This window comes from Cupressus sempervirens, chromosome 9 (genome assembly GCF_028749045.1).
Source record: "Cupressus sempervirens isolate cs-2001-9-10 chromosome 9, ASM2874904v1, whole genome shotgun sequence".
Lineage (NCBI taxonomy): Eukaryota > Viridiplantae > Streptophyta > Pinopsida > Cupressales > Cupressaceae > Cupressus > Cupressus sempervirens.
The window spans coordinates 459,437,919-459,510,007 of record NC_143126.1 but is presented as its reverse complement, the minus strand read 5'-3'; the positions used below and the strand labels follow the sequence as shown (position 1 = coordinate 459,510,007).

Below are 72,089 nucleotides of genomic sequence, written 5' to 3'. Positions count from 1 at the left end.
ATCTGGGAGTATGGGTGCTACACAAATCCCAATGATTCAACAAGACCAAACATCATGAACTCACTCAACTGGCCTCAATCTGGGAGAATGGATGCTACACAAATCCTAGTGTCCACAAAATAATAACAAGGGTCTAAGATAAACTATAACACCGGGTATGAAATCACTCAATCGAACACAATATCGAGAGTACATATGTGACATGCATCCCAACGCAAACATAAAAGTGCAACAATGGTCTGACTGACATCCAAATGGATGATCTCATGACCAAGCTCATGCCAAGAAAACTTGAGAAAATAAGGTGGCATGAAAAATGAGGTAAAAACCCCCAAAAATTGGAAAACTTAAACCCATTTGGTCCTTAGGCATAAATACCCTAAAAATTCAATAAATTTGGGTTCAAACATAGTATGCAAAAATGACCAACATTACGACATAAAACCCCAAACCCCCATCCCAAAAATAGGAAAAATGTTCATACCCAAGCAACTAAGCAGAACCAACAAACAGAAATGGAGGGGAACACTAGTTCTCAGCCTCTTAACAAATGGCTGCCAAAAACAAAAGTTGAAATAGAGCAAAAACAATAAAATGTGAGAGCCCTACCTTACAACAAAAAGGGGCAAAACAAGAATCTGAATCATAAAATAAAAACCCCGCAGAAGTAGCCAAAAATCGCAGCAATCCAAGGTCTCCCCAAGCTTGATCTTGCAATGATCCCACACCCATAGCTCCCACAACGAACAAAATAGTAAATCTTCATGAAGAGGATTTTGGATTTTACTCTCAAACTTTCTAATTCAAAAGTGAGAAGTGAGGAATTAAATTCCTTTTTCAATACTTATTCACTTTTCGAGTAAATAATCAATTAGGGCAAATAACCAACCAACCTAGTTAAACCCCGAATCAACCCAAATGAAAATAGGCTATTCTTAGAAATAGGAATTCATCTATGGAAAAATTGCAAAAAATTAAATTCAATAAAAATAAAAGCCCAAAAACCCAAAAACACAGAATTTTTCTTAACAACTTTCACGATGATGCAAACCTCTAAATGCACAGACATGTTCGCTGGTTAAATCACATAATTCAAATGAGTTCAGATTTAATAATCATCGAAAGGTATACTTAAACAATTAAAATAAGGATACGTAGACCATACAGGGACAACATTGGTAAAATATGAATAGCTGAATCACTAACTCCATATGACACTATCAAGGATATAAATCCTACACACTAAACACATGATCAAGTGCAATTGCATATAATAAAATAATCGAAGCAATAAATGCATTAAATACCTAATTTAACCTGTTATTCAATTATACTAAAATAATCCATTTACATCACTCACGTTTGCATATAGCATAATGAAGCAAGAATGAAGTAAATAACCATAGCATTAAATCCATCACATAACATAATTATGGATATGTCCAAATGTCGGTTAACCAAATATCATCATAAAACACATTGTCATCTCAAAATGGCATCATCATGTAATATGATCAACTAAACAGCATAGTAGTTGAACATCTATGATACTAAAATCAAAGTATAACATCTGACCCTCATGTCATCTCAAATGTAAAACATAAGTAACAAATATCTCTCGGATCAAAACATAACAAAGTAAATATCCGCAACACAAAACCAATGAATCCAACATGGACAATCCATTTCTAATTGTTTAAGCATTTAATAATGGTTGGAAAAACAACATGAAAAGGCACTTAAAATACATAAGCAAACACAGTCACAAACATGACTAACTACTACTACAGGAACCTAGTCCAGTGTAACATGATAAAAGTACACAGTGTAATCTCTGCACACATCTCAAGGTAATCACAAAATAACATCATGATACCACATCGATCCTGATAACCACTGGTACAAACCTCAGTGAACCATAAATTACATCATAATCTCATAAATCAGCCATAAGCATAATCAAAGCAATTGATATAGTAACCTAGATCAAATCACCTCAAGGGTGTAGGCCACCCATGGTCCCAATTATGATCCCTTCTCAAGGAGAGATCAACAAGGTTGCATCCATCAAGATGACTTATAGAAATCAAAAGAGAAAGGCACTACATTTCTGGTCTTGAGTGCATTATCAAACAACTAGATGAGTAAATTGAAAGCCTAAGCAGAAGATCAAATTATGTTAGCAAGTTTTCCCTAAAGGTGATGCCCACTTTTGCCTCTACTCTTTATCTATTGTAGGAGAAGGAGATCAATGAGAAGATGAAAAATGAAGATGGTAATAGGGACTTGTTTAAATTCCTTAATAAGGAACAAGATAACATCCTCTTCTTCAAGAGGTTGGTGAGGTATAATTGATTATGTTTATGAGTAGCTCTTTTTTTGTTAGTTTTGCTAGCCCTTCTAGCTTATCTAATAGCTCAATCACTATTGTTGGTTATGCCCTACGTGACATGTTTTATCTATCATGTTTAAGCCTTATTATATTAGTTCTAGATTAGTCTATGAATAGTTGTTTGACTCTAACTAGTGGTTTACTACTATTTGGAAAATTATTTTTGATAGAGACATATTTTCGATGTTGTATATTTGCTACTACTAAGTTTTACTAGATGTGGTTAATATGTTGTTAATTTGTTTCTAGTCTACTATGATTCTATAACTTGAGTCAACATTTGTTATTTTGTTGCCACTTATATAAAAAATATTATAGACTAATAAAATTTATAAAAAGTAAACTTACTATTATGAATATAGTACACAAAAACATATTCATAAATGTTAAAACTCTTTGATGAATACTATTACCTACATAGTAAAGTCATTAACAAATTATTAAAGATAATTTACACTTGACTAACATGACCCTTCCACCTCTACCAAACAATAATAGAAAAGTAAATTGTGTAAATTTTTTTAACATTAAATTTAGGATGACACTATGTAATTACACTCAAGGCATTTACCATCTAGAAGAGAGGAGACAAATTTTAGCATTAATGGTGTAGATTGGTAGAGACATCATCCACAACCATTCAAGTCATTGTTACTATTGATTGTTGTTGTTTTTCATTGGTTGAAATAGTTAGCAAAAAAATTTACTGTAGATCCTATATGGGATTTCAAAATATGTGCAACTTTGACTATACAAAATAAAAACACATCTTTATTGCACTACTCGCATTGTGCAAAATTGGAAAACTCATTAATGTGTCATGCCTTTCATTACAAGCTTATTACATGACTTCATGAAAATTTGATCCTCCATGATGCCCAAAATAGAAGTGTGTGATAAAGCTTTGATCATTCCATGAACACTCTTTGGGTAGGCCATTTCTTGAACACAGGATTTGAAATTCCACATAGGCTATGCAATAAATGTTTTTGCCAACTATTTCAATAATATGTGGCAAAACTAAATAGTTATTACTGCTCTTCTAATCTGTATGGACAAGCCATGACATGGATCTACTCATACTGTAATTCATGGTCTTTCATGGCAATAAGCTTCACATGCATCCCTTAAAATGGACTTGGTGTAAAGGCTGCCCCTACAAAACCAATTACATATTAGTAATCTCCGTAAAAAGTGGAAAATTCATCAGAGTCAAGGTCATTAGAATATTGACCAGTCAACATTATTTTTCAATTATCAATAAATTTGAAATAAGTATGAAAACAAAAGTTTGAAGAGTAACCATAAACTAGTTGCTAGAAATACCATAATGTATTGAACCTCGTGACCTTCCTGATAGGTGGTCTAGATGAATATTTTAGGTGTGATTTACCACCATACCACAAATTTGTTAAGATTTCCTAGAATCTTTCTTGACACGAAAGATACCAAGCTCGACATTGAGGAAGTCTAAACAGGTAAAACCAAGAGTGGTAATGGAATTGTGTGGTTAAAGAAGTCATGTTCTAAACCCTATTCACAACCTCTCAAACACTCACAGAACCACATAATTAGGTCAATATCCAACTTATCATAATCAAAAGAAATTGATCATCCTTATTTATAATTCACATCATAACCATCATATATGCACGTAAAACATTTATGATAAGCATCTTAAGCAATTCATAATGTGGCATTATCAAAACATATCATGTAGAACCTTCACTCAATTAGTACAAGATATTATCAATTACGCATTAAAACATATCATCATCAAATCGTCAACCAAAATGATGAGTAGGATGAAGGATAAAATGTTCACATAATCAAATGTATGAAAACAATATCAACTAAAAGGTTTATATCTTATTACTTCTAACATCATCGAGGCAACAAAAAGGTTTAAGGAATTAATTTTATCTGTCAAATTTTAATTTCAAACCAACCAGCAAGTAATCTCATTTACTTTTCTTAATTAGATGAGAAATTTAAACAACGAAAAGGGTATGGTTCCACTAACCCTGGAAATTCAATAACAATGTGCAGTTTAATACAATTTCAAGAAAATTGTGATGTGTCACCAGTTACATATTACACAATAAACTTGGACAATAAGGCATTCCCAATTCATAAGCACAATTTATTACCACTATTTGTGACACCAAAAAAAAAGTAGTTATGATTTATAACTAAAATATGACCCATCATCAATTAAATCCCATTCACCTATATTCTAGATAATGGATTCAAGGAGAATGTAGTAAAATAATGAAGCAAGTAATAATACATTTTTGGACAAATTACTCATACCTACATATAATTAAATAATCATTTAACCACTTCTATCAAGGCCAATGAAACACAATGGCTTTAGTGCACAAAGGATTCATAACAAGTTTTAATTTAGTTAAATCCTACCAAATTATACTCAACAAACTTCATGAACAACCTAGTGCAATAACCAATCCAAACTTTCATTTTCTACCAAATTGTTTGTCATTCATTAAATTGTCATAGTCCATTCAACAATCATATAATTTTTATCATGCTAAATAAGCAATCTTGCTCCCAAATTAGGTACTGATTAATTACAGAGAGCTATTCCAATTTGAAAAATCGGTGTGCAACATTTGACAGAACATGGTTTTCTTTAAATCCTAGTATTTCATTTTAATTTTTTTTTAATGCACAAATCAACATTTCATTTATGTTTTAAAAATAGAACCAACCAAGCAATCACCAGGGAAGGAGAGTCAAAATAGAAGGTGTACCATGACTTGTGTAATAGCCAAACCAAAATTTTGGAAGTGTTTTCTTATTAAAATATTGTCATAATGATCTGCAACCACTTCCTACTAATGACAAAGCATACAAAACCCCACACACAACTTGCTTGAGTTCTTAGGGCCCGTTTGGTTGATGGAATACGAGGGGACTAGGAAGAGAAAAATATAATGTGTCTCATATTATCCGTTTGGTACACAAAAATGGAATTGAGAATTAGAAAACATATTCCAATTTTTCCCCCAAATTGGGCATATGTCTATGCCAAAAATAGCAGTAATTACAATAGGTCATTCTTATTCCCTATTTTAATTTTCCAAATATTATAATCTATCGGGTCCGTGATGTTTTTTGTGCAATAGGGTTTATTCATTCTGACATAGTGGCTTATTTTTGTGAAGGTTTGTGCCTTTGTGGGTTTATTCATTCAGGCACGATAGTTTTCCTTGTTTTCTCTATGGACATTTATGCTTTTTCAGGTTGTGTGTGTGGCTTCTTCTCCTTTGTATGTATGATCCCATGAATCTTTATAATTTTTTGCACTATTCAATCTGCATTTGCAGGGTTTAATCATTCTAGAATGATATTCGCCCCCGTTTCAACAATTTCAACTGATTTTTGGAAAGGTTTCTGCAAGGACAATACCAAAGAGGTTTTTTAGCTTGCATGTGTGGCTTTTTATCCGGAACCCATCTGTATGTATGATCCTTTATTCTAAGCATGAACCTTTTTTTTTTCTAAACTATTGAATATACATTTGAAGGGTTTTTTGGCGATTTTGTTTATTTTTCCAATATCATGCCTTATTTTTCCATTTGCTTAGCATTGAAATGCACATGAAGCTTCTTTTCTGACACATCTAAAATCATATTCACAAATATATTCACAAAGATGATATAGTGGTTGTATGTTATAAATAGTTTAGACAAAGTCCTATCATTTAGGATGTGTCGATTATCTATAGCTTGAATAATATGTATCAAATTTATCCCAATTTCACAACCCCTGTTGGCAAGGGTTCTAAATACTTTTCATTGGCTTCTTTACCTAAGTTTCCTCTGTAAAAGTTTTATGAAAACCAAGCAAGCACATAACAAATATTTTCAACAAGTACCATAGACATTAAATCGGAAATAAAAGTAAATTTAGTAGGTATGTGACAAGTTATCTGACTCACTCATTAGGTTTTACTTATTTTAATAAAAAACCCCTTATGCAAATGGTCGATTTTCATTTTTTGTAATTTCAAATGGCAACCAAGGGAGCACACAACAATAACTGCTCCATTTCTGGAGTGTTTTGTGCCTTTTGTGCGGTCTATAATCCTACAAGGGCTACATTTCTCTAGAGTGTTTTGTGCCTGTGAGTTATAGAAGTGATATTTGCGACCCTTTTTGAAGCCCCTAATTAATCTTTTAAAAGCAAATTGCTAAACTCCTAGAAAAAGTAAAATCCAGTTTAACCTGCTTGCAAAGCTCTAAATTTATTGTCAAATTTCTAAAAAAATTGTGCCTTGTCGATACAAAACATGATTTATTGCTATTGAAGCCAGTATAAGATCGTCAATCCAAGAAAAAGACTAACTACAATTTGAGGGAAGATATTGCTTAAAAATTCAAGGGATAATACTGATGGTGATAAAGATTTGTTCATATGCAAAAGTACTATTATAATTTATAGCATAGTTCAAAACAAAAGAATTATACTGCACACTATTAACTATGCGAAAATGTTCCTCTGCAACAACAACTAAAAATTTCTGATATTAGGAGGTGGTGAATAATGAAGAAATATTAAAGCATATTTCAACCTTTATATTAAATATTTTATGTCACTTAGAATCTAGATGCAACAAAATCCTCTTAAAATCTAAGTCAATCGCACAAGTAGTTCCAAATTTCTCAAAGGTTTGATGGAGAAGAAGAGACCTACCCATACCAGCATCCACCCTCCATCCATCCCACATGGAGCTTGAAGTTCTCCAATCACTATCTATATCTACAAAAACAAATTTCCAAGTTTCTCGAGGGCTCGAATCTTTCTCGTACTTCTTAAGTGGAGAGAAGGGATATGTTTTATGAAAGTGTAGGGAATCGCACTTTGTTCAGCCTTCTTCAAGCCTTGAGTTTCTCCTTAAACAACAATCATAATCTTCTTATTGAAACTTAAGTCCAACAAAAACAAGAGAGAAGCATTACCTAGCTCCTGAGGAAGCGTTCCTTGGGCATGCTCTCTTGCCTTACAATATTATTTCTATGGGACAATCAACTAAGAGGCACAATCCCAACCATGATTGCCAACTGCACACAATTGATTCTTCTTGATTTGGAGTTAAATCAACTACGTGGAGAAGTACTAGTTGTGCTGAGCAGGCTTTCGAAATTAAATAACTAAACCTATCTTCCAATCGACTTGTTAGCAGCAGCTCTGCCACAATTCCCATCCTTATCGCTCTCTACAATTGCACTTTCCTGGAGAAGCTAAAGATTCGTGATAATTATTTGATTGGATACTTGCCAGAGCAGCTTCCCTCAAATCTCTCTCTCTGAGATTAGATGGGAATGAGATAATTGGAAGAATACCTTCTCTTATTGCCACCATCACCAATTTGGAAGACCTTATTTTGTCTTTCAATATCCTTAGGAGCAACATCCCATCCTCTCTGAGAAGGCTTGTTAATTTGCAAAGGTTACTGTTGGATAACAACAGGCTACAAGGAAACATACCCCATGAGATTAGTGTAATGAAAAACCTAGGGATGCTTTCACTGAGCCATAATAGGCTTAAACAGTTAACTAGTATAGTTATCTTAAATGCATCTATAAGGATGCTTAAACAGTTAACACATATTATGCTTAACCACAACCAATTATCTGGGAAAACCCATTCTCTTGCAGCTCCATTTTCTCAACATTGAAATGCCCATGAAGCTTCTTATCTAGCACATCCAAAATTCCCTACCCTGCCTACCATTGTATAAAGTGTTCCTCACTGTTGCCTACTAATGTCACTTTAATAACTTACATCTTTCCTTCTCTAACTTTGAACATTGTGATAGACTACCTATGACACTTAGTTATCAATTTGTATTGATTCTTAGCCCATTTCTCTATCTATTACTTAAATCTTTGAATGCGATCTACTAATATTAGTTCTCATGTATCTCTCAATATCATCAAGCACACTATCGAGAAGGGGATCTCAATCAATATATATCCATGAACGAACATGGTATTATAAATCAATTGTCTTATATGTGAGAAATACAAATTAAATTTAAAACTCACAACCCTAAACCTAAAATTTTTCTCGGCACAAACTATTGCCAAGTGCCAATTTTGCTTGGCACATGAAGGTGTCGAGTGGCAATTTGCTCGGCACTTGAAGGTGATGAGTGACAGGCAATAGGTGTCGAGTGAGCTCGACACACAAAAGAAAATGCAGTAGGTATCGAGTTAGCTCGGCACTCAAAAGAAATGCTCAGCAACAATGGAAATGCTCGACACCAATGAATGTCGAGTGAGCTCGGCTCCAACTAAAATTTATAACTTAGAAAATATTAACAATAGAAGAGGATGCTGAGTGTTTTGTTTCAAACTAAAAAATTATAACTTAGGAAATTCCAATGTGAATGCTTTCACCATTAAGCCAAAACTTTAAGCTTCCAAACAAAACTTGTCAAATGCAATGAACAAAGGAAGAGCAATGGATTCAAGTATGCCTGTTTGCTTTACTATTCAACTAAGATTTAAACTATTACAAAATCTGGGAGCATTCGGCTTCAACCAGAAAACCCTAAAATAACCCTAAACTGGTAAAACTTCAAACTTCAATAAACTTTAAACTTGCAACACTAATGGCTACATACAATGGTGCCTGGAGAAATCACTGCTTCAACAGGTCAAATCCAACAATGACAAACTTACAAAGTGAATAGGGGAAACACGTGCAATTGCAGGCACAAACTTCTTTCCTTCTTCCTTCTCTGCTCTGCTTTGCAACTTCTCTCTGATCTGCTTGATCACACACACTCTGACTAATCAATCTCAAAACATTCCTTTTTTTCATATTTTCCCCCTCAACGTCCAAATTCAAAATCTCACCTACCAAAAAATAAATGCCAGCTGTTCATGGAATGCACAGACAGGGTAGATGGGCATGGGGCTCGAGGACAACCTGCTGGCTCTTCAACATTTAATTTTTCCAACATTATAGAGAAGCATATATAACTCTCATGTTGCTCAATGTGATAATGTCCAATGATTGGTTGATCATATTTCCTTGTTTTGCATGAGTAAAAGAGCTTTTGTCATGTTGAACATCATATTGGGCAACTCCACTTATCAATCCACCACTTTGCCCATTGACTGCAATTCCTTTTTTTCACCCTCCCCATTATTTCTCGATTCACACCACATTTCTCTCCCACATCCTTCTTTGGGTGCTTCTGAAGAATGGTCTTAGGAGTCATGTAAAGAGTGACAAGAATACGAAAGTGTTTAGTGCTCATCAAATGACTGTGCAACCTTTCAAACAAGAAGCATTGTGATTCTGAAGAGGTAATTGGATGCTGACATACAACATTAGGAAATCCTTCATTACATGACCTTCCAATATATTTGTGGCTTTTACAATACAATCTTCCAATAATCTTGAAAAAAAAGCTCGAATGCGAAAGGTAGTAGTGAGAAAGAAAAAATATGTGATAAGATTGTGGTTAGGCAATGGCTACATAGCCTTCTCAGCTTAAATTTCAAATCTTAAACTATAATTGCTCTCTAACTATTTTAAGAGAAGATTCCAAATGATGCATATTAAAGCTAATTAAAAATTGCATGAACAAGGAACTCCAATCGCAGTATAAAAATTTGACATTGATCCATGTTACTTTCCAAAGTTTGAATTTGAAATGTCATCCACTAAATCTAATGGTTGTAGTTTTTTCATTTGCTGATCAAACACAGTCAACATTTTCATGTTGATAACTAGCCACTTAACTATTAGTTAACAAGTTCATGAAGCTTTCTATAGATGCTTAGGGCTATGAACCTTCATTGTTATTATTGGACATGCCTCCTCAATCACTTTGTTTTTTCTAGTTCTATTTGCTATTTAATTCAAAATTTGCAATGGGAATGGGGCAATAGATGTATCTAATAATTGTTTGTGGATTTTGAGAATCCAACATCAAATTTATTGATTTCCATATTTTCATTTAAGTAGAAGAGTATCACAACAACACACTCAAGAAACTCAAATATGAAAAGTTTAACATGCAAAAGAGAGTATAGTAAGTTATGTAGGTTAGAGGACAAAATTATAAAATTTCTAAGTTAACACATTTTTTTAAAAGTGACTAAAGATCTTACAAATAGTTGTTTCATGGCTTTTCTAATAGACTTCTATTTATCACTTAATTTGTAATTGATCTAGAATGTTACCTTGAATGACCTTGATCTTTGACCATAGTGTCCTTTTCCTGAACTTTAGATCTGTGTCTTGATCATGATTTGTCCTTGGATAACTACCTAGGTCTGTTAGGAAATACCTTAGGTAGGTATTTTAAATATGTATGTATACATAATGGGTTTAGTTTGTGTGCACATGTGTGGATATATAATTCTAACTAAAGATATATTAATTGTTTTACATGCACACATTGTCACCAACTTTGATCCTATGCTTTCTTTGGTGCTGGCCCTGTCTACTTTGTATTGTGATTAGAAATGATTTATAGTACATTAACTCCATACTGTGGTTGTAGGCCGTTTGATGGATGAAATTAAAGATATACAAGTTCAAAGAGCCATTGTTAGGAAGGTCAAGGTAATGGGCATGCTTGTTGTTTTTCTTGTTACCCTTGTTGTATTCATTGTAGCATCTTTCGAAGAAGCTAGGATACATAGGCATAAGCAAAGAAGAGTTGCATGTCCTTTTTATATGTGTATTATCCAATATAGTAACATAGATTGCCATGACCAAATACGCATGAGTAGAGTAGCCTTCTTTCACTTGGCCAAAATTCTAAGGCAAAATGGGAATATTCAGGATATGGTAAACATAACATTAGAAGAACAACTTGTAATGTTCCTGAATACCCTTGGCCACAATCTAAGGAATTGTAAGATTGACCATAATTTTGGTCACTCGGGAGAGACACTGAGTTGAGACTTCCACAAGGTCTTGAGGGCTATCTTAGCACCTTATAAAGATTATCTTTTAGCCCCTGCTCCAACGACTCCTCCAAAAATTGCTGGGAAGGACCGTTTTGATCCTTTCTTCAAGGTAAATATCCTATTGTCAAGTATTTTGTATGTGCATATTTAAATACATTAATCTATATTTGATAGAAATATTTCTTATTATAGGACTGAATTAGTGCAATTGATGGAACTCATATACCAGTTAGTGTTGATGTGGACATCCAAGCAAAGTATCGCGATAGAAAAGGAAACTTGTCATAGAATGTTTTGGGTGTTTGTTTGTTTGACTACAAATTTCAATATGTTCTTGCTGGTTGGGAAGGTTCTGCTGCAGATAGTCGAGTGCCTGCTTCATCTCTCTCTAGAGAAGATCCATTTGTAGTTCCCCTTGGTATATTATGACATATTTTATATGATTATATTGTGATTATATTAAATCAATAATCTTATGTTATTTTCTAACTATGATTTTATTTCTATTATGTGTAGGAAAATTTTATTTAGTTGATGCCTGATATCCAAATGTACCAAGGTTTCTTGCTCCTTATCATTGTACGTGTTACCACCTTAAAGAGTTTTGTAGAGAAAACCCAATCAACACTCCCCAAGACTTATATAACCACCAACACTCTTCTCTTCAAAATGTGATAGAATGTACATTTGGTATTTTGAAGCAACATTTTCCTATCCTGAAGAATGTGACATCCTATAATGTCATGACCCAAACAAAGATTGTTTTAGCATGCACCATACTACACAATTTCATTACAATGGAGGAGGGTGTTCCATCAGAAGTAGAATTTGAAGAGGACGATGATCGCACTCTAATAAATGTGCCAATTCTTGAGATTTATGGGATGAATCAACACAATAGAGATGACTGGGGGAATTTTTGAGATGAAATAGCTCGGAGGATGTGGGATGACTACAACTCTTACACTTCGATGTACCCAAAAAAAATGAACATTAATTTGCACTTTATATTAAATATTATTGAGTTTTTGTTGTGGTATTATTACTTTTAACAGTCCTATTATTTCTTACACTTCTATCAATCTCACCACTTGGTTTGATAATATGAAGGATTTCTATTTACTGATTTTTATTGTTGTGAAATACATTTAGGAACAATCCATTATTGTGGTCTATTTGAGTCCATTATTAATGAACCCAACTAGGTTTGTAGACTTGTCTGTCATGAAACTATACTCTTGTATTAAACATTAATGAGTTTTTGGTGGCCTTGTGAGAAGGGATTTTGATTCATATCCAACTTATTTTGATGATTAAATAAGATCAATAGACATAAACAATACCAGTTTGAATGTTTTACTATACTAAAAAAATCCAAAAGCTCCACTAATATGGCTATAATAGGAAATATTCATGTTAATAGATCATAGTATCTAATTAGGCATTTAAAAACCAACATCCACATTATGTTTATAATAGACATTATATTCTTCACAGATTGAATATGATAAATAGACAAAACTCTTCAAGAAGTGTCATTTCCTTTTATCAAGCACGATTTCTAGCATCAATCAAAACATAACTGACTCACTTTGCTGATCAATATAATTCATTTGAATGATCCTAATGAATCATGGATCTATTCACTTATGTTGAACAACAGTTTGAGATGTCTCTTGGTCGTAGCTAACTAGACTGCCATATCCAAGGCTTGGTTTTATTTTGTTGTTGTATGAGTTTACAACTTAATCCAAGGCCTTCTTTTATTTTGTTGTTGCATGTTGTGCGCTGACAAAATAATATATATAGTGTGTTGTTTTGGGTAGATTGCCTACTTCAAAAGCAATTGACTATGATTTTGATTCAATTTCAGTAAATGTAACTATTTAAGATGCCTAATCTAGAAATAAAATATTTGTATGTGAGTTTTGTGGATCTGGCATTAATGTTTTTGGGTTTGGGTTTGTTTTGGTCTGTCTATATATGTTTGCACATAAAAAAACATGAAGTTTGTTCCTAATTTTGAAGGTGAACATGACAGTTTTGAAAGTTTCTTGGAAGTTTTGTAGCTATGAGTATTTGGAAAAATGTTATTCACTAATATGTTAATGAGCATTGATGATGAGGTTATGGGATTGCTACTATTGTTGTTGCTTCCTCACCTAGACAATCTAAAGTTGTTTGGACATGGGAGATGGAGTGAAAGTTGCTAGATATACTCCTTGAGCAAGTTGGATTAGAAAGAAAAGGTGAAGGTGAATTTTGGAAAGAAGGTTTAATCAAGAAATGAAGAAGAGTCTAGTAAGAGATAACTTCAAGAATGAGTTAAAAACATGGAAGGTAGGTTAGTAGATGATGAAAGACTTGAGAAACATGAGTGGGTTTGCATGGAATGAGAGCACATAATGCATTGACATTGAAGACAACATGTGGGATGAGTTGTTGCAGGTAATGTAGTTTACAAAATGTTTTGTGTAAGTAGAATATCTATTAATCAAAGATTAATATCTAATTCCTCAATTTTTCCTTCATGTAGAGAAAGGATTTTAAAAATGCTAGTGTATACAAGAGGCAACCATTCTTATATTTCAATGACTTAACAATTATTCTAGGGAATGGCACAGTTGATGTATCTACTATTAGAACTACCCAAGAGACCGAAGATGGGCACCTTTTTTTGATGAGTCGATTAATCTTGAGTATATTAGGGTCTTCCCTATGCCTATGGATGACACTCCATTTGATGAAGATTTCATTTAGCCAAATGATTCTAGTGCATCTGTTAGGCAAAATCCTTCCACACTAGCATCATCATCTAGGAGGCCAAAGAAGAGGAAGGCAAGCATGGCTTCTTCTTTGGATGTCATCTGTGAAAGAATCTAAGAAATATGTACAAGCACAAGGGAAGTCCACCTTGTCAAAGTTGATAAAGGAGAAACAAAAAAAATATAGCGGCTGCATTTGCAACCCTGAAAGCCATACCTAGACTTAGTCAGGAGACTTTGATTGTGGTGTATGATAGTTTTACTTCTGAACCTACAAAAACATGGGTGTTCTTATAGTTGACTATAGAGGAGAAGGAGGAGTATGTGAGATATAAGTTTGGAGGATTTCAGTGAGATCCCAATACTTCACTTTAAGAAGTTTATGTTTATTGTAAAAACAATCACATCTATGTAGTGGTTCGCGTGTGATATGGGAGCTCCTAGTTTTTGAGACCATGAACTTACCATCTTCTCAAAAAAATGTTAATGAATCATATTTTATAACACTCATATTCCTTCTTGGTTTCTTATGCTATTTTAACTTTATCATACTATTGCATTTGTAGAAGTTTTCTCAACGAACTGCCCAGTTTGGAGTGGGAACAAAAACACCAAGTCTAGCGATGGCATTCAACAAAGTTATTAGGAATAGTCTAATTTTAGCCTTTTTTATTCATATGTTTGTTTAGTATTAGTTGGGAATATGATTAGCATGAGCCTATGACAGTCTTATTAGTTCTGATGTTTCCATAGTTGTATAAATATGGCACAGTTTAATTTAGAGATAATTCAACCATTGATGTAACATTCATTGGTGATTCATCAAAATGTAATTTTAAATATTTTGTATCTTCTTTAAAAATCAGTTGCTTAATAGTTATAATATAGAGCTTTAATTGATCTTCCTTTTACTATGATTGTATAATATGTATGGGTTTTTCTTGTTTTACATTACATTGTATTAGTCCTGTATATGTTACGATCAGCTCATTGTGAACATATATGTTATATTTACATAAGCTAAGAATATGTTGGTTCTAAAACATTGGGAACTTATATTTCTTTTAGTGTGAGTGTTGTTGAAGAAGCTGATTGTCTTATATTTCTTCTTTTCTAAAATATATGTTTTTACTTTGCTAATGATGTGTGAACTTGCATAATATTTGGGGCAGTGGTAAGAAAATTGCTACATTGGAAACTCAATGCAAGAGTAGAGTTTCAAAGCTGCAAATTGTTGTTGTTGTATGAAACGTTGGAAACTAATATTTCCTTTTAGTGTGAGTGTTGTTGTAGAAGTTGATTGTCTTATATTTCTTCTTTGCTAACATATATGTTTTTAGTTTGCTAATGATGTGAGAACTTCCATAATATTTGGGGGCAGTGGTAAACTCATTACTATGTTGGAAATTCAATGCAAAAGTAAAGTTTCAAGACTGTCGATGGTTGTTGTAGTATGAAAATTAGTGTGGTATAATATGTTTCATATGTTAATCTATGATAACTTATAAACTTTTTTCTTCCATGTTATGCTCTTGCTTAGTAAGAAATGTCAAGTAGTTGAATTATTTTGATCAGGCCACTCATGAAAGGGCATAATTTTAGTACTATTTTTAGTATGGCTATTATTGTACTCTGAATGTAAGGTGGATGTTTTCTTTATCCGTTTAGTGACTACATTAGCCAAAGCACTAACCTAGGCTTTGGTTTGCAGTTGTATCTAAAATACATGTACAATCAATTATTTTCATATAGTGCAATGTTGTAAACATTTTTAACAGTAGGAATATTTTGTTTATAATTTATAATTATTAATTACCTCCCCTTTTGGAATTTTTGAATACTTGTCACTTGTCGATTATTTGTGTAGTCAGATAAATTACACAAACCTTTGGAAGTGTAGTTGCATTCTACCAAATGCATATTGCTTATGCAAGTTTGATAATGAATGCTAGAAATTATTAGCTTTTGGCTCATTTTGTCTCATTATATTTGTTCATTATTTATATAGGGTTGATGGCTTTGGACAATTTGTTGAAGACCTCATGCATAGAGCATAATCCAGGGCATAGATTTTTATGTTGTCCAAACTGTCAAAAGGTTGTTACTAATTTATTTATGTTTATTTTAAATGTAATAAATTATTATGAAAAACACTTATGTAGTTTTGGAATACAGGGGGAAAATGAATGCAATTACTTTCGGTGGGTCGATGATGACCCATCTACATCAACCACATCTAACTATACATAAGATGAAAGAACGGTTGCAAGGTGTGCAACGTTCAAGATATTGTTGTGAGGGAGACTGCTTCCATGACAAAAGTTGAAATCATGTTTGCACGATGTGTTATTTGTGTTCTAATTGCTATAATCGCAATATTGGTAATGTTAGTTTGGGACCAAACGTGTAAATATGGTTAAAATATAGATATTGAATATGTAAATTTTATTATGACTTTGTATACCTCATGGTGGAAAATTTTTAGTAATGACATGTCCATTTTGTTGTTATGAACCTGACTATGATTGTGGAAACTATTTGTTTTATGATTTTGTATATAAATGATAAATATATTTTACAAGTTTTATGATTATTTATCATTTTTAACATTTTCCTAATGTTATCTATTTATTTAAAAAAGTTGAAATTACTTATTCTCAATAACTTCAATGAATAAAACAAAAACAAAAATACATTCTTCTATACAATTATTGAAAAAAAAAAACAAATTAAATTAAAGGGAAAAATTAAAATAAAATAAAATAAATATAACCTTATTCTAATTCCAATTTTGTACAACCAAATAAAGGATTAACATATTCTCAGTCGAATTCCAAGTGAACCAAACAAGATTGGAATTATCATTTTCTATTCCTATTCTCCATTCATGTTCCCATTCTAATTTTCTATTCTAATTTTCAATTCCTATGCCTTGGTTGTTGGAATAGGAATAGAAATTCTGGAATATGTTTTCTATTCTCCTTTTGGTTCATCAATGGAATAGGGAATAGGAATACATATTCCCATTTTACCTCTAAAATGAGCTTATACCCATTCCAAAAAATAACTGTTATTGGAATAGCCATTCCTATTCCCAATATTGCATCCCTATTCTCCATTCCCATGCTTGCAACCAGATTGAATTTAGAATATTGGAATTCACCTAGAAGAGTTGTTACTTAAAAAAAGAACACAGATCATGTTGTTCTGAACTACAATGTAAGAGAGCAATGTTTCTATTTAAGGGAGAAAATTGCACCGAAAAGATGTAGGATAGAAATCAATCTCCATTTCATCAACCAATGAGACAATATAGTCTCCTAATCAATATGGTTTTTCCCACCCACAATGTCTGCATAAGAAATATCAACCTAGGAGTTCGCTCTTACAGTGTGAAAATTTGAAATGACAAAGTCCACATATATGTTACTTATAGGTATCTCTATTCATTATAGCCATTCTCTGGAATGAGCTTAACAACAAGAAAATGATTAGTCAAGCTACCAATCTAGGGTTCATAATCACCATGAGGATTTAATGCATTAACACAAATGCCTACTTGTCTAGACATGAAATAACATAAGACTATGGTTGGGTTCATATTTTCCATGCGTATAGAATGAATCTAGCATGTAGACAAGGTATTTGTTTGGGCTCGTGTTTGGATTTGCAAAGTTAATGCTTAAGCCATCAGTTATATGTATCCAAGGCTATCAATCTAGCCATCTACAATACACCCCTACTACTAATTTAAAGGGTATCCACACAACACTGAAAATGTCCAGGCCTAATTAAGGAAATATTTCTACTAACTAGTAAAAAGATTTCCTTCCACATTTTATAAGGCTCTCAAAAGAGGCATGAATTCAGAAAATTGCACAAATAAGAGAGGAACTTGGTGCTTGATTGATAGTTGAATTCATACTATGTGCATTGCTTATAGTTATGAAAAGAAGACTAAATTGTTCAAACAAGAAGGAACCTAGTCTAACTAATGGTGTCAAAGCTCTTTGCCCAATCTCCCTTCTAGTCCTTCTAGCTCTCCAACTACCCATGACCATTCTCGATTCATAACTGTTTATAATAATCCCTAACAATGTATAACTGACATAATTCTTTTGCAATCCAACTCCATTTTTTAAACTATCATACATTTTAAAAAAAAGCAAAATAAATGGGTTCAAACAATTTACGTTGCACAAATATACCCATTTTACTGAGAGGGTGATTTATATACCAAAATAAATGGGTTCAAACAATCTATGTTGCACAAAAATACCCATTTTATTCAGAGGGTGATGTATATATGCAAAATAAATGGGTTCAAACAATCTACGTTGCACAAAAATACCCATTTATTTAAGAGGGTGAAGAAATGGGTTGTGACACTTGGTTATTGATAAAATATAAGTGGCTCATTCAGCCTATTGAGATGACAAATGTTGTTGTGTCCACATCAATCCTCAATGTCTTTGTATGGATTACTTAGTGCTTGCCACACATATGACCAAGAAGAAGAAGCATTAGTACTATTATTCCACACATACTGTAAAGAATTACATCATTGTGGAGCATCACTCTACAAAGAAAATGCCCCTTTCCAACTTGTAAACCATCACGATGTTGGAATTTACCAAATACAAGGATTCATTGGGATCAAAATTTATAGTTACTTCAACATAATCCAGTTGATAAAATGCAATATTATTCTAGCAAGATCCTAGAGTCTTTCCCACTTGGTTTATAAGAAAGAGCACCAAATTGGGGTCTTCTTGCAAGGTGAACTAGAATTGACTGGGTGAGAAGTTTATAAATGAAGCCCTATAATATTTCCACTTTAGCTTTTGACCAGGTAAGAGGGCATCAATAGGATAGTTGATTCTCTACCAGATGGTCTGAAATGAGGTGTTCAACAACGCAAAGTTACCATTGTCAATAATTTTTGCCACAGTGACCATTTGAGATGAAGTGTAATGTCTTCTTTTTTCAGTTTAGTGAGTATGGGATCAATCCATTACTATGATCCTCATTGACTAGTCATTTAGATAGAGAGTACATTGGTTCACTGTTAGATACTATTTTGGGACATCTTTAGAGTGTTGAGAAGTTATTGGCCAGATATAGGTGCATAGACTTTTTGTTTGGTTCAATTTGAGGGACTTACTATTTATAGTAAGTTAGTTATCTTGGTAGTTACTATATTTGGTAGTGGCTACTGGAGGAAATCATACATTATACAAAGTGTCATCAGTTGCAATTTCATGCTACCTACATTTGGAGTGTCTCTTAGGACTTACTATTTATAGTAAGCTAAGAGGATTGCTAAATTTAGCAGGACACCTACTAACCAGTCACATCCCCATTTGTAGTGGCAATCAATGGTTGACTCAGAAACTATTAAAAGGAGTATAATCAATGATAATAAATTAATTACAATAAAGTCATATAAAAAAGTCACTTTGATGATCATTGAAAAGGAAAATAGGGTTATGACCCAACAATTAGTTTTTAAAGTTAATTTTTTTAAAAATGGTGCCTAAGTCAAAACTATGAAAACTCATACAAAAGTTATATAAATTCAAATGATTTTTTTCCTTTTTTGTGGGAATATGTCTTTTATCCCACATTGGTAAGGAATATATTTGAGCTCTCGCAAGAAAGAATAAAAAGTTAATTAAGAGATCATTCTCATATATTGGATTGACCATTTTTGTGCTTGATGAGTGGTGAAAATTATGAGTTTCTCCAACAAGGGTTTTTAAGAGCCATTGCAAGTTTGGAAGTCATTATTACAATGTTACTTAGCATTAAGATTATGAAACATTGCACTGAGATTAATGGATGTGCTTTTCGTTGTTCTACATCAACCTTTTAGAGTTGTGTGCTTTGATAAGGGTCTTATTTGATTCTTTATGGGTCAAATTGAAGACATTTAATTGAAAATTGAAAGAGTCTTGTGAGTAGTCATTTCCATATTTTATATCTTTCTTCCTTTAGTTAGCACATGCTCGTACTAGGAAGAATTAATATCTTTAGAAGGTTGTTTGATGCTTGTTTTAGATGTAGCTGGCATCTTTTACCACTACTCACTAGTTTTGGGCAAAAAAGTATACCTTTTCTTATTTGAATAAACATTCAATAATCTAGAATAAACTACAATAGTTACCATTCACGTCTAGATTACAAATAAATGGTGTATTCCTCATTTTAGGTATGAATCTTTGTGAAGTATTGTGGTACTTGTCATCTAGATATATATTTTTAAACCATTGGGTAAAAAATAATTAAATTATAGTCCATTCAATTTGTAATAGCACAAAAATAATCATCATTAATTAGTTATATTTCATTTCACTTGCATTTTGCTTCATTTGTATAACTTTCACATTGCAAAACAATCACATATCAACCAAAACACAATTTAAAAAATAAAAGTCAACATAATAGAGGTAGCTTGCAAAGTGTTTGACAAGATGTCAAATATCTACAATTGAAGCAAATCCAATGTTTTCTAGAGTTAGAACTAGCAGGGGTACTTACAAGTAATGAACCATTTCAGACTACTTTGGGCATCATAAAACTTGAGACCATTACTAGTGAGGTGCTCTGCAAAAACATGAGGGCACCCACCTCTACAATCTCACTTCCAACCAAATCTCCACAACTCTCTACTCATCCATCACTCCCAATTTTAGTACCACATTGTCCTTCATCAAGTTGGATTGGTGTGGATATCTCAAAATACAATACGTGGGATATCACGTATGAGTGGCTCAATTGTGATGGACTTTATGGCTGTGGATTACCAAAGAAGTGTGGGCCCTTGGGCATTTGAGATATTTAATATATTGTGTGCCCATAACCCTAGGGCCTCCAAAGTTGGACTAGCTTATGCACTCCTCCCTCGCCTCCCACCTACAATTCCAACAATGTCATTGCCAACTTTTACAAGGTGGTTAGAGTTGAATGTTTATCAGCAAATATGTTGCAATATACCAAAAAAAGATGACTATAGAGGGAGTTATTTGAGTAACTCTAATGTGTTTGAGGCAAACCCATGGTCCTTCAAAGTACAAAATCACAAAGGCCGATTAATTTGATGTCTTTACTTGTTATCCTTGTTCATAAATATACCTCAGAGCCATGTTGTAGGTTTCTATATACACGATTAAGGCGTTGTTGTAGTTTACCTACATTCTCATTGAAATTGTCAATCAAGGGTCTAAGATTTATTGGTTTTTCAAGAGTTCGAGATTCATTGGTTCTCCTCTTATAATAGGAATGTATTCCAATGATCCTACCCAATGAAATATTATTTTATGTCCACCAAGTTGGTAAAGTTTCTAGACATCAAATTTGCCTACCCTTAAACATCAATTATTTTACTCAATTTCATGTCATTGTATGTAATGAAAAAGAGTATTGTGTATTTTTATTTATTTATTTATTATCATCCAAAAAGTTAAAAGAGTATCATGTATTTTTATTTATTTACTTACTATCATCCAAAAAGTTATCTTATCATAATTGTTGACTTATGGTGGAAATTAGGAAATTTAAATATGTGCTACTTCTAGATTTAATTATGTGAGATTATTTTGTATCATACTTCTTAGGCTCTCTTATTGCATCCTAATAAAGGATCATAGAGCATGATATGAAATATTAATGCAAGAAATACTTACAAACTTAATTTCAAAAGCAACGTGTATTCAACATGGACTATAGATACTTTTAAATTAGAAGATTTCTAGATCAACCAACATCATACTTCTGAATATCTATAGAAACTCTAACAACAATTCAAGGAAAAAAAAAGTCAATTTGTGTTTGTTGATGTATTTACAATAATTACTTTGTAGTTATTATACACAATGGTATATTCATTAGGTTAATTTGAAAGAATTGATAATTAACATATATAGTACTACATTTTAGAAATAGAGTACATAAAAATGTCCTCAACATTCAAATATGCTAAGGCCACCATTAAAGATCACACCAAGGAAAACAATTAAGCTTGAAAAAAGTAAGCCAACTTGACTATTTAACACTTTTAGTCTAAGAATCAAGCCTTAATATGATGTGTTAGTTGTCTGATCATGTAGTAGGGGTTAATTATGGGTAGCACAATAGTTAAATAAGGAAGACAAGCAAATCTCAAGTAAAGAGATGGTCATGATTTTCATTGCTTTCATGGAGAAATATATTCAAAATCCTTGGTTTGATAATAGGTAATCTAAATGAGAGTTGGCTAAGGAATTTGATTGTGTTAATTTTGTTTACATTGTAGGGGCAACAATGCATCCAATGCCTAGTCGATATTTTACTTATGGAAGGGAATGGAAGATGATAAATAAAACTCATTCGTTTTGAGCATAAATAAAAAAATTGATCATCATAAACATATTTGTGACAAGAGATTTATGTTGGTTGTTTTTAGTTTGCCCTTTGTGTTGATCATGTATTAAATTTAAAAAATATATTTATTTGTTTTCAAAATATTTTTAGAATGTGGTTTGTAATTGCTCATAAAATTAGCCATTTATAAAGCAATTAATATATATTTTATAATTTGAAAGAAAAAATTGTTACATTAATAAAATATATCAAGGACCCATTTGTTTCATGGAATTGAACTAGAATTGGATTTGACAGAACCTTGTCAAAATGGACGTTTGGGTCAAAATTGTGAAAATGGGATTAGAATTGCAGTCTTCTAATTTTGACCCAAAATGAAGATACTGGTCTTCCATCAAACTAGCAAGAATTAAGAATTGAATCCATGGTTTGACATTTTGGGGATTACAACAAAATTAAAATGGACAATTTTTGGCATCCACTGAATTTCTAACATAAAAAAAAACTTTAACCGTCACACCACCATAGTTTTCACCATTTGACTGAAAAACTATTTTTTGTGTCGTGGCGACTATATTTTCCAAGTGTGTCTTGCAACGTTTTCTCAGATTTTGCTTTGGCTCTAGAGGTGGGGAGTTTCTAAGGGAGGTTTTTGAAAGCAATTTTTTAATGTTTGCCACAAACCTATTTTGTTTGTTGTTGTTGCCTTTGGTTTCTTGCTCATCATTGTTGCCTCTGCTTTTTTTCACTTTGACTTACAACTGCTCCACATGTATGCGTATGGTTGTTTTGTTTTGCACTTCATAGATTGTTTCGTTATTTTTAACTACTTTTTATAACTTGGAAAAATTAACCTCATTCATAAATAAATTAAAAATTTAATATTTAATAAATTTAAATTAAAAAAAAAATTCAAAATAAATAAATAAATAAATGAAAAATTGAAAAAGAAGTATCTTCCCACTAATTCCAATTCCATTTTTATGAACAAAACATGAAAGATTTTAAACTTTCCACTCATCTTTCAGGTTAACCAAACAAGAAAAAATGTTTTCTCAAAAACAGATTTCAAAATTCAAAATCCAATTTTGACAAAATAGAATTTTGACTCAAAACCCTTCCTAATTCCATGAAACAAACAGAGCTTTTTGTTATTCTGATTTTAAAAGTGAAATTAATAAAAAGTGTTCTCATGAAATCTATCATTAAGTTAATTGTGAAATCATTTACTATTAAAAGTAGGCCCATTTTTAGTCCCTGCCTATCTATAGGCAGGGTACTAATGTTTTTTTTTACCCCCCTTCTATTAATTTTTTGGAGAACAATTACTCTATTTCTAAAGTTATTCCTAAAGTTCAACAAACTTTCTATTTTAAAATTAATTTATATTGATTTATTACCTTTTTCTAATTGGTCCGTTACATTTTTGTGGGGGTTTATTTTATTTATCCACTTCAAAAAATACAATATTTTCTAACATGCATTAATGAATTCATTAATTATAGCTCTATCTTTTCCATATTTGTGACAAGTTCATTATTAATTACAACTTTATCTTTTGCATATTTGTCACAAGTTCATTAGATTTATAAAATAATTACAACTTTATCTTTTGGATATTTGTCACAAGTTCATTAGATTTATTAATTACAACTTTATCTTTTGCATATTTGTCACAAGTTCATTAGATTTATAAAATAATTACAACTTTATCTTTTGGATATTTGTCACGAGTTCATTAGATTTATTAAAAAGTCATGTTTTTATCTTTCACAACAAAAATAATGTCTTATCAATATTAATATCACGATTTTTAGTTTTGAATATAGTATTTAAAAATGTTAATATATTTTATATTATTTTAAAAATTAGTTTTATATAAATCAATAATTACTAAATTTGATTTTTTATTAAAATATATTATTGCTATTAAGAGTTGTGTTGCTTTATATATAAAAACTTTAGTATATATTAATTAAAAAAATAAAAAATAATTAATCTCCAAATTTAACTTATGTAATAAAATTCTAAAATCCTTAAATTTCTTAGTTAAAACTCTATGTGATTTTACAATGCATTTTTTAGACAATGGCTAATTGCCACATTATTCTATAAAACTAAAATTTAAAATATTAACTAAAAATCTAAATTAAATTTGTTAAAATTTATAATTTCTCTTTTCAAAACCATAATTTTAACAAATATTACATCCAATTTGTTTTCCTAGAAGCAAGGACTCTAGCTCTCAAAGAGCTCTTGTTTGATAATTGATGTTTCATACATTTTGACCCACACGCTAACAGACAATTACAACGCTAACAGACAATTACAATTGGCAGTCTATTATAAGTATGCAAAAGTGTAGGCGTATAGAAAGATGATCCCAAACATTAATAAAATAGTGTCAATTTTTTATATGCAAAAGAGTAGGCGGATAGAAAGATGATCCCAAACAACAAACAACCAAACTCTCAATCTTAAGGAGAGTTACAATGAAAACAGAGACCCAATTTGGCTTGAAGAAGAAGGGACACAAAAATGGGAAAGATCTTCACAGGATAGCATGGGAAAGATTAATCATTTTGGTGCGGAATTACTAGGTTTATGCTGCCTATATAAGATGGTCATATGTAATGGTTTGGAAAAATGGCCTAAATCAAGTGGAATCACATGCAAAAGATACAATGGACAAAGTGTTATTGACTATGTAATATGCTCGCAAGAATATGTCGCAAAGATAATTAACTTTGAGATAGAGGACTGCCCCATGGAGCTAAAATTTGATCATAACCCCATCTTGATAAGGGTGGCCACTCACTTTAAAGATCAACATATTGTCCCAAAACCTTTACAAAAGAGGAAGATGATTCCGATTGGCAAAGTTTTAATGACACAAGAAAACCATGCTACCTTCCAAAACTCTCTTTTGCGGCTGTCTGGGTTTGAGTCTGATAAACATCATCTCATGGACAAGGATAATCTTGATCTTACTATCATTAAAGCACTGGAGGAGTGTAAAAGATCTAGGGCCACAAGAGAAGCCAAGAACACTTTTCCGGCCAATCCGTGGTTTGATGAGGAATGCAAAACAACAAAAAGAAATTGGAAAAAGAACATAAATAAAGAAAGTAGAAAGGAGTATGATCAACTGATTAAAAAGAAGAAAGGAGAGTATGTAAACAAGAGAAGAATCGAGTTGATTAATCTTGGTAAAAACAACCCTAGAAAGTTTTGGAAAGAACTTCAGCAGAGAAAAACTCAGATAGAGAACAACATAATAGGAACCAAATGGCTGGAATATGCCAAGACTCTCTACGAGTGTGATCTAGGAGAACGTAGAACCATGGAAACAGAGACTACAGGGGAGTTATTCAGTGAAAATGATATTATCCAAGGCATAAGGAGGTTAGCTGCCGATAAAGCGCAAGATATGGATGGGCTTCAAGCTGAATACTTAAAATGGGGTGCTGAAACCCTCACACCACACATCACTAAAATTTTCAACAGTATCAATAGAGAAGGTTTCCCTGTAAAATGGACAGCAAGTGTGGTGATCCCACTCCACAAAAGTGGAGATATAAATAATCCTTCTAATTACCGAACCATCATGATCAATCCACTATTTAGCAAGTTATTTGGCAGCTTGGTAGAACAAAAAATCAGTAACTGGGCTGAAACGGAAGGCAAACGTGCAATAGGGCAAGCAGGCTTTAGACCAAAACACTCTACTATAGATCATGGCATCACTCTTAGACACTTGATTGAGAAAGTTTGGGACACTCCGAGGAACGAGGCTTTTTGTTGTTTCGTGGACTTTAAAAAAGCATTCGACACAGTGCCACGTAATAAATTATGGGATAGAATGGAAGAGTTGGAAGTTCCTAAAGAACTTAGGTCAGCGGTTTACAAATTATATGAGCAGGTCAAAGCTAAAATCAGAACGACAAAAGGGCTATCAGAAAATTTTGACAGCAACATCGAGGTTAAGCAAGGGTGTCCGCTATCTCCAACATTGTTCGGGCTCTATATTGACAAGTTAGAAGAGTGGATAAACAAGACCAATGGTGAGGGGGTGCAGTTGGCCCACTTTGTGATAAGATCGCTCTTATATGCAGATGATCTCATAATTCTTGCTAGAACAGCTAAAGGTTTGAAAGAGCACTTGACAGCACTAGAAAGTTTTTGTCATGAAGTAGGAATGCAAGTTAACACTAGCAAAACCAAAATTATGATCTTTTCGCTGAAGAAGAATAGGAGCATACAAGACGAGTTTTTATTTGAAAATAGACCACTTGAGATTGTAGAAGAGTACAAATACTTGGCCATTGATTTTCATAACAAACTCAATTGGGATACTTGTAGATCAAAAAGGATCCAAGGGGGCTAGAAGGCGTTATACTCTTTACAAAATAAGTGTAGGAACGCAGAATTATGGGATTGAACGACCATGAAAACTCTTTTTGGTTTGCTGGTCACTCTGGTTATTCTATACGGATGTGAAGTCTGGGGAGGTAGTATGTCTGAATAGAAATGGCGGCAAGTAGAAAGAATTCAAAAACACTTCATCACATGCAATCTTAAAGTCAAGACCACAGTTCCATATGAGATCCTTTTGGCGGAGGTGGGTTCCTTTCCATTAGAGGCCGTTGCTTTGGTTCGGATGATAAGCTACGTAAAGAAAACCCAAGGGCTGGAAACACATCGTTGGCCCAAGTTGATCATAGAGGAAAAACTTGTGAGGCGAAAAAGCACATGGATGAAGCAAAATGACAAATGGATGCGAAAATGGGATATCAACATCCAAACCTGCCCGGATAACATTATAGAAATTAAAAAGTTTGTCAATGAAAAATTTTGCAATATTCTGTGGACAAGACACATAGGGCGGAAAAAATCTTATTACATTAAAGAATTTAATCCCACTTCTAGTCATGATGAAAATGCCTATATAAGAGTACCTATTAACTGAAAAGCAAAAATGTTGATGGCACAACTTCAAACTAGTTCACATCAGCTGTGATGTGAAACTGGTCAGTGGCAAGTTCCAAAGGAAGAGTGGGCAGATAGAACATGTTTATTTTGTAATATGGGAATAGTTGAGACAGAGCAACACTTTGTCAAAGACTGCCCAGCTTACAATGACATCAGATCTGGGTATACAAAAATATTGCAGAACAGGGACTTCAACTATTTATTTGAGGAAGATCAAGTGAAGAGAGCAACGGATTTGATTACCAAACTTCAGAGAAGGAGAGACAAGTTAACTGGAACTTTACAACTGACTAGTTTCGCTCTTGACTCGGGAGAGTGATTGCATGGGTCCCATAGACTACTTTAGTCTCGTGGACGTCATTAAAATCTATCATATCATATCATATCAAACATTGATAAAATAGTTTCAACTTTTAACAGGACCAAATTGATTTGACCCGTTCCTTTAAAAATGAGAATTTAAACGATGAGCTGCACACTGTGACCGACCGTCAGCTTATCTTTGCTTTTGTCAACTAATGGATTTTTGGTTTGTGGAAATGTTGGTGTGGTGGGGGACAGAATACAAAACCCTTTTCTGCGGACATAAAATATTAATTCAATCTCATTAGTGGTCCGTTGCAGATTCCTCACTGGGTTCTGTAACGCATAAATCACTAGAAACTAGGGTTTTTTCTCAAAACTGTTGCCACTTCAGCGGAAAGTATTTGCTGGAAATCGTTATGGGAAACGTCGGGTTTCAGATCGGTGAATTTTGAACGGTTCAAATTCGTTATTTATCGACATTTTATTCGGCAAAATAAAAGGTACTTTTAAAAACAAAATAGAATTGTCTCTCGTTCTCTTTTGTTCTGTGGGTTCTATTAATTTTAGGTTTGGTTGATATTTGACCATGGCCTCGGATTCAAAATTAATATATTTTTTTTCCGGCGTAAAAAATTCGAGTCATTTTAGCATAATAAAATTGAAATATCGGAGTCTTGGGTTTAGGGCTTGACACCATGTTCTTTGTAGGACTGGTTTTGGAAGCTTCAGATTTTGAAGTTATAATAAGCTTATTTGTGTTTTGATACTTTATTGGAAGCAAATTTCATTTTTAAATTCGTAAATTCCCCTTGCTATTGAATTGTAGTACATCATACTTATAATTGGGCGTGGTGGTTTTCCTAATTGAACATTTCGCATCACATTAGAAGCTCTGATGATTTGCCATTTGAGCTCATCCTATTTGATGGCGTTGGAATTTATGTTCTTGCTTATCTTGTTATATTTAGGCACAGATCCAAGTTAACAGTTGAAAGCTGCCTGAGATTTTTAATTTTTAAAAATTAATCAGTGTTTCAATTAGTTTTTTTAATATTGTTACGGAAGATTTAAGAAATCTGTCTTTTTTCCTCCCTTATATTTGATTGGCTAGATGAGCTTGGTCACAAGCATCTCCATCAAAGTAAAAAATACTAGCACCTTTTGCATTTTAAATTAAACACAAACTCTGATCTGAACATCTGTGTAGAACTTGTAGCAAATTGCAATACCGAGACTTGTATTGTAATTTAGTGTATGTGACGCTTTGCTGAAGATATCTTATCAAAATTAATGGGAAGGAATAGCCAGATCCTAACCGAATTCCACTTTTTGTTTATTATTAGAGCATTTGTGAGATCTATAGATAGGTAGCCAAGTGGTCTCTACGCTTTTGAGAGTTCTTTAACTGGAATGCTTTATGCAGTGCTGGGAACAGCTAGCATTGCACTTGCTGATTGCTTTTGTGGTAGTTCTATGCATTTGGCATTCGCTACTCTTTACTAGTTAGATGCAAATATTGCTTTGCAGCTTGTTGTTATGTTGCAGAATTTGTCAGATTAGTAGGTTCTAGGTATTCTATGTTGCATGATGTTGGCACCAACTCTAGGTACGAGGTGGTCGCTATGCTACTAAGATTCTATTGATTAGACATTTTCTGTTCCAGATATGGTCTATAATTGATTGTGCAATGGCAGGTGTTGTCAGGCATTGGATAGTTGTTTGCTGAGAGCATTTTTCACATTTCTAATTTTTGTGTAGCCTCTACTCTTGAAACTCAGAGAAAACATTGTCTTCCTGTTTGTTGTTGTTTATCAATGCATATGTCAAACTTGTGCATACTATGGAGTTTCTCCTCTATCATGACAGCAGCTGCCTACAAGTATTAGGTAGTTTGTGTTCTTAATTCTTTTTTATAGTATAATCTGTTTTGATACCCCTTTTTATTTTGAGCATTGAATAAGGTTCTGACAACAGATAGTAAGTTAGGGAAGTGTCTACGCAGCTGACAAAATGGCTGTTTATTGACATTTATTTATTATTTAATATTAAATTAAAATTACAATCTCATTGTATTATAAATCTATAAATGATTATAGTAGGATCAAATCTGCAGCTGGAATAAGACAAATTTATTTCCTTATTAACACTACCTGCGATCACAGCAAGATAGAGTTATTGCCCACATTTGTTGGGGGGGGGGGGGTTAGTTAACAACTTAATAGTCAATCACCAACAATAATGGAATTGATTTCCAATGATTGGAAATTGTTGCAGAGGGGTTATGGGTGAGAGCTCAAGTCAAACTTTTGCAAATGATAAAAAAGTAAAGCTTAATTATGGCTATAAAATAAGGAACACTGTGATGACAGTTTGAATCTTGAGGATATAACATCAAGCTTCAATCTGTTTACAGCCTTGGAGATGAAAAACTTCAAGTGTGAGAAATTGGAGAACTCTGCAGGACATCCAGCCAGCAGATTGACATGTCTGTAATATGCAGGGCACTAAGGACATTCCAGAATTATAGGTCTGCGAGCATTGAAGTCCAGTGAGTCCTATTAGAATAGTTCTTTCTTTTTTACATTTGTGTTGTCAAAGAATGGATTAATTTTTGCTGTTAACATTTTCTGGTGTTTTCTGAATGCATTTAGTGTAAACATTTTAGTGGCATTAAAGCTGTGATCTTGCCAGTCACAATTATAAATAAAAAATAAAACAAAACAATCTGTGTGAAAAACCAAAACCTATAGAGAATATATATTGTATGTCAGATAGTGTTGGGGAAGCATGTTATCAAGAGAGGGAACAAAGAAAGCAGAATATGCTAGACAGGGATGAAGGGCAAAAATTTGTGATGTAATGAAGTCATTAAAAGATGGGTAGCAACAGCTGATTTTACTCTTCACACACCAGCTGAATGATTAAATTAATCAGGCAGATTTGCCTCTACATAATGAGGTACACGGGACACCTTTATTGGCAAAGATTAACCACAATATCTTAACAATAGCAGTCATTGGTACAAGACTATCCATTATTATGTTCTTGCAAAAATAAGTTTACGAGATGGAAATGTGAATACTCAGAAGGGGGGATGATTTGGATGTGCTGCATCCATAACATAGGGCAAAGAGTGCATAATTTTGGGCAGATATTTCCTTATTGAGTTTTTGTACAATAGAGTACAAAATCAGAACAAGAAATGCAATTAAAACATCTTTGAACAGGCTTTATAAAGACTTCCAAAGCAGATTGGTTTAACTTACTATCCCCTCGTTTGATGGATCCAATAAATTATAAAACCTTAGCTTCAGCTTGGATCAAAAAGTTGAACATGTGCTTTTTTATTTTGCTAGATGTACGAGAAGGCAATGAAATTTGCTATTCTTCACTTGGAAAGGGTTGTGCATAGATGGTGGTACCATAGTTTAATTACTTAAAGGCACAACCATGTCACCACCAATGTGGAATTTTGTAAGAGGTCAACAAATAGATGTGAAAAGAAAGATCTTGAGTACCTTAGAGAGCTCAAATAGCTTAATCATAGAGGCTCAATGGAGGCCTATATGGTGGATTTTTGGACAACAATAGTTATCGTATCCAACATATTAGAGAGGCACATAGTATTCCTTTTCATGGATGGGTAGGAAGAGCTCGTTATTGGCCTAAGGATCTTGAGCTCAATTGTAATATCCCCCTCTAATGATAAAATCTTATATATATATTAATATAATTGATTCAGATGACTAAATGATTCAAGATAAAATAATATGCCTTAATTAAATTAAAATGACATTACAATTAAACTAATACTAAATGATTAAAGACATTAGATTGTAAATTGAATACATCAATTATATCTAATGAAAATAATCTATTATATATACTCCTATAATCTCTCATACTACTTTCTCATTCTCCTATATATGCTAACTCCTAATTTACTAAGCCAATTAACTAGCAAATAACTAAGCACCACTATTAAACCCAATAACCAATTGTTGTACACGTCAGATGGTCAAAGGGCATGATCCATTGGTTGGGTATGGGTACTATTATAAGTACCACATCGTTGGTAATGGAAAAATAAATATAACATTACCATGGATGAACATCAAAAGAAAAATGTATAAACTGGCAGTTGAATCAGCAAATGAAAGGCATATTTGGGAAGGGTGAAAGTTAATTGGTTTGACTTGTCATAGCTGCCAAGTAAATAGTGGACCCCCTTAATAAATGGGAGAAAAGTGACATTGCCATCAAAGATCGAATAGATCATATGAAACACAAGAAAATAACAAAAACAAATAAATGAGTAGCAAGGACCTTTGGTAGAAGGACGACCTCGAAGTGTAATCAAAGATGGCTTAGCCATTGTGTGGATGACGGGTAATCCCACAGTGAAGGACAATTGAACAAGGTAGACTCCACATAGAAGTGGGAAGGTAAGTTATGTTTTGATAAATATTAATAAGATATGGTATCTTGTTCATGATAGATAATAAGAAGGTATTATCATATTTATGTAACAATAACATATGTATTATTTTTATATTTAATAGAATTAGTGATATAAATATAATGTTCACAAATGTGATAAGCAATTAATTCCTTGTGAAAAGAAGGATTAATCTTAAATTTTGTGCTAGTCCGTAGGATTGACACCATGGAGATGAAGGAGATCTATAGCGTGGGGTATGTTAGATGTTAAGATCTCCATTTGACCACCATATCTAGGATTAATAGATAATCTTTTTCTGCCAAAATATTTTGATGGTGTCAACATATGCATATGTGATTAGCCTTGGATAGAGGATGTCACGTCCGAGAAGAATCTTAAGGGGAGCACTCGAGCGAAGACAATAGAATAGCTAAGTGTTATGAAGCCCGATCTAGAGATGCCCTTAAGGTTGGGTTAGGATAAATAATTAGAATGATATGATTGAATTTAATATTATAATGTTTCTAATAGTTGCCTTGCATGTTTTACCTAATTCAAGATATATTTAGTAGTGGGAACATTACAGTGTTATTAGAGCTATGATCTTGCCATCCTATAGGGTGAATACGATTGTAAACATTTCAATCATTAAAAGATCATATTATTGAATACTGATGAAAATAATAGTTAAATGTAATGTCCCCATCTCGTTAGCCTCTTAATAGATTTCTTAGCCTTTCGTCCTTTGAAGGCTAAGTGGAAATAATTAAATTGATTTCTTATAAAGTCATTAAATACTTTAAAAAAATTAAAAATTAAAAGAGATGACTTTATATTTAATTAATTTAATATTAGGGAATCGTCGAGAAGCACAACTTATCTATTGTTGGAAAGGAGGAAGCTTCCAGAATTGTGCGATAAGATAACACTTATGATTCTTCTAGAAGGGGGGCAGGAATAATATAAATAGAGGAGAGAGCCTCATGGGAAGGCATCCGAATTTGTTATTGACATTTGCCTATGTATTTGTGGAGCCAAGGGCTTGCAGATAATCAATTTGTCTTTGGGAACGAAAACTCCCAATGACAACAATTTTGAGGGTGTGAAACATCACTTGAATTATTGCTGATTGGAGGTGGTATTACAGTCACTTCATTGTGCCGAATTTGTGGCCATGGGCCAGGTGTGAAGAGGAAGAATAAGTAGGGCATTTGCTACAGGAGCTTGTTGCAAGAACATTGTATTATCTTGTCATTAGGGCATAATACTTGGAGATATTGATTGCATTGTCAATGGAGACTCAAAGCGACTTCAAAAAACCAGGTTTCTATTGTTTATTCATGCATATTATATGCTACTACTATAGGTGTCAGTCTTTATCAGAATTAAGCATTTATTTATATATATGATACCAGAGTTTGGATTTGATATTAGTTTGTATTCAGATCTTGTAAAGATGTCTTGGTTGTAGATGCATCCTTTTCTCTTAGTGCATTAACAGGTGAAAGGAAGGATTATATTCATTGTGCATCTTGTAACCATTTATTACCAGTAGAAAATTAGGGTAATTTGTGATCAATTTGAGCAAGGCTCATTACATTAAACAACTTATATAAATATAAGTAATTAGTGTCAATTCAGGAGAGGTAGAGTAAATTCTCTCCAAATAGATAGATTCCAAGATGGGTAAGGACATGGGTTCCAATGCCTTGAGGAAAGACTCCAAGCTAGGTAAGAACATGATTCCCAGTGCCTTGAGGAAAGATTCCAAGATGGGTACAAAAATGCAGTCCTAATGCCTTGAGGGAGCCTACTTGCAGATGAGTGTGAAGTGTACTGTGACATTGAATTCTTCATCCTCTTACAGAAAGCATTTAAAAAGCAAAAAAAAAAAAAACAAAAGACTTGAGCTTAATACGCTAACAATCAAATCTATTAGAGGTTTTTCATAATCCTCTTAATGCAATTTCATATTGATGTACATTAATCTTTGAAAATAAGAAATAAAAATTCTTTGCATAGGAAACAATCATCAAAGACACCCTAAAATGATATTGAAACTATGAATATCAATCATACCATATCTAACAATTTGAGGCAACTCGACACCTCGACATTATAAAATCTATAATTTTTCATCATATAACATTGATCATCAAACACAAATCAATTGATTATGCTCAATCAATCACCTAAACGAGAATTAATCTCACATTCACCAAATTGATCAATGTATGGAATCTCTCATACTTAGAGTGTACTTTTAAACAATCGATTATATCATTTAATTTAAGTTCAAAAATTCGAACAAGAGTCATGGATTGATTGTGATTTAGCCAATGAAATGAAAAATCAGAATTGCTTGAGGACAAGCAATTCTGGGAGGGTAGGGCTGTAATATTCCCCTTTAATGATGAAATCTTATTATATATATATATATATATATATAATCGATTAAGGTGACTAAATGATTCAATATAAATAATGGCTTAATTAAATTAAAATGATATTATAATTAAATTAATACTAAATGATTTAAAGACATTAGATTGTAAATTGAATATATCAATTGTATTTAATGAAGATAATCTAAAGCGTTGATTTAATTTCATTTATTAAATTACCTTTACTTCCTTCTTAAGATTTCACTTTATGCACTTTGCATTTCCATTTAATAATTAATTAGTTATTATTAAATATCATTTACCTCTTAAGGTTTCCCTTTTAGGTTTTCAATCTCCTTCTATAAGGATTGATCATTTGTAATTATCAATTTGATAATATAGTTCTCATATTTTCAGAGCAAAACCCTTGCCTCTTCTTCGCTTTTTCTTCTCTGTGCCAGGTTCTTGCATGTAGGTGTTCTTCGGGTTTTGTGGATTTGTATTGCTCAGATCCTTCATGGTATCAGAGTCTGACCTGTTGTCACTTGTTCAGTATTTGGAGAAAATAAAATTACGAGGGTTTGACAGAATAGATCTGGTATTTTTCAGGTATTTTCTGTGAAAATAAGAGGGTCCCTGATTTTCGGAGCATTTTGAGGCCAAATATACCTCACGGTTGGATTTAGAAGGTGTCAAGACCCCCATTTTCATATAAAATTTGTCAAATTTGGACATAGTTGGAATTTGATGCAAAATAATATTGCTTCCAGATTGTGCACGCTTCCCAAGGCGATGATTTTCTGGTTTACGACATGCAAATCAAGATTTTTTGGCTCGAAAATCAAGATTTTTGGTGAGGGTCGATATTTTTTGTCTCGTAGATGCAAATTGAGATTTTTGCACGCAAATCGAGATTTTTGCACGTAAATCAAGATTTTTGCATGCAAATGAAGGTTTTTGGCACACATTGAGATTTTTGGCACGAAAAATTGAGATTTTTGACACACAAATTGAGGTATATTTGCATGAAAATCAATGCATTTTGGCTGATCTCAAGGTGTTTGTTACATGTTTTTCACTCGAATTTGGTTGATCCTTTTTATCTTCCGGGGGGGCGTAACTTGTTCATTTTAGCTCCATTTTTCGATCCGAAAGAAGCATTGGAAAGCTTTTCTCGAGCCCTATCCAGATTTTCTGTTATTTTCATTAGTATTTCTCAAAGGTACATGTGTTTCTCAAATTGGAACCTTGTTGCTCTCTTCTTGTTTACACATTCCTACTAGTAGCTGGGGTTTAGTTTTTTGCATTGTGAGGGGGGTGTTTTGTATTATTATTTCTGTTATTTACATCAGTAAACCATAACTTTTTCAAAAAATAATTCAACACCTTCTAAAACAATGGCCAAGACCTCTTCTTGTCTACAACTTCTGATCCTTCATAACTATCTCACACATGGAAGACCTTGAGGACATGGCTTCTTTGGTCAAAAGGGTTGTGGTCTTGTCTAAATTCAGTGCAGCCAGTTTTATAGAGGCCTTTTGAGGTCATGCAACACAAGAACAAGATGGATGAGGCAATGGGTTTGATTGCTTTATAGGTATCCAATAGTCTACAATTTCATCTTGATGGGTGCAATACCCCTCTAGATATGTGGACCAAGCTTGATGGCTTGTTTGGTACAATGAATGAGTTCAGGGCACATCAGATCGAGGCAAAGCTTACTTCTCTTGTACCAGTTTTTTTCCTTCCATTGAGGACTTCTTGATGGAGTTCAAACAACAAAGAACTTTATTGCAAGGTTGTGGGAAAACCAAGATTGACACTAAGTTCATTTACTTGATTCTTTCTAAGCTTCGTGGAAACTTCCAGATTTTTGCTTCTACCTTCTATTCCACCAAAGATGCTTTGGGTAATCATTTACCATGCCATCCTTTGAGGTTTTTTGTGATCATTTGACTCGAGAGCAAGCTAAGCTCTCTCAGTTGGATTCTCTTATAGGCTCACAAACTTATGCATTGGTAGCTTGGCCATCTTTTGGGATGAAGGAGAAGACACAAAAATCACATTCCACAGAGTCTCAGATTGATTTTAGCCCTCACAGTTCATCAGGGCCACCTCCTCCTAAAGGGTGTAAACCAAGGCCAGAAAGATCGAAGTGTGCTTATTGTAATAAGCCTAATCATGATGAGTCACGTTGCTATGAGAAGAATTTAGATGGCTATGCCAAACAGGTTTCAGATTTGATAGCTCTCCTTCAGAAAAGCAACGTTGATGTTCCTTCTACTTCTCACAGATCATCTTCATCATCATCATTTTAGTGAGATGGTAAAGATAGGAAAGGGTCATAGCAACTGCTACTCCACATTCTTTTAGATGGTTATTGGATTCAAGTGCTTCACACTATATGGCATCTTCTCAATATCTGTTCTCTTCTTTTTAGGCTTCTCCTACTCCACACATTTTGATGGGGAACAACACTATTATGACTGTATGTGGAAAATATTCTATTGGCATTGATGATGGTACATTTCATGATGTACTTTGTGTTCCATCTTTGTTTACTAACCTTCTCTCTATTTATCAGATTACACACAGTGGGATAGGGAAGACAGTTGAGTTTGCACAAGATTCAATGCACATCAGAGATAGTGAGACATGCAATATTGTTGCTACTAGGATTGTTGATCATTGTTCTCGCCTATACTCTTTCTCTCATTTTGGTCCACCATCTCCACTATCAGAGACTCACTCTCCTTCGCGGGAGACTACAGAGGTGAAGTGAGGTCGCTTGAACTTATGTGTTATTCCTGAGACCAGTGTTGTGACTTCTACACCTCCATCTCCTGTTCAGAGTCCATCTATTGCACATGATTACTCTTCAGCATTGCCTACCATTGTAGCTCCAGGCATCGAGCCACCTGATGGACCCCAAATTTTGTGCCTCCATTTATGATGTTGGAGATTTGAAAGAAGTATGGTCATGGATGTCAAACATTTTCAGAACAATATATGTTGGAGATTATCATTGATGTAAAATGGTATCATTCACATATGGGCAAGGATAGTATTAATCAAAAGAAAAATGATTGAAATATATTTGAGTGAGTATTCACTTCGATTCTATACTTTAGTAGGAAGCAACAACATAGTCAAGACATTTTCATATTTCTATTCTATCCTATATAGAAGAATGTTAGAGATAGAATCAAAGATTATTTCAAGAGGTTGTTCAAAGCAGATAAACATGATGGCCAACATACATCAATTTAGCTCCAATATATATCTACCTATTGAGGGAATGCATCAGCACTGGCATGGTATGTGAGGGAACAATAAAACTAAAAGACAGTCCAAAACATATGTACAAGGAGGATGCAGATAATTAATACATAACACAGCAGATCTGTAGACTACCATTTCTGATTTGTAATTTACCATTAGAGGTATCCAGTTACTGATGATTCCATTGAGGAATTTATATGAATAAGTTTACCCATATATATCCACATGTCTGTTCAAAAACTGGACCTGTTAGAGAAGGTATTGGATGTGAGGCTGCATTCGCAGAATATAAAGTTGAATACACATCAGATTTCTTCCCCATGACATCTTCCCAGAAGTTTGGATCTTTGGCTGCCTTAGAAGCAATAGTGGCAAATTTGTAAGAAGATGCTCGGTAAACATATTAGCTTTGGAGTCATCAAGAGTTTTCTGTGGTGATGGGAGATTATATTAAATACAATTATATTGCCAGAACAATGCCTGCTATTACTGTCAACAATCAAATTTGAACCAATTTTGGAATTCGCAGATGCAATCATGAAAGTACCTTGCACTTTCAGAGAGATATAGACTCTTCACTTATATGCATGGGAATGAAGATGTTCGAACAATAGGAAGAGCCTACGTAAGAGCTGGGGATGACTCGTGTGCCCAGAAAGGAATAATATTGACATCCACGGTGGAATAATTCTAGTTTTGTGAACCTGTTGTATATGCGAAGTCAAGAGACGCGTCATGATAAATAGTGGAATATTCGATGCCCAAATTCAACAGATCGCTTAAGAAGAGGATTTATTTATTTGTGACTGATATCTCACGATATCTTGTGCTTGTTTGCAGGTTCGAGATATATATCATAAGTTTGATCAAGCATGATGGAAAATCACCCAAGTTCAGGAATATACGCTTGAGAAGAGGGCGCAATGATTTTTTCTGACATTATTTAAACTACCTGCTCCAAGTCATAACCACAGCAGCTCTAAATCAACATTCTATATATGGTTTGAGTATTATGCGGAAAAGAAAGTGGAATGCTATGGATTATGATCTAAAGAACGTGGTTAAAGAAACTGTTCGGTGGCTAGAAGTTGCACAGAGAGGCGTCCACGGGAATAAAGGAAATGGCATCCAATTTTATAAGCCTTGGAAATTATTTGACCATCGGTAATGTTGGAATATAATTAGAGTTATATCAAGTATAAAATATTGGTTAGTTTTTTATTATGAAGTGGTGCAAAGTTTGGAAAGGCAACCAATGCCTTTTGATCCTCTATAAATATAAGATGTAAAATCTTACAATTCAGATACATATACAATTCCTAAAATTTGACACAAGTTATCATTGCACTCTTGATATATTATTCTCTCATTGGTGGAGATAATGAATTTTTGAACTAAGCTCATGGATGTTGGATTATTGAATAAATTTATACGCGAATCTGGAGTCAAACTGCATTGGATGGATCATTTGTAAGGAGTGTCTCCAGTGCAATTTTATTTCCGGCATGATCAGTAAGAAATATTTATTTTATTTTATTTGCATGAAACTTTAGAGTTAAAATATTATATAGTTTCGTCCTTTATAATTATTATTTTTAAATTTTTAAATAATTTATATGATAGATAAGTGGACATGATCAGTTATAGCATTTTAAAATTGAACATCATAGATATTGAGAAATATTTAATTGTTTCTGAATCTATGTCTGGTTTATCTTCGAACCACAAGAGTTAAAATACATTCTAGACTATTTTAAAGTTGCCTTCGTATATTTGATCTGTTGCATCATGATTACTAAATTGTTTATAACTGATGTACGCAAAATTTTATAAAGTTGTATGTTTTAAACTTATAATAATGATTCTATCGCCCTTCGGCATTGGTCTTTATATTTTTCATAATTCGCAATCCATATAGTGACAATTGTTTAATTTCTTTCCTTTGAAGAATTAATATATTCATTTGTTGCATTAATCCATACTTCTTATTTAAAAAACATTCATATATTCATTTATCATTCTTAGTTCATAATTTGCAAGTTAAAAGTTTTCAATGATTCTTGCCATTTAGGAAACTTTCATTCATATTCTAACCAATCTGCTATAAGCATCGTGGGTTTAAGTGTTTTGTTCAAGATTAGGTACACACGCCTTGGGTTTTTAGAGCCAAAAGTGCAGGGGATTTGGATCGCATCAATCAATCCCATCAAGTTGACTGTAATCGGTTCGATATCCTAGCAGCAAGTTGGCAAGACTCATAGGATTCCAATCTGCGGTTTTCGGAACCAACACCACCTACTGCGGTAGTTGAGGATATATTAGGGGACACACATTTGTTGACAATTGGCTAATAGTGATATGTAATTGTTGTCATTTATGGCAACACATGATGTATGTGTTCACAGGAAACCTTAGAAATAAAGATTGTTACACCCCAAATTTTGACCTAATTTAAAATATAGCTGTTGTGGTTCACATGAAGTCAATTGACAGTTAAATTTGTTAGAAACCTGCAAAATGGTAAGATGGTTAGTCGTTATAACTATTTATCACAAATCCATGAAATTGAATAGGCGGTTAGCCATTATGAATGTTATAATTAAATAACTTGTTATGAAAATATGATTTAATTGCTGAGGATTTCTTTGTAGGAAGCACGTCGAAGGGGTGGAAGTATTGTCAGAAAAGAATTTGACACAGGAGCATTACCATCACTGGGCAAATGGGTATGAATCGTGAATCACCATGGTTGAGGATTAATGACTTGAACATTAGGATACAATTGATGAAAATGCATGAGCTATTAAATAAATAATTTAAAACATAAAATAATTTAATTGAATTATAAAACGTACTCCAAAAGATTTAAAATGATCTTTCACCATATTATTATAATATATGTATATATATGTACGTACATATAGATATAAAAATGAAGTGACACCATTATATTATTTTCTTATAATAAAACAATATCACTTCAATAATATATTTACATGTACATATATAAATTATAATAATATTCGAATTATAACCTTCCAACTCTTTTCCCATTTTTAATTCTCTTTCTTATTGAAACCAATTGGACACTTGACGTTCTTATTTGACAAATATTCTTTAAGTTATGGAAGCCAAGGTGTCTCTTTAAACGTTTCTATATCATGAGTCGAGTGAGACAAGAACACAAGAGAGCACATTCTTGTTTATTTTCCTTTTATTATCACATTCTTTACTTGCATATGGTGGCTCCATTTACCATCGATACTTTGCAAAGTTATATCAAGTTTCTGCAAGAACATTGAAAACCTTTTCTCGATTTTGTTCTTATAATATTGAAGCCGTGTGTAATAGACGGATTATATATATTTTCACACCCGAACTCCTGTATGCTCGGACTTACAACTTCCAGCATTTTTTCTATCATCTTCATCATTCCCGATTCCATAATCTTTTTGTGACATTTAACTTGAAATTATCATTTTGAAAGTTTTGTTCAAGCAACCTGTTTTATACGTCCTGCCGTACAATTATTCAAGCTGAGAATAAAAGATCATATGCACTGAGGTGACACCTTCAAGCAATTGGAGGGTGGCTGATTTGAAATCAAATTGTAAGTTTTCAGACAACTCTGCACTTTATTAGGTCTTGAGTTATCATTTCAGATTATGATATTTCCATGTTCTAATTCGATTACTATAGCAGTCAACTAGGCTTAGGAATTTCTTTCTTACCAATGATCATGTTATAAGCTTGCTGAATAATTCATGACATTTATAATGATTTTCTTCTTAACTCTTTAGTTCCAGAAACATAAAAAAGAGAGTCGAATAATATCTCTTAAGGGAGAGTTTCTAAGTGCAATAAAATTTGGTCAAATGATACTGATCTCAAGAATATGTATTATTTTGTCATGAGTTCATGATAAGTTATACAAGTCTATGGATCTTTTAGAAGCTATGCCAAGAGTAAATGCTCATAACTTTCCAAAACACTTGGGATTTTGCGGCAGTGTAGCCATGAAATGGTGAAGAGGTGGAATAAATCTGCAGGAAGGCAGAAGAGAAATTAGACATGATTAAAATTAATAATCTTACTTAATAGCTCATGCTTGATCATGTTTATCGTATTCTTTTTCTACCAAGTCGAGTGGTGTGATTAGATACTAGGATGCTCAGTGGATGACAAGATGTTGCCTATCTATTCCGAGTAGGGAGGGCCTTTCTCGTTAGAGATTGTGTGGGGATAAGATGTGGTTCAAGGTTGGGTAAACCCCTGACAATGTTTCCCCTCTCTACAAGATGTCGGACGTGTATCAGATAAAGATAAACTATGCATTCAATGTTTGTTGGAAACAAGTATTTTTACTTTTATGATGTATATTCAGGTAGAAAGTAAGATTAATTGAGTTGTATCATCGTTATAGTTATTTCTTTAAATGAAAGCAACTCTTATTGTCAATATAATTGACAAATAGTTAGATTGGTTGATCTTTCGACTGAGCGTGGAATATATTTATTTGAGAGAGATAGTTTTATCTAATGGATTGTTATTTTAGTCTCTCATTCATAAGAGTTATGATTATGAGCATATCATCTAATCTTATGTTATTGCCATAGTTAAGCAATCATAAGGAAAGGAATGATACAATGGTATCTGATGCCTAAATGACACAATGGTATCTGAAGCCCTAAATGATACAGTGATATTTGAAGCCCTAAATGATACAGTGGTATTGACGCCCCAAAGATACAATAGTATCTGATGCCCTAAACGATTCAATGGTAATTAATGCCTTAATTGATATAGCGGTATGTGATGACCTAATTGATATAGTGGTATTTGATGGTAATCGTCATTTGATTTTGATATAGTGGTATTTGTGGACTAACCTGAGTGTTTGCAGAAGCAATCCTAGATTGATTTTGGTTTCGAATTCCATAGTTTGTAGGTTTTAATTTCCATAGTAAATTTATTGATGGTGTTTTTAACTCTTAGTTATGAAATTTTGTTTAACTGATTTTAATTGTAAATCTCATTCACATGAACATAACTGAATTAATTGTCTTTCTATGAAAATGAAGCAATAACTGTATTTCTTTGAATATGTAGTTGTTAATTAAGAATCGGATAAAGAGGATGTTTCAAAGATACTTAGTGTTTGGTAATCAAAAAATTGTCTAAGTATAGAATTTGGTTTACAGTAGTGTATTGTTTTGTTTATAATTTGTTGCTGATGTCATATTATGACTCGCGAAGTTAGTTGGAGATAGTATACATGTTGGTGATGACGTGTATAACCTCGAAAGTCAGTACGAATTGTACGGAATAAAGATAATCATGTTTGAAGCGAAAGAGGACAGCAGAATTGAAGGAAAGAATTATGTTGTTTACAAGATAATTACTTGTCCAATTAGGGCTGACATCCTAGATGTTTACTTGGAGAAGTAGATTGTGGTCTTAGCCAACCCAACAACAATTTGTGAAAAGGCATGGTATTTATGCAAAGGACATGTTGCGATAAGAAGTGTGAAAGCTGCGATAAGAAGTGTGAAAGCAAGTGAATTGTGATTATATGCGAACTTTTGTGAAAGAGATATATGCGAAGTTTTATATGAGCTATTTGGTGATCCGAGATCGAGTTGAAGATCAAAGATCAATAAAGGAAGAAGATACAGTACCTATTCAAGAAGTCTGATTACTTGTTTGGGCAGTGAGCTCTTCTTGTAATTGGAAGTGCATGTTTGGGTAGTGGGCTCATCTTGCATTTATTGTACCACAACTCCTAACAAGGTTGGAATCTCCTAACAGGGATTCAAAGTCTTCTAATGGGGACTCCTTATATTGAATTTGCTCATTGACTCCTAACAGGGTCCATCCTCTAAGAAGGAACTTATATATCAGTATATTATCTAGTGGGTATCATCCCCCTTGGGGTTTTCCCTTGGCCAGGGTTTCCCTAGTTAACAAAATATGGTGTTATGAATTATCTTTGTGCATTGTTACTGTTACTGTTCAACATTACTTTATTGCTTTGTTATGCATGGTTCAAAGTAAGAAATAATATCCAATTAGCGACTAAAGTTTGTAGATTATTGATTTAGTCCCCCTCTCAGTAATCCCTATTTCTAGCAACATCTCCTCTCAGATTATAGATTCAACACACCTATTATCCTACCTCCATTGGAGATTCCATTTCAGGATTCTCATGCATTCTCCTTTGAGCATCAATTAGGACTTCCAACTTCACTTTACATTCAGGGGTTTTACTCTCCTTGTCCACTGCCTTTATTTGTTTCAGATTGGAGCCACATTGGTATGTTCATCAACATAGGTGTTCTGCCATTCTAGGGGGGCTATGGAGTCTCAAGCTTCTATTATAGGGGGTTTTATTGTACTTATGGTCTTCAGAGAGTCTCTTGAGATATTTCATTTGTGCATCCTTTTCTATCTCTTTTTGGAATAGGGTTATTCCCATTGGGTTTTCTCTATTTCTCTGTTTCATAGAGATTTGGTTGTGATTGGGTACCTCATTAGGTCTTGTTGTTGGGACCCAAATTTGCTTTCACCATTGCATTGTAGTTTCCTTGCTTCTTCTGCATTGTTGCTCATCTTAAGGGGGGGTGTTAGAGTAAAGTGTTAAGTTAATTTAATTTATTAAATTACCTTTACTCCCTTCTTAAGATTTCACTTTATGCACTTTGCATTTCCATTTAATAATTAAATAGTAATTATTAAATGTCATTTACCTCTTAGGGTTTCCCTTTTAGGTTTTCGATCTCCTTCTATAAAGATTGATCTTTTGTAATTATCTCTTATCTTTTCAATCTGATAATATACTACTCATATTTTCAGAGCAAACTCCTTGTTGCTTATTTGCTTTTTTTTCTTTGTGACAGGTTTTTGCATGCATGTGTTCTTTGGGTATTGTGGATTTGTATTGCTCAAATCCTTCAATATAAACTCCTATTTTCTCTTATACTACTTTCTCATTCTCCTATATATACTAACTCCTAGTATATTAAACCAAATAACTAAGCACAACTATTAAACCCAATGAGCGATTGTTGTACATGTCAAATGATCAAAGGGCACGATCCATTGACTGGGTATGGGTACTATTATAAGTACCACAACGTTTGTAACAACAAAAGAAATATAACGTTACCATGGAAGAACATCGAAAGAAAAATATATAAACAGACAGTTGAATCAGCGAATGAAAGGCATATGTGGGAAAGGTGAAACTTTATTGGTTTGACTGGTCATAGCTGCCAAGTAAACATTGGACCCCCTTAATAAATGGGAGAAAAGTGACATTTCCATCGAAGATCTAATGGATCATATGAAATGCAAGAAAAGAACAAAAACATACAAATGAGCGGCAAGGGCATTCAATAGAAGGATGACCATGAAGTGTGAACCGTCAATGATAGTCTGTCAAAGCTGACTTAGCTGCTGCGTGGATGACAGGTAATCCTAAGGTAAAGGACACTTTGACAAGGTAGACCCCACATAGAAGTGGGAAGGTAAGTTATATTTTGATAAATATTAATAAGATATGGTATCCTTTTCATGATAGATAAGAAGAAGGTACTATATATATATATATATATACATGTAAGAATAATATATGTAGTATTGTTACATATAATGGAATTAGTTATATAAATATAATGTTTACAAATGTGATAAAGTAATTAATTCCTTGTGAAAATAAGAATTAATCTTAACTTCTTTTGTGTTAGTCCATAGGACTGACACCATGGAGATTAAGGGGATTTGTGGCGTAGGGTATGAGAGATGTTAAGATCTCCATCTGACCACCTTGATTAGGATTAATAGATAATCTCCATGTGTCAGAATATTTTGATGGTGTCAACATATGCATATGTGATTAGACTTGGATGGAGGATGTCCCATTTAAGAAGAATCTTAAGGAGAGAACTCCAAAGAAGACAATGGAATAGCTAAGGGTTATGAAGCGCGATTTGGAGACGTCCTTAAGGTTGGGGTAGGATAAAAGAGTAGAATAGTATGATTTAATTTGATATTATTATGTTTCTAACAGTTTCTTTGTAGGTTTTATCCAATTGAAGATGTATTTAGTAGTGGGAACATTACATCAACTCATTTCAAGTTACTATAAAAAGATCGCTAGCCTTGGAAACTGCCATAGTTGTTAGATATTTCAAAGGGGCAATCTTTAGCGAAACAAATCTAGGGGCATTAAATCATCAATGACAACAACAAAAACAAGGAACCAAATATACAAATCTTTTCCACAAAAATGAAGGTTGCACCTTCTCAACTTGAATTGACTGTACAAAATAGAGCACACTTTGATGAGTCATAGTTAGGAAATATAACTTGCAATAAATTGTGGAGGAAACAACTACACTAAAGAGCCCTTGGACCATTACAAGCATTTTGGAAAAGGGTAGGTCCATTTTATTGAGATGCACTTTGAAGAGGACGACAATCCAAGTTAATTTACAAAGGCACTTTTTGTGGGTGTGGAAGAGGAGAGGGCTTCATTAGTAGGAAAAGGAAAGGAAGGTGTAATCACTTAAAGAGGGAGTGCAACTGGATAATATTCTTTTGTTGTAAGGAGCAGCAAGGTACTTTTTTTGAAGTCAAGGGAAGGATTGGACGACAATACATAATGGTATTCATTGGCATGGCAAAGATCCATATCTTTATCTATTACGAGTTGGTACATATTTCAAGCTAAAAAACAATGAGTTTGTTAGGTTCGAAGTGGTAGTGGTAGATGGTTAATTACTGGCGTATTAGGTTGCTTACCAGTTATAAGCGGGATTAGATGGACATATTGCCATCCATGAATTTTATGTCATTTCTTGGGGTAGCACTTATGAATTTTGGCATCCGATGTCTATATTCACTTGAGAGTTCACATGGAGATGCCAAACAATCACTCAACGTTGTGGAATATTGGTGAAAGAAGACCATTGATAGTGCTGCAAATTCTTCAATCTAGTAAGCATTAGCTCATGGAATAGAGAAACCATTGAGATGGGATCAAGTGAGTTGGATGGCAACTAGTTTTACCATTAAGGGGCTATCGCTAGCTGCCATTGTTTTAAGGGAAAATGAATATTCATAAAAAATTTGAGTTACATTCGATACATATGCTATTGTTTATGGGATACGCTTTGAGGAATTGCACTTGATAAGGATTTTAGCATATGATTGAGTTATAATTAGGTAGGAGACTTTTCATAGTCACTCCTTGTTTTCATCCTCCTGTCATAAAGGATATGTTAGACTATAAAGAAGCTATTGAAATTGGATCACATAAGATCCAAGATGAGTTCATTTGTAGCTTTATTAGTACCAAAGAAGAAGAAAGATGGAACTATGAGGGATGTATATAGCTTGAAGGGTTTTGAATACAAAAGTCATCACGAGAAGATATGTCATACTCCATATTGATGAGATATAGCACAAGAAAATGGATTTGTGCTCAAGGTATCACTAGTCAAGTGTTAAATGTGAAGTCACTTTCAAGATTGTCTTCTAGTGTCATTGTGAGCTAGCTATTTTCCTATTGACAACAAGTGAAGGTTTCAAACCTTTTTTGAAGAGATTTGTGTTTGTATTCTTTGACAACTAAACGTGTGGGAACACATAAGACACTTAGAAATAGTGTTGGTTGTGCTATAGCAACAAGCCTTCCCGAGAAAAACAAATGTTAGTTTGCAATGCAAACAATTTGTAATTGGGACAAATAATTTGTAGGGTAGGTGTATAGATGGTTCCAACCAAGGTGTAATCATTCTTGAGTGGACTACATTGACACAATTAAAGGGATTGTTTGTACCCACTACATTTGTTTATTATTTTTTTCTCACTCCCAGCCTTGCTTTTGTTGGAATCGACCAAGGAAGGTGCTTTTTGTTGGTCCACAATGACATTATATGCATTTTACCCATTAAAGAGGGTAATTTGCATTGACCTCGCTCTTTCCTTACTTGATTGTGCATTACCTTTTGTGGTTGATGTGATGCTTTGAGAGAGGGTTAAGGGCTATTCTTATGCGGAAGGGATCACCAAGATCATGGAGTCAAAAATTGACAAATATAAAATGTAGTACCATTTGTCTATCTATTATATGGGAATGTTGATGGTACTAACCTTGTTTTTTCTTGAGGAGATTCAAATATAGAGAGGGAGAACTTGTAATGCCCCTTTCTAATTTGAGCATTGGATACATGCCTTGTTGGTAGTTAATTTGGAAATAAAGGTTTCGTTATCAATTAGTAAGTTAAGACCAAGCATTCAATTTGAGTAAGGCGAGTCAGTTTCCTAGTTAACAACAAAATAAGGAATCTGTGTTCATTTATTGCCCAATTTATGTGGGAGCTAGTTAACAATTAACCATCATCTCCTATGGAATTGATATCCATTGGTAGGGTACACTATTTTTGGGAGCATAAGAGGGCGCTCAAAGCAAAAGGGAGTATCTTCACAAATGAAAAATAATCTGTCAGCCACATGTATAGGAAAAGAATGATGCTAAAACACTTTGAATCTTGAAAATGTACCCCTATAAACTTGGATATGTTTACAGCCTTTGGGACAAAGATTCTCAAGTGCGAGATAGTTGGAGATCTGTGCAGGATGTCCAATAACAACAGGGTGATTTGTCTGTTATCTACAGGGTGCCATTGACAATCTTGAATCTAGATCTGTGTTTTGGGCACTCCACTGAGCCATATCAAAAAAGTTCTTTCTATTTGTATGTTTCTGTTTTCATGGAATGAATAAGTTTCTATGTTTTTACCATTTTTAGGTTGATTTCTGTATGCTTTTGGTGTAAAACATTTCACTTGGGAACCGACCTGAGATGGATGGAGCCTCTAAAGGCAATTTGTGTGAAGAATGTGCTGATGTTTTAGCTCAGATTCTACAAGTAATTTTAGGTTAAATGTTTGTCAAAATTTGGGCATTAACCTAAACAACAATGTTGGAGTTTTTTGCATTTTGAAAAAATGTATCTCTCTTGCTCACCAATGCAAAATTGAAATGGCAGTTGTAGAATTTGGTTTGTAAATCCTGGTTTCAGCCTTTAAAAAATGAGTGAAAAATTAGAAATTGATTTAAGTCCTCAATGACCCCGATTGGTTAATTAGACATTTTCAAGTCTAATTTGGTTTTTCTTCTTGTGTATGTTTTGGGTCTTGCTGAGAGCCGCTTTAAGTTTTTTTTGTTGTATAACTAGTTTCTGTTGTTGTTGTGCCCTTTTAATGAAGAGAAGTTCTTGTACTTGCTGACTAACTCTAAGGTTTAACATTGAGAACTGCCCACATGCACACTTAAAGGCTTTGAATACTTTGCAATTTTTTGCTTTAACCTTTTGAGGCAACATTCAGAATTGTTTTAATATGGCATGATTCTCTCATTGCTATTAGTTGTAAGGTCCTTAAAATAGTTGAAGACTGAATATGGCTAAGATTCTAACAGTCTGGTGGTGTGATACAAAAATGATTTAAACTAAGGTGGACCAGCAAGGTCAAGGAGAACAACTTGAGTCAAAAAAAGTTTAGAGACTTGGAAACAGGAAATTGATTTCTAGAACTCTTGTGTTATTTGTAAGCATGTCAAGGGGTGCCTGAGGTGCTCTGAAGCATCTCAGGAGTTTCAGTAGCAAGTTGCCGCCTTGTTAACTAATATAAAAACCAAGAACATTGAATTTTCTGCTTGTCATAGGTGGCCAGAACATTAAAGGCCATTGTAAGAATGCAAACACTCTTGCTAATGCTTCAAAAGTCAAATACATGTCTGAAGTGATAGTGAGTGATAAACAAAGGTTCTAGTTCTTGGATTGACTTTTTTGAACATTCCAATTTGCATTTTGGCATCACGGAAGGGTGTAGAAAGGTATGTACTGTTTGTTGACAGAGTTTGGCCAAATGCTAAGCTATTGGTTTGTCTAGCAGAACTGTTGGTTTTTGGTCTGATTCTTGAACTTTGTTTGAGATCTGGTGTGGTGCTTGCAGGGATTCACACAGTAGTTAGTGAAACACTATGGGTTATGTTGGGAAATCTGAGTGAATCTGTGTAGAGCCTAGCAAAACCCAATGACATAGTGGGTGAATCCAGGCCCAAAATCACGAGCCTTGTCTGAACCCTCTGGAAATTGTGTTAACATTTAAAAATCACCAATCTTTGTTTTTTGGGTTGACGATTTTACAAAGGGAAAGTTATAGTGGTGGTTGCTCTGCATTCACACCACTGAGAAGGGTAGGCAAGTAGAGGACGTAGCTTGTTGAGTGGCTTTTCATGAGTAGAAACAGAAGACATATTTACAGTTTGCTCATATCATTGTTTTCCCTGCAGCAAACCTATGGAAACACTCTATTTGTGTTGAAAGCTGCCAGATGAATGTGGATAGGTCCCTAGATGATATGTATCTTTGACGATTGAAGATAATATTAACAGGCGCCCATAGTGGTGTTTGAACTTGTATGTGGAAATCCCTCTTAAGACAAAGAATTAACAACAAATTCAAATCAAGTTTACCGAAATAATGTTGAAGAAAAATACCACCAAAGAAAATTCTACGAATGACTTAGATGTTATTAACAATTGCCCATGGAGGGGCTTGCATTTACATGTAGAGAACTTTAAATACTAAAAGTAAATTAAAATTGATTTACTTACACATGATTTACAAAATAAGGATAAAAATCTAAGTTGTAAGGTTTGGACCTTGCTGGTCCGGTCTGGGTCCGAGTTCTTTGCAGGTTTGGATTCAGACTGGGTCTGTGGGTGGACCCTGCGCGGACCTGCCATGGACCTGGAGGTTTTTGGCAGGTACCTAGGCAGACCTCGTGCAAACCCCTAGAGACTTGGGAGAACCCACGGCCTATGGGACCAAAAATTAACTTAAAAACACATTAAATTATTATTATTTTCTTCTAACCCTTAAAGGAGCCTATTAGAGTACATCAAACACATTTTATTTTTCATTTGCTCTCTCATTTTGGTGTGCCCATTTTGCAAGCTTGAAGAGAAGGGGGTAGAGAAGCTGTGGGATGTAGCATCCAAGTTTGCCGATTTGGATATGATCATCTAGGACCTAGCTAGAGCTACCTTGCTGGAACTAGTGGATGATGGTGGTAATGATACAACACTGTTTGGGGTTAGTAGAACTGGTATGGGTTCCAAGGCTGATGATCTTGATTTAGTTGGAGCCGGGGATGAACCCATTGATCCCTCATTTTTTGATGACCCATTTGATCCTTGAAGGGCCTTGAGACAATGATAAACTATTAAACACTTGTCACTATTATCATTATTTACAAACTTTATTATTTGATGAACTAGTCTATGTTTTGAAATTTCATTGTGCAATTCAGTAATTCAATGTATGATTTTCTTTAGAATTGTGAACATAGATTAATGAGTGAGTATTTAATGCTTATCTTTGACATTTGGCATTGATCAATGATCAAGCTACATATATTCATACTATGAAATGATTTAGTTTTGCAATTATCTATGTTTCTCTTATTATATATATATATATATATATATATATACACACACACACACACACACACTCACGAACTCCCCCACAAACCCAAATGGATCTTTTTTTTCCCGAACCCATGAACCTATACTTGAATCCAAACCCGTCCTTGAATCCGAACCCTAACTTGAACCCGAACCGGAATGTTAGCTAAAAATAAATTAATAATTGAAAATGATATCAACCATCATCCTTGTCGAGGCCTAAACCTACATGTAAATGTTTTAAAATGGTAAAACAAATTTAAAGTAAATCTACTTGCACACGCACACACACTATGTTTGTGGCTTGACAATTTTACAAGAGAAAAATGTCGCTTGTTGCGCTGCATTCACACCACTGAGCAGGGCAGGCAAGTGGAGGACAGCCTGCGGAGCGGATTTTCATCTGTGAAAATAAGAGGCATATTACAAACTGCTTGCACCATTGTTCTCCCTGTAGTGGACATATGGAAACACTTGAAATGTATAGAAAGCTACCGGTGAAATTCAGATGCATTCTTGGATGATATATATTTTTGATCCTCTATTTATTTGTTTCAATTTCTAATTCATAGAATATCTATTTGTCTATTTAAACTATAATCGGCAAGATTATTTAGTTGTTCATTTATTTAGTAAGGAAAGTCTTCTTAAGTTGTAATAGTAAAAAAATCAAATATAAATGTTCCTAGGATATAATGGGAATTTGGATCTAATGAAGGTTATCTATATATTTAATGTGCTTTTGTATGAGCAAACTGCCGAACCCAAAATGAAACATCCTCAGTTTTTCTTGGCTGGATCTGTGAACCTAACTTGCAAATCTCAATCAGAACCAAAAATTGCAATTTAGCTTTAGTTCATCCTACAAGCTTTAAATCATGTTTATGAACACTTATTTCAGAAGGAAGAAGACGTGGATGAAACAAAACATCAAGTGGATGAGTAAATGGAGCATTCATTTCAAAATGTGCCCCTCAAATAGCAAACAAATTAAGGTTTTTCATTGTGGTTAAGTTCTGATTGAGAAATTTGGGTATTAGGATAGGAAGGAAGAACATTATATCAACAAGTTTAATCTTACATACGATCAACTTCAAAAAGCTCACATAGGGGCCCATATGTCATGGAAGGCAAAAATTCTTATTGCCGAACTTAGAACCAACTCTCATCACCTTCATTGTGAGACTGGACATTGAAAAAGGCCAAAAGAGGTGCGGGAAGAGAGAGTTTGTACTTTTTGTAATTCTGGGAGTGCGGAAACTGAACAACATTTTATTGTTGTGTGTGCTGCTTACAAAGACAATAGGAACAAATTAATGAATATATTATATCTTAGCTGCTAGATCTTGGCATAACTGATTCAGCAAGAAGTACATTGAGAAATTGGGGGCACTCATCATGATTATTGAATTCATTGGGCTGTCCCATAGGGGCTCTGGTTAACCTTTTGGGTGTTAAAATCATCTTTTTAATCTTTGTATTTTTTCGCATCCTAATTAATGATTATTCGGGGTTAGAGGATCATAGCAATAATTTTTGTACAATTCAATTGGTTCCTGTTTCATTTGTGCCCTGTTTTGACACAAGAATTTTTTATTTATTTATAATAAGAAACGGTGTATCCACATAATCTTTTTAACTGTTTTCCTGCTCTGCTGCTCTGAGCATATTTTCTCTAATCTATTTCACTTTCCCTCTTTGGTTGTTACCATGTATATAGTCAATAATATCTAAATTTAATTGATCTGAATTTTCCAAGTACTTTAAGAGTCTGAATATGCCTATCATTTATACTAGACAAGCTCCAAATAGATTGCCGACAATTTTCCTTGGGTTCAACATCCTTCTTTTCTACCATTAAATCATAACCACCAATGGGAGATGTCCTTAGAGCCATTTGTCTAGCAATTCTAATATTCACTTCTCTTAATCTTCATTTTATGCATAACTGAGATTATAATACTTTCTGGATGTAGGGAAAATTATCTTTATTAACACATTCACATTCTCAGGCTTCCACATTTTAAACTTTAGGAAGAAGATTTTAAGGTACCCATAAGTGAGCATCATTCTTCATCGTTACCGTCTTTTGCTTGAACAGTAACACTGATTTTCTCTAATATTTATGTCATTTTTATCTCTGTTTAATTTATTTGTCTTTGCTTTTGAAAGTAAGTAAAAATTATATATAGGATTAAGTAAAAACTCTGTGTAGATTTGAATCCACAAGAGTGTGTCGAACTCCATATCGGCATCTTCCTTGGCAATGACCTTAAAAACCACTTTTATCTGTACCTATAATCATCCCAGTGTTGCACTTCTTGTCTGTATATTCTTCTGTGTAATTGGATGCATCTTTCTTGATTAGCATCTATTCTGTTAGTACAAACATTTCAAAATTCTAGAATGGAAACTATAAATGCATTCGAGAAAAAATAATGTGTTAGTATACACTATTTATTGTAACTCTTATGATGATAATTTAGTTTGACCAATCTTGTTAAAAGGGCGATTACGCATTTTATGGGATGATGGTTTTAGTAGCTTTCTTTGCATGCAACTTAGGCAACATTAAAATTTCTTCCTTGTTATCTTGATTTTGTTGATTCCTGGGCTCTAAAGTTTTGAACCCACATTTTTGCTGTCAATGCCTATTTTATCTTTTCAGAGATTCTCTGTAGTGACCCACAAGTGAAACTTGGGACATTTGCACTCATTTTATATTTTAAGATTTCTAGTTTTGTTATTCTAAATTATATAAGATTTATTAGTCCTTAAAAAGTGGTGTCCTATTTGGGCAAGTTTTTTCTGACACATTACTAATTTCTTGGGCACTTTTCTGTAAAGTGGTGTTTTCTTATTCACTGCCTTAGAAATTTCCCCCATTCAAAGTGCCATTTAAAGATTGTTAGATGCTTTTGGTTCAAATGGTAGTCATTATTTTTAAATAAAGGTTTAAACTAAATGTATAAAGCCTTTCAAGCATGTTGGGCAACCCAATGAAACAAGATTTGTCGTGTGGCTGTAATCTTCGATTGCACTAGTTATTTTTATGATTATCTATAGATTAGAGGTATTGGGTTATCAGTTTCTTGTTTACATATGCAAGTTAGATGTGCATTTTTTCTGGACATGGGTCCAAATCTATCCGAGATATGTATGTTCATTTTATTCAGTCCTGCTGTTTTGTTGATCTTGTATCAGTATATTTATTGTTTTGATCTTTGTGAGATTAAATTGTTAGACTAGACTACCTTTAATAGTTCAAGGTTGGCTGTCTCTTGCATAAGATTAACTTTTAGGTTTTATAACTTTTTATCTGCAGTCTTGAACATGGATTGATATTCTCTCATGATGATTGCTTTGTTAGGTTGTTCAGTTTTGAAGGTTGATGCGATAGCTTTAGCCAGTCCAGCTTAAAGTTTTTGGTTTGAGAAAGTTCATAAAGGAGAGAAGCTAGGTCTTATAGCACATCTCCCTTAGCTTCAGAAGTGTGGGTGTTAAAGAAGCCCCATTGTACTGACATAAAATTCTAGATCCGAGAAGCTCTTCAGAGGAAATCACTGCTTACAGCTTTAGCAATTGTCTTATGTTCATAGTTGCTAAGATAATTTGCTTAATGCGGGGAAGAATCATTTTAAACTTGAAAGAGCACTTTCGGATCATGATATAAAAATACTCAGAATGTCCTTGCTATTGTGTGTGCCCATGGTATTGGTATTCGTGCAATGACATAGATCTTGTAATGAAGAATCTAGTAAGAAGCTAAAATCAAGTTCAAATTTTCATGAATATAATCCTGGATCTTCAAGGTAACTTATTTTTCCCCTCTGAAAAATGCTTTGTAATTCTGCATTAATTTGCATAGGTCAAGGTGAGAATATGAATGACAGTGAAATTTATTGGCATCTTTTGTATCATTTGCTATATGTTTTTTGAGTTTATTATTTTTTTAAGCATCGTCCTTGTTACAGGCTTTTGCCATGGAGTCTGGATCACAGTTATCACAAACCTTTTCCACATCTATTCAGGAACCTCTTGAATCTCCTAACTTGGGTGAGATAAACAATGGTTCTCCTGGTTCTGGCGCTCAGAATAATTTCTGGTGCTACTTGTGTGGAAAAGTTGTTTCTGCAGAGCCAGAGAGACCAGGAGACAATTTGGCAATGGTTTGCTGTGATTGTCATGGGGGCTTCATTGAGACAATGACTGCAGCTCAATATTTGCCTGATATGGGCCGTTCTCATTATCGGAGGCAGCAAAGGAGAGGAGATAGTTCTGGTCAAAGTGTGGAGAGTGTGGAAAGTCTGTACTCGCATCCCGTCTCACAGTTGCTTCAGCTTCTGGGTCAAAATTCACACGAGAACTCCATATTTGATCAGGGTCTACGATCTGACCAAGAATTTGATTCAGGGAGAAATACATTGACAGATGAGCAAGGCTCTCACATTCCTATAACCCGCCTTTTCAGCCAAAGAAGAGCTGCTGCATCAAGTATAGGGAGTGAAGGGTATGATCATATGGAGTCCTTCTTAGGTGATAGTGATACTAATATTACCTTAAGTGGACATGGAACATATTTAGGAGAGAGTGATGGAAATATCACTCTTAACGGGCACGGAGCTAATTCAGATGCCTCAGGAGATGTCTTAGGGGATGGCCATAATTTTCTTGATGGTGATATGTTCCTAATTCACCAGGATGAGGAGAGTCATACTGATGGAGACAGTGAATCTGGGATTGAGACTGTACATGCAAGCCGATATGATTGGGATTCTATAGACGAGAATGATGACGGAGAATGGGAAGCAGGAGGTGAAGACGAGTTTGGAGTTGAAGGTAGAGAAGGAATGGGAGAAACAAGAGGAGCTTCGAGTGCCGAAGAAAGTAGCGAACAATCTGATCACCGATCACAAGTACGGTCAAGGAGAACAAGGTGGGATATTCGTAGACATCAGCGGAGGAGGATGAACTTTGAGATCAATTTACGTAATTTCATTCCAGATGTCTTTGAACATTTTGGGGGTAATAATTCTGAGTCAAGCTTGGAGCTTCGTGATGGGCCATTCTATGTTGGGAATCCTGGAGACTACCTTGATGCAAGGGGTTTTGAGCAACTATTACAACATTTGGCTGAGACTGATAACACTAGGAGAGGGGCACCTCCTGCTGCACAATCTGCTATACAGAAGCTACCTTTGATTTGTATTGAGAAGGTGCATGAGGATGATGGTAGTTCAGTGTGTGCCATCTGTAAAGACTCTCTAGCACTAGGGGACCAAGCCAAGCAGCTTCCTTGCAAGCACTTGTATCATCCTGATTGTATTTTACCATGGCTGAGGGCACGGAATTCATGTCCAGTTTGCCGTTACGAGCTACTTACTGATGACCATGAATATGAAGAAGAGAAGAGAAATGCAATTAATAGAGCCAATCACTATAATGAGCACAACTTCACTCAGGAAACCTATTCTGAATTCTCCACCAACACGGAGGATTTGGAGAATGTTGGTTCTGAGCAACATGAGGCAGAAAGTTTACTAGAAACATTCAGAGCACTCGGAAGTCCTCATCTTACTGATTTTGATGAAGAACTCCATGCAGAGGGGATGACTGCTCATGAAATGGAAGAAGATCATGTTGTCTCAGGACATGCTCTTCTGCAAGAGACTGATCATGAGGTTTCTGACAGTTTTTCTGAAACCAAGGAAGTGGGTGCTTCTCAAACTTCAGGAAGAAGATGGTTATTTTTGGCTGCAGGGCCCGTATTAAGTGTTGTTGGTCTTGTACTGGTTTTGTGCTTTGGAAACCGTTTAATAGGGGGTAGGATTCAGCATAATCATACACAACAGTATTTCCAAAATTCCCATGTGCAGCAAATAGTTCCAAATGAAGTGAACAACCGGAGGAGATGGTGGAATCTTTTCAGGAGGTGAGAAGATTGAAAGTAAGCAAGTTGTTGATTTAAGAAATTTAAATGGATCTTCTAATGTTTGATTTAGGGCCCATGGTTTGTTTTCACCTGAATATGGCAGAGATGCAGGTAGTAACCGTTGGATCAATATATATTTTTGGTTTGTTGCAGTTGAAAGATTCTATATTTCTCTCTAATATTGTTTCGAACCAGAATTTATGATCTGGTTTGTGATGGAACATGTACAGAAAAGATATTGGTTTAGTTAACAGGGCTCAACAAATGTAATTAATATTAAACTGTTGATCTTACAAATGTGTTGTGCATTTTATCTGGACTTGAAGAACAAACAAGAGCTTTTGTGAATCAAATTTCTAACATGCATTGGCATATTTTGGCTTTTGGAGTCCTTCAAGTTCTTTTAAACTCCCATTTGCCATTTAACTTGCTGAAGAAGTTTAGGTTAGTATTCCATATTCCCGTAGGCTAACTTAGTCATTTGGGGATGTAAGTTTTCTATTTTCCTTTGTTTGCTAGCAAATGCTGGCTTTCACTAGTTTTGGAAAGAAAATGGGACCTTGTATTTGTTAGTTGCAGCAATGTAGGACTATTATAGCAACATAGTTTGTAGTGTCTCTAGCTCTTCAGAGGTATCGAATCTTATGTTTGTAGCTGTACGAATTTCCATTGCCTGGGATGATCCTCACAAATTACATTTGATACATGTAGAACTGCATAAAGAAATTACGATTATGAAGTAAAGCTTGCTCATCGAAGGTGCTAATTAATTCTTAGATTGAAGAATATGAAGCCAGGAATGCTTTTCCAATTCATAGATTCTCTGAAGCATCTGAGATTCAAGGACAAATGTATTATTTGGCAGCAAATTACTAGCAGGAAACTCAAATGTTCAATAGGACGCTTACGTTTCAGATGAGCTTCCACAATCTGTTATATTTCAGAGAACTTTTTCTAGGACAACCGTGACGATTTTAAACATATATGTTTTGGATTGAATTAGAGGCAAAGTGTTAGGAAAGCATTATTACAAATACATATGCTCTATTATGCATTTTTCCCACAGGACTCTTCGAAATATATAATTAATAATTATGTTCTGACTAATTAAGAGGAATACTAATGCTCCATTAAGCTTCTTTTCTAGATTTCTATTGGAAACAGTAGGCTCTATTAAATATATTTCCTAGGCTTATTACATCCATTCATTGTTAACTGGATGTTATTACGTATGCTTTTAAATAGTTTTTAGAATATGGAAAATGGTGAGCTACAAGTGAATTATTTTTCTTTTCTTAGTCTCTTGCACACCTTGAATAAATATTGTAATATTGTTAGGGAGGTGGGTTGTACCTCATGTGCAATAACATTTTAAGGTTCTAAGTTGTGGTTTATCTAGGACAAGATGCCACAATTTGTGTTTGTATATTTTTTTATGTTGTAATTGTGGTTCATAATATTGAGAATTTAAATAATTTAGGGCTCATATGTAGACAAATAAACAAGATATAATTAATGGGGGCCTTGTGAGAGGGGGCTAGAGATCAAGGGGATAGAGAATGTAAACCTCACCCTTGCAAAAGGGGGCTAGAGATCGAGGGGATAAAGAATCAAAATGGGGTATCTTCAAAAGGAATTTCTAAAAGGATGTGACCTATAAATGAAGTTACAAAATAACTACAACAAGAGAAGATAAAGGAGTAATGTAACACCAAACTAAAACACCCATGATAAATCAGATAATAAGAAATCAATAAAGAATAATGAAGAAATTGAGTTGATCATTAGAGCTAACATGACAAGGTCAAATATCAAAGAAAAAAGATATAGGTAGAATGTTGAGGGGAAAGAGAGATAGTAGGTTTTGGAAAATATATGGTAGAGATAGATTAAGTGCACCGGTGTGTTTTTTGTTGAGTGTGTCAAGGTGGGTGCTATAAAAAAAGGGAGAGATAGAAATTGAAAAGGAGGATTCACCTAAACAGTTGAATTTGTTAGCCGACTGGATGGTTCCGGCGGTATTTTGTATTCTGTAGCCGACGGTCTGGCGGTGTTCTTGTAGCCAACGGTCCGGCGGTGTTTCGGTATTTCGTAGCCGACGGTCCGGCGGTAAATAGTTTGTAACGGATAGAATAATTGTGGCCGACGGACTTCTTCGAGAAGGTTCGGCAGTAGTATTTATATCCCGTCTGGGATCATTGTAAATCATCATTCATAATTCATCATTCATCTACTATTGCGAATAATAATATATGTTCTGCTATTCATGTTCTATTGTTTGTATGCATTAATTTAGTTTACTCGTACGGTAAACAGAATTCATGCTGGGAAAAAGTAGGGAGAATGTTAACAAATTTGAAAAAAGATATAGGAGAATATGAGAGGTCAAAGAAGGTATTATTGGTAGAGGATTGTAGAAGCATAAGGAGCTAACCCTACCGAATCTCTAAAATTTCGCTGATTTTATCAAACAATACAATCTATTGGAAGATAGGTTTCTTGAATTTTTTTTTATTTAGAGAAGTTTCAATTTTGTTAAATAATAATATTTAGAAGAATTAGTTAAATAAAGTATTAGGAAATTAAGAAGAGAAGAGATAGAAAAAGATCACAACTATCATGTTTTATTCAAGAAAAAATATCAATAAGAAAACATCAATGAGGTGCCATTGACATATAAGAAAACATCACCAAAGTGAAATGATGCTACAGAGTCTCACAACCCTTATACTGAGACCTATCTCATATACCCTACGCATAAATTGAAGAGACATCACAAAAAAAAGAAAACAATTTATAAGATCAAGCCATGACAAACTGAGAAGAGATATTGGGAAAATGATATTTGAGACTAAAATAATATGAGATAAGGGTAGATAAAATAAGCCTACAATGATAAAGAATACAAAAATGGAGAAAAAATTTCAACCTCTTCAAATACCAAACAGCGAAGAACAAGCATGAAATTGAATCATCAATCAAGCCTTTGATGTTTTGAAAAAAGATATCACATAGCTTGCATAAAATATATATTCATTCAAGAATAGTTATGGCAGCAAAAAGATATTTAGGAAGATAAAATCAAACTATCAAACATTTAACTTCCCTAAGGAAAGATACATTGGTTTGGAATAAGGAAACACACCCTGAAAATGATATAAATTAAGAGGAATAAAAGGAGAAATAATAATTGACAATTAGAAAGTCACATTTAAGAGTGTAAGAACTATGATAAGAGTTGGTATAAAGAAAAAAGGAAAATCAATGAAAGAACACCATAAGAGTTTTAAAAGTGTTCCACATATAAGAACCATTAATGGAGAAGTAAAAGATAGAATTGTTCGTCGTGTGAACTTGATAGGAATAATAATGCACAAACACAACGGGTTGGGGGTGGAGGTGAGGGTGGCGAATCAATTGTGTCTAAGTTAAAACATTAAACCATCCATCACTTATCAGATCTAGAAGATCACACCATAACACTCAATTTTTTTTTGCATGAAAATATGGTTAAGAGAACACGCATAGTAAGGATCAAACCAATTAGATGATGTACTAACACATAAAGCCACGCTAAAGGTTGATGGGCAATGCACATGCATTCAAACACTTGCTTGGACCTCACTTCCACATTACAACGAACACAACAACTTTGATTGGACAACAAGACAAATAAGTGAACAATTCTCTTTGGACACAACAAGCTAAGATGAACTGGATGAAAGCATAAACTATGCCAATACAATCCTTCAAAGTACATTATTATATTTCACTCATACCTCTTCTCAATCGACTTTGATCTCTACCTTTGATCCTATCTCAAATTATCAGCTCCACTTCACATCATCCTCTCATCAAAACACAATTCTTACACACGAATTCACTCTCTTGTTCAAGTCTCTAACATTGATAAGGTTGGCTCAATATGTGACCTAATTACAAAATAAATTGCATCAACTAATGTGATTCCATAAGTGATAGCTAGAACACATATAAATATATTACAATATCAATAACATGCTATCATCTTGATGAAGGGTGCTCCCCTTAATACCACAAACACATAACAAAAAAAGAGAAACAACAATAATTTACGAGAACAAAATAAGGGCTTCTTATTATCTCCAAAAGAGAGGAATTACAGATTTCAAAAATACAATATGCAAAGCCACATGGGCGCCTTCCTTTCAATATTTTGCAAGACACATCTACGAACCACCACCACCACCTAGAACTATCCTAAACAACCTACGAGCCTTCCTTGTATAGGTAAAATTTCATTGCTCGAGAAGGTTCTAGACATTAGTCCAAACCTTTGAGGCTGACCAACCCTAAAATTATATTATTTTATTACGTAGAATCGACTCAAAACAATTACAAATTATGTTTTTTTTGATTTTTTGGTAGCCCAACATTTGGAGACCCTAACCTACAAATTGTTGACTCGATTGGCTATTATAACCCCCTTTTAGAAATGCAAACTTTTGTTTTACATTTTCTAATTGTGTAAACATCCATCACTGAGGTTTGACCTTGTTTCAAAGCCTCTGAGGTCTTCAAAACTGAGCTCAAAAGTCTTCATACCAAAAATTAATACCGAAAGTCTGCAATAACTTCACCAATACATAAGATATGATAATGAAACTCATCTTGCAAGATGATATATCTAAGATGAATGCCCACCTATGAAATTAGAACAATCTGAGCTCATATGACCAACTTACTAAAAGTAGTAAGCTTCCACAAATAACTACTCTGCATTGACATAAGCCTTATTCAAAAGACAAATAGAAATATTTTTGGGTGATGCTAGATTGCCCTTACACCCAAGATGCTTTTGTATCACATCTAATAGTTAATCACAATAATCAAATCAACACATTTCCTATATGAGTTGGCTAAGAGATAAATTCCCTTTTACTGTCCAATGAGAAAGCTGACTTTTGAGTCATCAATCCTCAAGCAAATCCATGAGTAGACATGACTTTGTGCCTTCATGGTGTATCCTAAATTAAAGAAAGAAATTATGCTCCACCAAAACTCTCCAAAGAGTATTCCAAACCTTTGTCTAAAGTAGTTCTCAATACATACCATTAGTAACTAGTCTTCAACAAATATTCTATAACTTCTTGAATCAACTTACAAACACGTGATAGAAAACATAGCTTGTAGTCTCACCAAACATCATCACATAGTGTTCTCTAGTTCAGGTTCAATAAACTGTGTCTTCACCGAAACTCTCTCTACACTATTCACCAATAGGAACACTATCATATAGACAAATATGTTGACATCAATGACAAAACATTAATGCCAAACATAATCACCAACAATTCCTAATAAGAATCTCTAACAATCTCCCAACAAGACTTACAAAAAAACATTAGAACAACTCACGATTAAATAATATTTTAAAAACATTTAGATGTAATACCCCTAACCTATCACATTGGGGCACAACTATTGAGAAAAGAAAAGAAAAGAAAATGAAGTGAGCCAATCTAGAGAAGATACAATCAACACTTAAACAACTAACCTTGCATCAAGATATAATGGCAATAGAGAAAGCCAATAGTGTACAACTATGACGTTCAACTTCTCCTCAAGAAAAAGGTGTTTTATTAATGATTGCTCGAAGGAAAAAGGAGAAATAAGGGAAATGACAATAGAGGTAGAGATTCAAACATTATCACAAAATCTCCAATTGATATTTGTTGGGATTTGTAGAGAATGGGATGATCGCAAGAGATATAATTTCATCCATACATTATTTTGAAGAATGCATGAACAATTAATTGGACCCTAGACGTTCACTAGCTAGGGATATGATAAATACAAAGATCAAAATGAATACTTCCATTCCATTAAGGAACAATATAATAGAGTAGTGGAAAACAACAAATAATCCATTATCTAGTAGGAATCTTGAAGTGATTGGTCCTTTTTAGACAAGGTGCTTACATTGAAAAAGCTAGCCTCTCTAGCACAAAAAAGAAGAAGGTCCAATCATAAGCATAGACCTCTAATGATAATTGTGTATCTAAATAACCACAAAGTGAAAAATGTCATGATATATATATCAACAACTTGGCAGAAACTAAAAAGACATGAATTAGTAAAAAAATCAATTCAATATCAACTTATCAAATAGATTTGAAATGAAAAGAATGCATACATGGAAGAGTTTGAGGTCACCATGTAGGGTCCAAAATTGACAATAGATTTTGAACTAGTAGAGAGGAGGATTTTTTTCAACACTTTTTCAATTGCAGCATAATGGATATCCCTATTCTTTAGATATCTCTTAGAATCCTCAATCTAAGTAAGATAAATTACTATATAGGGTGATGGAGACCAATATGTGTGATGCCTTCTTGAAAGTATTAAATGACATGATCTATATTGATAACATCTATAAATATATACCCACACGATTAATCGATATTGAACATATAAAGTTGAATTCTATAGCTAACCCCACTCTAACTAAGGACACAACATTACCTTTGACAATACAATTACATCTCGGAGAAGAAGTTAGACATGTGAACAAGGTTTCAAAACACAATGAAGGATGGATAGGTGTGGTTTTTATTCCCTGCCAAGGAACCATCAAAACACATGTTAATATATGCACTAATTATTTTTTTCATGTATGCATAAGCATTGACAACATAAGTGCATAGACATAAAGGACATGACATAAGAAACAATAAAACATTATGACAATCATTAAATGGTTATACACAAGTTGAAGTCTTCAAACACTTTCAAGGGTTTCATGAAAACCATACACATAAATGGATGTACACATTCCCATAATACTTTATGAGAGATTGGGCAACTTCCAAGGAGATGCACAAGACCAAGCCAAGTGACAACTCATGGCTTGTACTCGAGGAGACTAGGTCCCTCCTTGAAATCTAAGTAGATGAGGTTTATTTTAATCACCAAATAGAATATAAAATCAACACACTCAATTACACAACCTAAATATATCAAAATCATCACAAAAGTACAAGGTATCCAAAACCCTATTTTTTGTGCACCTAAACCTAACGCATCAACAAACTATGATAAATGCATTGAAGCACAAAATCACTCTAATTGTACCTAGAGATAAATGTACAAAACTAGCGCATGAATGTGTAAGAAAAATGAACACGTGTGTAGGGTAACTTAATGATCGTGTAGGAGTACAATAAAATTTGCACAAGAACTAAGAAAATAAGGGAAAATTCTTAAAACAAAGCATCAACACAAATATATGGCCAAATACAAACAACCTCAACATCGGGGAGTACCAGATACACATAATTGAGGTTAAATTCACTTGATATGATCAATATAAATGAAATGAACTAAAATACTAAGTATGATACCATACAAACATAATTTTTGAAAGTACATGCATAGGGTTAGAGAAGATTACATTATGCTCGATACTACACCACCAAGCCTAGTTTGCCTCATGTATGCCAATCCTTAACAATGACGTGCCATACCACATGACCATGTGGACCCTCAATCCCACCCCAACATGCTTGCAAAGATAGTCACACGATACACACAACTATAATGCACACATAGGAAGTATGCTTACATGCACACACACACACACCAAACAAGTGTATCAATCATGGGATGGAATGATAATCCTGTGTCTGAATATATCTAGATACAAGATCACCAAGGTCACTACTCAGACCTAAACACCAATTTCATGTAGAGAATCAAAATGGGGTGTTATCACATGACACATTGTAGATCATGCAACTTCAAGCAACCCTGCTCTCATCAAGGAAATCTATTATGTTAGAAAAATGTCCCTATGTGGCCATGACTATGCCATCTCAACATCCACACATGACCATGAATTTCTTGACTCAATGACACTTAGTGTATTATGAATATACAAGCTCAACAACAATAAGATGACCATGATCAATCCAGAGAAGAGTATATGGTATGAAGAAGAGTTTATGATCAATAGGATCTGATCGTGTATAGGTAGTGCAATTTCACAAATCATTTCTACCTGTTACATTCAACCATTGTAACAAAAAAATCCCCTAATAGGGTGAATCCTAGAAAATTCTTATTTGGAATTCCTCTAACAAGGTGAAATTAAAAAAGAGTGTTTAAAATCCTCTAACTAGGTTTCTCTTAATAGGGAAAAGACTTCAATAGGCCTATATGCAAATCCCTTAACCGAGTATCACCTAACAATTTTTTTTGCAACCCTTCACTGAGCAAACTCCACCCAAGGCATATTCTAGAGGAATACAAATTTTGTGAGCATCATCTTACACCATGATTTTCACCCAAATTGGGTTTCAATGAAATAAATATGGTGTTTTCATTGTGTGATTGATTTTCTTGTAGTTCCATGTGTGAAAGTTCATTTTCATTATATGCTTATTGAATGTTAGAGAGTTCAAAGGGTTGAATAAGTTTTAATTAGGTGATTTGGTGGTTACTGATTCACCCCTCTAGTAATCATGCTTATAGTAACAACTGGTATTAGAGATTAGGTTCCCTAATTTGGAAAGCCTAAAGACTTGGAAAGAATATCTTAAAGATGTATAGGAAGGAAACACCTAAGTAGAATGAAGCTACATCTATTAGGTCTTGGAGAGAAGCATTGGATCATCTTACAACCAAGTACACTCCACCTAGAGGAACCTTATTTTTCGAAGAAAAAAAGGAAATATTGATACATAATTCTGTAATGATAGAAATAGAAAGTGCTCTATCTGATGTTGAATTTTTGGATATCAAGGATATGGACAATGCAAAATATATGTGGGATAAGCTAATGAAAGTCTATGGTGGTGATTTTCATGTACATAAAGCTAAAGTAAATAGTCTTAGAGGACAATATGATGAAATGAGAATGCAAGAAGGTGAGAACATTATGATATACAATTCAAGGATAAAAAAAGGAGGCTATTGCAATAAAAGGAGATGGAGGTCAACTTGAAGAAGATGAAATTGAAACCAAAATCTTGAGAACCTTATTACCATAGTATGCTATTAGAGTGTCTTCTATACAAGTGTTGAGATCTATTAACCCTGTAAATGTAAATTTGGACTCCTTGGTTGGAAAGCTTATTTCTTTTAAGTAATTTTGCTAATAACATGCCTACATTAGTTTTTCAAGGAAATAAAACTAAGTTTCTCACAGTTCTAATGATTATGAGTCTATCCAAGTTGAGGAAAGAGAACTAGAAGAGTTTGAGGTATTTATAGGAAAGAGATTACCTAAAGGAAAATGAAAATACAAAGGTAAGGGTCCTCTACTTTTTTGGAATTGCAGATAGATTGGCCACTTGTCACACATATGTCTTAACAATGACAAGAAGAAAAGTACAAAATATTTAGGAACTTAAGAGACAAGAGCAAGAAGGCATGTTACCTAGCATAAGATGGTGCAAGTGATGAATAATTAGATGGGACAAATGATGAGGAAGAGATAGTATTTGTTGCAGTCAAAGAAGAACCATCTACTGGTAAAGAAGGAGCCAGTGAGGAGGAAACATTGATTTCTGTAGATGCTCAAAAATGGTTCATGCCTATTCTTTCTTCACCTTTAAATCCTAACTTGTCTCGTTTTATCTATTCACTAACTTCTATCTTTTGGACAACTTGATCATCATTCAAACTTGTTTCACAATGTTCTCTGAATATCTTTTGACACGTCTTTCATCATTTGTAACTCTTTTCAGTCTAATCCAGATCATCTACGAATTGATTCATATCTAATCTAAACCTTTTGAAACCGATTTGAAACTATTTCAATGTCATCAAAATCACTTGAAATCAACCTCTAATCAATCTTCATCATCGATCCCTGAGGCATTGTTACATCCTTCTGTGCCTTATCAACATTCATCAATTCATGTCACGTGCCCTTGGCATGTGATCATTTTATCAAATTGGTCCTTGGCATTGTCACATCCCTTAGTGCCTTGTCATCATTTATCATCAATATGATCATCAACATTGTTGAGTCCTTCAATGTCTAATCATGTCCCTATCTAATCAATTTAACACCATTAAATGTGTCCATTGATGTTATTATGATAAATTCTATCAGTCAATTTCAATAAGCCTATGGCATTTACAATACCCGTTAAATGTCATACATCATCAATCCTTGTGATGTGTTCTTCAATAGAGTTATTCCTTGTATTATTTTATCATTTGGCCAATCAAATGCATTAGAAATTTTTAGCATGATATGATCTTCAATAGAAACAATTAGAAAAGTTATATTCCAGCAGTGAGAAAATTAATGAGTAACTATATTTTCAAAGACCTTCCTATGATAAGATTGGTCTTGGATATCTTATTGGAGAAGAGCCAACAAAGAAATCTGAAACTAGAAAGGAACCAGATCTAGTTGTTGAACATCCTTAACATCAAAAGGATGACCAAAACAAGATAGAACCAAGTCAATCTAAAGATGCACCAAAATTAGTTGAGCAAGCAAGTCAACCTGAGAAAGTCAATGAACTAGAAGCAACTGAGCAAGTTGAATCACCTAAGCAAGTAATGTATGAATTTAAAGGTAGATGCTTTATATGTAATAAAGCTGGTCATATGAAGAGAAACTGTACAGATAAGTCATTCAAATCTATCACTATTTTTTATTGTTATAATTGTCATAGTTTTGGTCATAAAGAAATTGATTGTAAGAAACCTAAACTTGATAGTAATAATAGAAATAGTAGAATGTTTAGAGATACTAACCTTGTAGGTAATAAAAGAAGAAGATCTAGTGAAAGGAAATATAATGAAAAGAGATCAAATGAAGGAACAAATGGAGAAAGGAATCACATTGTGTGTTACAAGTGTAAAAACTTTGGACACATTGCCAGAAATTGTAGAGCACCAATTAATCATTCTCGACCTAATCAAAGAAGCAGTGCACCAGTATGTTAGTTATACAACAACTTTGGTCATATAGCAAGATTTTGCAGAATGGATATGAGGAACATCAACATGAATCCAAAATTTAGAAGGAATAACAACATAAATATAAGAATGAATGATAATAGTAATAACAATAAAAAAGATGAGTTGAGAGAACATGTGGAAGGATTCAAAGAGGCATTTGTCAAAGGAAAAGATCCATCAAGATCGCACATAGTATTGGAAGAACAATATTTTGATGCACCTGATGAAAGATAGAAGTCAACTATTGTATATGGTTCATCCTATTTGAATTAAGCCTCTTTATATTGAACATCAAGTACTAGAAAGATAAAACTAAAGTTAGAGTTCGAGTTAAGAGCTACATGGTTAGTATGAGGTAATGAATGATGAGTTGAATCTATGATTAAGTGTGTATGTTATTTGGAGATCATATGCGTACGTTTAGCAGAAAACCAGTTCACTGGTAATCAATAACAACTTTTTGATAAGATTTAAGGATTGCGAATAAGATCTTATGTACCATTTGATCATGTGAAGAGTTAATATGTATTTAAGAGTGAAGTGACAATGAAATGAAGGAGAATTGAAGTGTTTTCAACTATGAATTGAAAGAAAGCCCTAGCTATGCGAAATTGAGGTATTTATCATCCGCGTAGTAGAAATTCTAAAGATTTAATTTTGAATCAATGGCTACTCCAATAGTTTTTGATGTGAATGATTGACCTAGATATAAGTTTAAGAAGCATCCTTATGTGTCCTTAGAAGATGACCCATTCATAGCATTTTCATAAGTTTCGCCTAATGTTTTACACATAGAAGACATTAGAGCCTATATCCACTGTAAATTTGAGAGGATTAATGATAGTGATATCCATAAGGAGTTGAATTTGGTTTGCAATAATGATTTATCCCTAAAACAAGGTTATGAGCACTTAGATGAACTGAACATTATCAAACATATGTTTTATACAGATTGTGACAACCATGAATGGACAAGGATAGTTCCCAGCCATATTCATGAAGGCATGTTTTGGGTAGAATATATCCATGTAATGATTGATAATGACATGAGCCACAAACTTAATGGTTTGAGTAATGAGGGATGTAATCCTATAAATGAGAAGAAAGTGAAAAAGCTAGTTGAAGCCAATCTAAAAACCAAATATGATGGTAGGAACATGATAATTGACATAATAACTAAAATTGACATAAGGGTTATTAGTAAGATTATTGGATATAAGATGAATTACAGTTCTAGAGTGAACTCTGTGCCTACTGGATTCATCCATGCAACTTATCTTGTAGCAGCTAAGAAGAAAAAGTCAACATGTGTGAAATTGTGAAACAACATTTGCTTGACAATATTTAGAGGTTAAAGAAAACTAAGAATGATGTATTTAGATTTTAGTCTTTATTGACACACTTTTTCTTTCAAATTATGAAGAAGTTTCTTGGTATGCCTATTATGAGTGGAACAGAAATAAGTGCACCATGAACATGATCACTTATCATTATAGAAAACAATAAGAGGAAAGGATAACAAAGGATATATCTAGAATGATGAAAAAAATTCAGACTGAGATGAAACATAGATTCAAAATTCCACCTGATTTATTTGAGAAATACAAAAATGACATTTGCTTCATGGTAGAAACAAATGTTACCTATATGGAAGCAGCGGAGCCAAGAGTCAAGTTCATTGACCCTACGGGTTATGAAATAACTAAAGGTTTAATAGAAGGTTATGTGAAGATAATCTTGGAATCAAATAGAGACATGGAGTGTCCTATATGCGGTACTTATGAAGAAAAAGTCAGTGAAGTTCATAGTGAACTTCATAGTAAGGACATTAAGAAAAAGGTTGAGAAGAAGTTTGATGCAATCTTGAAGGACACTTGTAGTGAGTCTACCAACTAGACTATCCAAAGTTAGGTCATTACCAGGTGTACATCTTAGTTCTTGTATTACAAAAACTTAAATGGCATAAACATGAAGTAAAATTCTTAATATCTTTCTGATCACAATATCTTCAGTTATTTCTCCTTGAAAACATCTAATTGAATTCACCACTTCTTTGATTCAGTCACAATACTATGAAATACTTTCTCCTTTCATTCTCATTGATGCAAAAGCATCCAGTGGTGTAAGGGCAATCCTGTATCACCCATAACATATGCTTAGTGTTAGTTTATGTTTAATGTGTTCTCATTTCTAGATACCCATTTTGGTCAAATAGAGATTCCAACTCTCTTAGTTCCACAATTGATTTTTTGGGTTAGTATTTTTTAGCACCTTGGGATATGTGTCAATGTAGAAAAAAGTTATTTTGTAATTGAGCTATAGTTATGATGAGTTAGAAGGTTTAAGTTGGAGGGATGATTATAATTTTAATTTAAAGCACTCCAGAAAAAGAATTAGGTCAAAAGGATTTACAGTTTGAAAGTTACTGTAATTTTAAGTTGCCCGGAGACCCCCTATGAGTGCTTCAAAGTCAGATTTGAGGCACAAATGACCTTGTCTAGGCCCAAAAAATGGGGGATGAGAAAATTTGGTTCATAGGGCTATATAGCACTTGAAGAGCTTTCTAAAAATGTAAAAGGTTCGTTAATTGAAGTCCCAGATCAAAAGTTATGCCTCCCAAAAGTTGGACTACCATTTCTAGATTCTTCTAACTTTGCACCGACTTCTGGCATGTTTTCTAGAACCTTCTATTTTGGTGGTGGATGCCAAATGGCATATTTTAGAATGTATTCCTAACCTTAAACCTAATTCAGGTTACCTAAGGCCATTTTTGGCATTGTAAATGCAGTTTTTGTGGAGTTTGGGAGAAGGTACAGTGAGGAGTGTTTTTCTCTAGAATCGGACTACATTATAAGCCCCTAGGACACATCATTGAGTCTTTTTTCATTGTATTGAATGTAATAGAATATCACTTCTGATAATAATATTCCCCCTTTTCCCATTGTGTTCATTTTTTGTTTTGGGTTGTGCCTTCATCAAGTGGTATTAGAGTAGGTTTTCCTGAGTGTGTAGATAGAGCACCGAATGTGAGGTAGTTTGCACCACAACTATGTGGTTGTGGGTTTTGATATAGCGAGAAGATGCCTCCATGAAGGGAACGTGGTGGAAGGGACAAAATTGTTCCCCCCTAAGAAGTGGTATCAAAGTAGGTTTTCTTGAGTGTGTAGATAGAGTGCCGACTGTGTGGCAGTTTGCACCATGACTGTGTGGTTGTGAGTTTTGATTTAGTGAGAAGATGTCTCCATGAAGGGAGTGTTGTGGAAGGGAAGAAATTATTGCCCCCTGAGGTTAGAGCCCTTCAGAGACAAGTTCAGGCATTGCAAGAGGAGATACATAGAGGGATGAATATTGTCATAGGTGACAAAAGTGAGGAGGAAAATGAAGAAGGAAATATTGTGCAGGAAGGGGAAGGAGATGAAGAAGTCCTAAATCAGGTGGAGGAGATGCTTTTTAGGGCCATTGACAAGCTAGGAAAAAGACCTAAAATTGACGTCGACATGTTTTCAAAAAATCCAAACTTGGATGAGTTGATCAACTAGATCAATGAGCTAGAGGAATATTTTAAGTATGAGGATATCGGGGACCCTAATAGGGTTAAGTTTGCGAAGGCCAAAATGAAAGGCCATGCCAAAATCTAGTGGCAAGAGATTCAATTGGAAAGAAATAGAATAGGAAAGGAGAAAATCACAAGATGGGGTCACATGGTAGACAAACTAAAGAAGCAATTCATTCCTGTTGACTATGAGCTTGATTTATTCAAGAAGATGCAA

General features: G+C 33.9%; 1 protein-coding gene across 2 annotated transcripts; it reads left to right on the top strand.

The window, feature by feature from the left end:
- Positions 1 to 27,948: 27,948 nt before the first annotated feature.
- Positions 27,949 to 57,654, top strand: LOC149539316 (RING/U-box superfamily protein). Of its 2 annotated transcripts, XM_089800622.1 has the most exons (3): positions 28,007 to 28,279; positions 54,796 to 55,237; positions 55,400 to 57,654. In XM_089800622.1, exon 3 carries the CDS (start codon positions 55,409 to 55,411, stop codon positions 57,359 to 57,361), a length of 1,953 nt encoding a protein of 650 aa, XP_089656748.1. In that variant the 5' UTR covers positions 28,007 to 28,279; positions 54,796 to 55,237; positions 55,400 to 55,408; the 3' UTR covers positions 57,362 to 57,654. The 2 variants fall into 2 exon arrangements, with proteins under 2 accessions (XP_089656747.1, XP_089656748.1); XM_089800621.1 differs by lacking the exon at positions 54,796 to 55,237 and having other exon boundaries at positions 27,949 to 28,279.
- Positions 57,655 to 72,089: the final 14,435 nt, after the last annotated feature.

Coding starts and splice junctions, on each gene's coding strand:
- LOC149539316 (XM_089800621.1), top strand. CDS start 55,409: ATGGAGTCTGGATCACAGTTATCACAAACCTTTTCCACATCTATTCAG.